Here is a 72,089-nt window from a genome sequence, read left to right on the forward strand (position 1 = left end):
GAAAAACAGATAGAAAGCAGAGAAATCATTGGCTACTGTATGAAGAAGATAGCTCAGAAGAGTGCAAATATGCTTTTTCTGTGTAGTGGTTATAGTGATTCATAATCATTTCCAATTATTTATTACTGAATAAATGACAGCTTTAAAAATACTATATTTGTTTGCTCCTAAAAAATACCTAAAAATACCTAAAAATATATGAGTTAGGCATGAAAAAGTTCCTTGCAAAAGAATTTCATGCAACTTATTCTTACTTTAGCTATCACCATGCCAAAGATTTTCAGTTTTCAAGACTTATTTAAAGTTCTGACACACTTATGTTATTCTATCAAAACACAAGAAAAAAGACAAACACTTTGGAGTTTGCCTGTATTACATTATTCTTTAATATAAGTGACATATAAGTTTTACAAATTAGAGAGATTGACTTTGGAGTATTAAGAGTCTGCAGAAGATTCTTTTCACGTGATGTTTTTATTGAGTATATGTTTAGCTTTGAAGATTGACAGTAGATATGTGCAGCCTACCTTTGATGAGCTTGCTACCCGCTGGTATGGGTTGAAGAATCCCAATTTACAGAGGGCTCCAAATCACTCTAAATAGATACATCTACAAATGATGTCCCAGCAATGTCCACAGTAGCAGTTATTTCACTTCATATATTTCTATACTTATAGTTTTGCTTCTAAATTCCACAAATTTGTCAGACAGAGGAACCTGCATATCTCTACTTCACAATTAATTCCTTTTTGTAAAAACCAAAACCCGTAAAGGATACTGACAAATGTACTGTGTAGAACAAGTGAAAAGTGAACTGCTATGGTCTTTTGTTTAGATAAATACATGGTTACTAAACCCATATACCATACTCTGCAAGGCAGTACAGTCACAAAAACTGCTCTTGTGACTAAGGTGAGAAGAATTTGCTCTAGAGAAATTTAGTCATCGAGCTCCAGATATAGGTTACAAGATTTTTACTGCAGACTACTCAATATTTTATTCGTTAGGATGACGTTAGGCTAATTCTGAATAGCATTGCTCTAGAAGAATGGCAAACTTTAAAGAACTATGTGTACAATACAAATTTATTTTATTTTTTTTCAAAAATAATGACATTAGCAACAGCTTTATTTGCCTCTGCTAAATAGATACATTCAGAATTATCTTATAGTGGATATTTTTAAACCTCCAGGGCTTGAAATAAATTTAAAGGAGGTAACTCTTACCTTCTCAAGTCTCAAGATGATTTGAGAGTCTTTTTCCCCTCTGCTATTTTTCTCTGTGTATGGCTATAAAAATAACCTCAATCACTGTCTTTTTTTTTTTAATAAATCATAACTTGACAAATATTTACTCCGAATTTCATATACAGTGGAATCTGGAAACCTGTAGCATTCATCAAACTGAAAAATGCCACAGAAAGCATGCTTGAAAAGAAGGCTGAAATAAGTCAGTTTAAAGCACAGTGGGCAATTCTTATTGATGGTATGCTCGCTCTTGTACATCTGTAATGTCTCATTTATTCTACCTCAATGGATCATCTCCACTTTAAAGTGAAGTTTCTGGCATTTGGCGTTAATCGTTAGCAACGGTTTTTTGAACAGGCCTATAAGGACAGATACTTTAGCTGGAACACAACCGAACCCCATCTTTAGACATCTATTTGTAATTTCCAATCTGTACTGCAGAGCGTTCGTGGATACACCGGAAAGCAGAGGGCTGGATTTCCCAGTACTGCACAGGGTTGCTGAAGAGGCTCACACCGGAATAGCTGGCCTTTTTGGTGTTGTAGCCAAGAGGGCAGAAGTCGTTGATACCAATGGAAGCAATTTTGTTGTTATGAAGATAGACCACCTGCAAAGCATGCAAGTACTGAAGTGAGAAATTGAGCTACCATGGCAAATAAGATACATTATTTCATATTAAATGTTTCATATATGTGTTTTGGCAACGTTACACAAATATGTCTTCTTTCCAAACAAATCCTGGACTCTGTTTACCTCTTGAAATATCTAGATACACCCAATTGACATAATTTCTACAGAAAGTGCTCTTCACATTACCTTGCCCAGAAAGTGCAAGGCTATCTAATAATGCTACTATCAGCTGATGGTAGTGTAGCCAAAAGAGGAGCTAAGGATGTGAAATTATGAATGCAGTACAGTGGCTCTGGAGCATGTGCTGTATACAGAGAATGTATTTGATGCTAATTGGTTTCTGTCCAGCTCTAATATTTTCATTCTCATGTGTGCAACTAGACAGGACTCAGAGCCAAAGTAACCACTAAAGACAATTTAAAGTAGCTGATGAATTTTATTTTGCTCCAGATTCACAACTTCTGGAGATTTTTTCCAAGCAACATGCAGGGGGTAATTTACATTTGGGAGTCTTCATTCTTTGGGAGCTTTCTTTCCTGTAAAATCTTAGTCTGGGTGAAGACAGATTTAAATTGCTCCCAAGAGGCAATATTTCTAGATATCTGTCCAAAAGGACCTCGAAAATACTGGTGATGTGAAATGCCTATTTTGTCTATTTACCTCCTGATGGCACTGTTTTGTGAGATAGCAAAGGAAAAGTTATTGGAAAAGGTTGCAAAACACCACTTAGTAGAAATGAAAAAAAAAATCCACAAAAGAAATTATCTTAAAATTATTTTTTTTAATAAAGAGGAAACCGAAGTACACAAATAATCCCGTAATTTTTATGGCTCTTCAGACATGCAGGGACAATAAATTTAGACCTCCAGATCTATACTCCTCCATAACCATTTCCACAAAAAATTCAGAATAGGAGTCTTCCTGTTGTATTCAACAATTCCTTGATAATTCAAGCATTTATGAAACTTGTATCAAGTTAAAAATAATGTGCACATTTCTGTTCAAGACTGAATAAACACACAAATATCAGTAGGAATCTTTCAACTATTGCTCTCTGAGACAGTATGATAAACCTTACCTGTATATATTTGTGATCGCCCAGTCCACTGGGTACTCTGACAAGTTCATTGTTGTTCAAGTGGAGCTCCCTCAGATGAGGTACATTGTTAAGAGAGCCATTCTCAACTGAAGAAATACTGTTGAAACTGAGACCTAGTCTGAAAAAGTTAAAAAAAAAAAAAAAAAAAAAAAGAGGAAACAGCAAAAAAAAAGTGTTAAACTTGCCCACAAAACTCTTTCTTGGGTTGATTGCTTCTCTACACTGCTGTTGCAGAACAGAACCTAGCTGATTTTCAGAATTACATGTAAGCTAGGTAGAGCTAGGTTAAATAAAAAAAATTAAATACGTTTGACATGTGATGTGAACAATCACAAATATCATTCAATTTGTGCTTACGATGCTGCACCCTTTGCTGAGCTATATGACTCATCCTGGTGTAGATACCTACTGAGCACCTCCATAGGCACTGTTTTTATTTTAGATGCTGAAACACTGAATAAGTTATACTTGTAACTTAAGGACCATTGCCTGAAATTTTTTTGTCAAACTATATAACCCATGTTCCCAGAACAGTTAACCTTAAAACTCCACCACATCTTTCTATGAATTTGTTAACAGTTAAGTAGTTAGAGCCATGTTGCATGCTGGAAACAGGAGCTCTGTCATACCTCATGATCCCTTTAGTAGGACACAGAAGTGCTTACAGATTTCTCCTAAGTTCCAATTTAGAGTTTCCATCACAAAATCATCCTTTCTGCTTTATACTAGATTTGTAGCACAATTTAAGTTCAATTTGGACAATCTGTTTCTATCTGTGTATTTCTGTGTTGATAGTATTTTGCAATCACTAAACTACAGAAATCTTTCCCCATAATTTACAGTAGTATGTCTTGCAGTAGAGAAACCAGTGACAATACTTCAGAAGTCATCAACATCAGGAATATTGACATTTTAGAAAATTATTTCTATTAAATAGAAAATTCATAAAAAATTATTTCTATGAAGGCTAAACTTAGCTCATGTATTTTGCTCTGCTTTTCTTTAAGCATTTTTTTAATATTGAGGGGGAAAATGCTCTGAGATTTCTTAATAGCCTAATTGATAAGAGACTTTAATACAAGTAATAAGAAACCTATGTTAAAATAATTTGCTAAGGAGTACTTTTAAAGAAAGCCTTCTCATGGCTATCTAATAACCTGTAATTCTTCATGGCTTGTAGCAGTTCCAGAAGTCAGGGCCTGAAACTAGAACAAAATCACAGGATGGAAATTTCTTGCTTGATCTTTATAGCTGAGAGGTTTCCTAGTATTAATTAGTATTACATATAATGCAAATAGTCTAATCAGACTAATTTAAATATGGCAATGCTTTCAAACTATTAAATGACAAAGGAGAGTTTAATGAGAGCTCCCACTTACATCAACATAAATTTACTTCACTCAGAAATCAATTCACAGTATCCCATCTCCTAGATAGAATTTGATAATGAAGAATTTTCATTCAAAGCTATTAGGATGAACTTTCTTTTGAATAGGGTATACCAAAATTTAGGTAAACTTGGGGAATTGGACCCTACAGAGCAATTCAGTCTGAAGTTCTACAGAATGTTTATGATGGACTTCAGTGATGGGTACTCATAGTGAATGTCTTTGAAAAGATAGGAAAAAGAACCCTCCACATTTTGTTTATATGTGGGCTATAAATTCCTGTTTGACACATATCTAAATACGTGCTCTCTACATATACAGGTCTACAAGCAGATGTGTCAAACCTGGGAGACCAGTACCAAAAAAAAGCAGTTCTGACTCATATTAGTCTATTGAAGAAAAATAGTTCCTTTGCACTATCTTTTAAGGAAAGAATAAATTATAAAAGTCTGTAGTGAAGTGGACCTAGATCCCAGGAGTGAAATTATATGCAATTACATCTCCTCTAAATGTCTTACAAAAACTCTCAGTCACTTGGGGCTATGCTTATAGATGAAGTCAATATTATTGTGTAAAATAGAGGGTGATTTGGAAAGAATATGGTATTCATCACCCTTCCCATAGGAAAAAAAAGGAAGAACTTGAAAAATCATTCTTGCTTCATACATTGATATATTACTTCCTTTTTTATTAGTGAATAAGTAACATTTTCCCAGAATTTTAATAGACCTCGTCCAAGTATTCTAAATCATTGAAGAGCATAATCAAAAACATATCTGAAAATTGAAGAAATTCTCAAATACTTTTTCACCTTCTTTCTCCAACATCCCTGCTGAATCATTTCCACTATATTTTTGAAAGAAACTTCATGATGCTCATCACCATCATTATAATTTTGGGCTTAGAATCATAGAATCATTGAGGTTGGAAAAGTCCTCTAATAACATAAAGTCCAAACATTAATGTGGCCCCACCACGTTCACCCCTGAACCCACATGCCTTTTGAACACTTCCAGGGAGGGTGATTCCACCCTTCCCTGGGCAGCCTGTTGAAGTACCTGACTACCCTTTCAGTAAATAAATTTTTCCTAATATCTAATGTAAAAGTCCCTTTGGTTCAATTTTCACTGTATGAACTAGACCATTCCAATAAGTTTTATTAGAATATAGACATTAGTAATATCAGATGTGTAATGTGAATGTCCTCTTAGAGCTCATTCTTGCATGCAATCAGCAAAGTCTTTGTTGCGCTTACTTTCAGAAGATTATTGGTTTTTCACTGAATCACTCAATGAAGGCTTTTGAAAGACTTAGGAGTAATTTTACAAGGAAAACAAACAAACAAAATGGACAAATACTGCACATATACTAGAATGCAAGAAAACTCAAAAGAGAATGAACAATAGACCTACACCAAGCTCTTGCATGAAATATTTTACAGTTTAAAATTCCTTAACACAGCCAGAAAAATTACCTGCTTCTCAGAAAGGCAAGTCTGTGCTTTAGGGCAGCTATTAGACTGTCAAGCTTGAGTAGGCAGGAACAAGGTTGTCTGACCTTGTCCTAATATCTCTGAGAACTTAGACATATAAAAAAAAAGCTGGGGTTCTTTATGGTAGGCTAGAGCTCTTCCATAGCTCCCTCCTTTCCTCATGTGTTTTGTTTTGTGCAATGTGCTCCTTGTTCAGCAATCTGTGCTCTTCCTTACCTGCCACCTTTGCAAAAGAGCATCACTGACTATGCTTAGGTTACCCACTTAAGCACAGGGCAGAGAGTGCTTGAAAACTCGGAGCCTGCTCTGAGCAGCTCCACATTTCCACATCATGGTCAACAGAATATCTTGTTCCATACAGTACAGCCACAATAGAAGCAGCCCAAGTTTAGATATTTTTAGGACTCCATTGGTACTTGCTGTTTAAAACTTCATGTCTTCAGGCAGACTTCCAACAGTGTTGTCCATGTGATGCTGCCTGTGGTGTTTTCCAAGTGTGAATGAGAAAACCAGAAAAACTGTATCATCTGCAGGACAGCTCACAAGCCCTACAACCTGCACCTCCAGTAATATAAATTACTCTCTACCTGAGTAGTTATCATCCTGTTTTGGTTTTGGAAGTTTTCTTCGTAATTTCTCCAAAGAATGTTATAATCTATTCTAAGCCTCTGTAACAAACAATAGCTGCTTCACAGTCCTCTAATCCATATTTATAATATTTTTATTTTTTCATTAAAATCTAGAGCAGATTTTTTTTTGAGTCTGTGATAAATTATTGACATAAAACATAAGATGAAAGGTCTTAATTTATAAGATCTGGAAAGCTGTTCTAAGTTTTATATCTTGGAATTTTCAGATTCAAAATAAGTATTAGGTTAGTATATATTTCATTGCATTGAACTGCTGTCTAAGCAACTATAAATATTGTAAACTTAACTCCTGTTACTCAGTAATCTTTCTCTGATTTCTGTTTTCTACCCTCGTTATGACAAGCAGAATGATGAAGATGAAAATCCATTAATCCAGTAATCTGGTTAAAATTCTGATTATCAGTCTTTTTAAAAACCATTTTCATAGTAATTTTTTGAATATTAAATTCTAAAAATTACTTGTAAAGGACCATTTTTCTCTGTTACATTTTTTGATGTGAAGGAATTCACATCAAATCATTCTGTATAAGGGCTTTTTGGGAATTGTCCTTTTTATTTTCTTACACTTAGTGAAACTTTTTCAACAACATAGAGATTAGCAGAGTAAAGTCAGTCTGACAGTAACAATTTTTCAATTAAATTTTATGATTCTTTTTTCTTAATAATGTTCCTGGACTCATTGCAGGCTTGCTTTTTTTGAGAAACAAAGGAACCACTGTTGAAAGTTCTGGTTCCCATGTACTTTTTTCCTCATTTTCCAGGCAAACTACATAAGCATTGCTGTGTTCCAAGAAAACTGCACAAACCAAAGATGGACATGAAATGAAAGAAACATTATACAATTTTAAAAGTCTAATTGTTCTTGTTTGTTTGTGGTTTTTGAGTTATTTTGTTTTGTTTTGTTCTGGGTTTTTGTTTGTTTAGGTTTTTCGTGTTTTGATTTTTTCTTTTTGTTTTTTTTTGTAAATGAAATAAACAGTTGTCCTGAGCATATAGCAATCATAATTGAAAACAGATGAAAAGTTTTGTCAGGAAAATAAAAGAAGTGCTTGTTTTCTTCAATCAGTACACAAATCCTTAGAAGCCTTTACTGCTAAATTATGATTATTTCAATTATTCTAATACTCATGAAGGCCAGACTTATGCTTTATAATTGTGTGTGTGGTGATTGCAATTTCAACTAATATTTTATATGAAAAGAAGAAATTAATTCTTACTTTGCCAAGTTGGTGAGTCCAGAGAGACTTTCAGCATCAATTTTGCTGATTTTGTTGCCATCAAGGTGAAGTTCAGTAAGGGATGGAGGAAGACCTGAAAGAGAGAACAACATGAAATTACCTTTGATTAAACTGGATTCTTATATTTAAAAAAATACTTGTACTATAATCAGGGTCTTTTACAGCTAACAAAATATGTTTTCTAAACATGCCCATGAACCATTCACTAAATTAAATAAAGGACTTTCACAATCAGGAAAATTGAAAACCAATACTAACCACTTATTTAGCATGAAATAAGATCAAGCTCCTAGAGTCAGTAGAAAACAGTTAATTATTGAAAAATACCTAAATTAAATTCTTCTCACTTATTAATTTGAGTCTTCATGATTATGTAAATGGGACATGGAAAGATCTCCCATTTTACTCAGACTATCCACATATATAAATATGCAAACATATGAAACCTAGATATTTAACAAGAAACAGCAGTAGAAAATGCAACTGTAAGAATGAGGTAAAATAATTTTAATGTTATTTTAGTTAGGATACATACTAGTTTACAAATTCTGTTTATCAGGAAAAAAAAAAAAAGAGGAAACACATTTTGCCTATCTGAGGTCCCTCAAAAGAACATCCAAAACAGAATATATGGGAGGAAAAAAAATCAGGATTATAATTCAAAAAGTTTTCAGCCATTTCAAAACAATCTGCTGGCTGAAGTATGAATAAACTGAATATAATTTCCTCTGTATTGGAGTCATTCTTGTTCATTTTATTTAAAAAAATTACAATTAAATTGTTCTTATTTTGTAGGAATTTGCAGTTAAGTACTTTGAAAAATAGCAAAAGTTTCTGTTTTGTTATAGGGACAATATCTTTGGTTTCAAACCCACTGGTTTCAAAATCAGTGGAGGGCTGTTTTTATGCTTGTACAACTTCAGTTAATTCTACATGAGTTTACAGTTGTGTAATGTTAATCAGGCTCAATACCCAGACTTGGAGGCTGAAAACATTCTTCCATTTTATATTTCAGCTATGAGACAAGAAAACCAAAATAACATAAAATGACATTGCACAGTGCACCTCTCATGGATCTTGTAACTGAAAGCCAAAATTTTCCAAACTAACAAAAGTCATCCGATTTAAAAACATACTTTAAGGACATACTCAAAAAGCTTCCATAATTTTTTTTACTTCTTCTCATTTAACTGAGTAGAAGTTACCACATTATACCTGCACAATTCTCTAAAATATTAATTGAATTTCTTACCCTTTGGGATGCTTGTGATGTTGGTGTCTGCGATACGGATGTAGGAGAGCCTCTTCATCCCCTGGAAAGCTCCGTTCTCAATGCCTGAACTCTTGATTGGATTGGTGCCTAGTTCTGCCAACAAAACATGGTTGTGAGCTGTGCTGCAGTGTAGGTACCCACATTCTTCAGGTCAAAGCTAATTTGGAGGTACAATTTATTGGGGCATTTGTTACCTTTCTACATATAATCACAGATCAAACTAAAAATAACATCTTGAAAAAACATTTTGTTATAATTCCTCATGCTCATACCTAAGACAATCACTTGATTCAGTCCATTAAAGACAGCTTTCCTCAACTTGGAGATCTCATTCTCATGAGCTCGTATCTCCTGGAGAGACTTTGGCATGTTTTCTGGGAGTTCCTTCAGGTTGTTCTTGGACAGGTAAAGTCTTTCCAGTTTCTTCAGAGGAGCAAAAGCTAATGGGCTTATTTTGCTGATTTTGTTGTTTACAAGGATCAATGCCTGTGGAGCAATAATCAAAGAGATCTCAGATGATCACAAAAGAAATTATTTTTGTGCTGAAACATTTTTAAATTATTATTATTATTATTATTATTATTGTTGTTGTTGTTGTTGTTGTTGTTATTCTCTAGTGCCTTTTGAGGTCTTCTAATGGCAAACTTGGTGAGCTGAAGAAGATGCAGTGCAGTACTAAAAAAAACTATTATAGACTTCTGAAACAGTGAAAGGTAATTCCTATAGAACAAATACAAGTATTATGTCATTGCTTAGACTTCAATGAAGCTTTTGTTAGCATCCATAATTTGTGTTCAAGTACACTCATGCCATTTGAAAGTTGTGAAGAACAAGACAGCCACAAAAAATTAATTTTTGTTTAGGTTTTTTTTTCCTGATTTTGTTTATCTTAAGGATACTGTTATACCTTACCCAACATCACATAGCCCTTCCAATCATTTTCTCCTGAACAGGAAATTCTATTACTCAATAGAATAAAGGCTCAGCCCAGCTTCATAAAAATATGTATCACTTCACCTCATTCCTCTTAATCTTATAAAACAGCACTTACTAGATTTCTGATGAATAACAACCTTTTTTTTTTTTTCTTTTGCAGAGATATAAACTATCTTTATGGTAAGCAAAACTTTGTATGGAAGGGGAACAATCTGAAGCATCATGATCCAAGTCCTGCCGTTGGGAATCATGGACCATACTTTACCTTCCCTGTCAGTGCCTAATCCAATTCTCATGACTGTGATATCTAGACTCAGCGTAGCTCTAATTATTTCCCTATGCAGCCAGAGGAGAAAGACCTCCATGAAAGCACTGTTATCTGTAACAGGTGTTATCTGCATGCCTCTGAAATTTTACATTAGTTCTAAATCTCAGAGATTAATTAACCATGACACAAAAAGGGAGAAGGCCTCATTATTGTCAGGACATAACACAGTAAGGGAGAGTATTTCAGATATAATGGATCTTGAATGCCACTTATCATTCTATCTGTTTGCTATCTACTTATCAGATTTAAAGTGCTACATATTTTTGCAGTGGATTATGTAGAATGGGCCATATAAATATTAATATAATATTGATTATTGATCTAATGTCCACCTATATTTATTAAGAAGGCATCTTTTTTCACCGCCTCCATTGTGCTAGTTTCAGAAACAGAAGACAAAAATTGTTGTAAATACTATAGTGAACATCAGAGCATTTTCATACACTTTGAATATTTTCAGAATTACACTTTATTCTGTTTCTTGGAGGAAAATGGAGTATCTGACTGATTCCATAATCAGTTAAGTATTAAAACAATGACAAGACTATCAATCTCTGTGACAGCACCTCTCCATCATGGAAACTGGAAAGAGGAGTAAGCAGATTAAAATGGTGATGTGTTTTTTTCCTGGTGGACTCCTCTTGCAGATCACCCTGAGCAAAGCCAGCAGTGTGTACTGGACATGGTTTCATTGGGTACACACAAAGATGAATATATCTGGTTTTAATCTTGTATGCTACCTAGAAATAACTCATATGCAAGAGGAGGTTGAAGAGGTCACCCACAGTTCAGCAGAGTATTTCCCTGACAATAAGCCCATCCCAAAATAAATAGGTTGGTCACTGGAGGCCCTGGCACCAAGTCTCTTTGATTTGGGGCTGTATGATAAAATCTGACATGAGAACACATGGATACACATTGGGAGTGGTTTTCTGATTCATGATTGCCAGAACTGTGATACAGATGTAGATTCTGCCCCTAGTGAAATTCAGCTACCTGTAGAGTATTAGGACATGGAAAACAATCCATTTATTTAAAAGTGGTACAGTTTGAATTATGCAAATTAATCTCTTACATTGTTTTAATTTCAATGTGCTACTGCTGATTACATTGTTCTTTATTTTTATTAATTTCACCATGCATTTTTTTCATAGATGTCTAAGTCAACACTCAATGAGTTTGGGCTCGTGTTATGAGTATTTGAACTTTTTATCCTCTATCTTTTTTTGTACTGATTAACCATTTGTTTCAGCTAAAAGTCTGCCTTTTTTTGATTTCTTTTAACTATGTTATCTTTTAAATTTAAAAAAAAATTGGGCAACAGTAATCACAGCTGGTGACTTGGTGTCAAATATTTCTTGATGGAAATAGGCAGGCATACATTCAGCTAGGCACTGTAAATATTATCTGAGTAGTTGATTGTTGCATCTCTTCAGAGTGGAACTGATACCCCTGACCAAACCCAGAATTGCCTAGGTACCTAGGATTAATCTGTTCTGCTTTTCCAATGCTTTCTCTTGAATATCTTAATGTTATCTTGGAGAAACACACAATTTTTTTTTTTTATTCAAACACTCAAGGACTCTCTCACTTAGAAATGATAGTATTTTATCAAAGGTATGCATAAAAACATTAATTTCACAGTGGGAAAGTGTGTTTGGTGGTATAAGGTGGGAAAGTACCACAAGTCAGAGTTTACAACTTTTTCTGTACCAGAATATTATTTCTCACTTGGACCCCTCTCTGCAAGTCCCTGCTCCCAGTATTTTAAACCTGCATTATTTTTCCATTGTTGTGCATCTGTAAAGAAGGAAAAATAAACCCACACACTACACACTACAGTTTGTAAGAGACATTTTACTATCTCCCAGAGCAACAACAGATGATGAGGATAACACACCAGTATAGCACCTGGCAAGCCATAGCCCTGGATTCCTTTCCCACTTCACAATGCCTCTATTATATCCCACACTTAAAGAACTAAGTTATTAGCCTTGCAGCAATGCTGTGTACTTTCCTCAGAATGTGTCCCGTATGGTTTGCATGTAACAAAAACTAAACCAAACCAAAATAAAATAAAATTAAAAACTCAGGGGATTTAGAGGTCAATGAAAACAGGAACTAGGGGACAAAAACCTAGGGAAAACATCTGCAGGCAGTGTTACAGAGGAATGGATCTTAGGCAAAAACAGGTCACATGGACCAGCTATTCGGAATAAAGCCCAGATGGCATGATGGGACATTACATACAGCGTGTTAAAAGACATGGAATTTTTGTACAGGGCAACAAGTACTTGGAGAGAAAAATAAGGGTTATCCTGAAAGTGCTCAAGAGTGCTGGAGCACTTGGTCACAGTTATCACTAGCAGTGCTGCTGGTATGAAGCAATTTGGCAGAAATGACAGCTTAGAACAAAAGTCACAGGAACTGATACCCTTATTAGATAATCTACCTTCTTCAACACTTTCACTTTTAATGGAGAAAAAAGAATATTTCATTTAGAATAAATACACTCCCTGAGCTCTAACTTCTTCCCCCCCAAAAAAATTGAAACGCATCACGAATTTACAATAAAGAAGACTGAGCATACAAATACACAGATTTAACATGACCTGATATGGGTGCAAAAATATATGGCCTTAAGTAAAAAAAGCAAGCAATAAAGAAGAAATAAAGAGGCAAAAATACATCAGTTTGTTAGGCTTAGACATTTCATAGTAATTTCCCACAGATAAAACTCAACTTCCATCCTCATTTTCCTGAGATAAAGCTTTTTACTTTGTTATAATATAGCATGTAAAATGCACAGTAAACATTGACTCAGTTATAATATTGCACCACCTTATCATGACCAGCAGTTTAAGTGGCATTCAGAAAGGAAATTAAAAAATTAAACTTTGCTCCAAAGATGACTTTATCTTTTAGTGGAACACCTCTGGTATTTCTGTAGTCAGGAGAAAAAATAAAAACCACTGTATGACTGGCTACCTTGAAGTCAGTGGGAGTCTGGCCACTTAGCTCCCTCTGACCTGTTTTCCACATCAAATATTTATTCCCAACACAAAAAGGAGGATTCACAATTCAGGAAAATTTTGGAACCCATGTTGGCAGACTTTTGTCAAAATACACCCAGACAAACTGCAGAGGCAGTGTGTGGCAGTCAGGTTGGAATTAGCACAGGGTTGTTGTTCTTGCAGTTACTGAAACTTCAAATTTTTGCTCTGTGTAGGGGTGGGGAGCAGGGAATTAAATTTTCTGGTGTAATTTCATTATATCAGCATCTCAGGAGACTGTTCTGAGGGGTTTCAATCCCCATTCATCTTAATTTAGTATAGTTTGAAACGAGAGCCTTGCCAAAACCAGAATTAAAATGGCAAATTACCAGCAAACTTTCATCAGCCATATTACATAGTGATACACCTGTTTTGCCAGCTGGGGATGGAGCTCTTATCTAACATCAATTCTTTACTGATGCATGCATCCTCCAGGGTCTAAAGTGAAAAGTCAATCCCTGACCCAATGGAATTTCTTTAATTTCCTGGGTTATATATTACATTATTACCTGTTTTTTATTACAATTCTGCTAGGAACAGTTATATCTTAAGAACTTTAACCTCAAGAGCCAGGCATCCCAATAAAAATAATAATAAAATTCATCCCTTTTGTTTACCTTACATTTCAGTTAAGTCATACTTATAACCTGAGCATAGAGTCAAGGTTTTCTTCCAAATTATTACAGATGTATGTGCATTTATGGAAAAACTGAAAAACCAAACAACCCAAGAACAAAACAAACCAACCAAACAAACAAAACTGGCCAAAGAACATACCTTGACATTCTTCTCTAATCATCCAAACCTAGGATCAAGAGGACATAGCTCAGAAAAGCAAGGAAGAAGGGATGACATGGAAGCAATAGGGATGAATGAATTGTGATGGAAGGAGATGTCAAGGCACTGAAGAAGCAGCCTGTCAGTACAAACAACAGAAGCCTGTGGAAAGCAGTTTGATCACATGCACAGAACTTTGTTGAATAATGCCACAAAGTGAAGGGGCCAGCTGCAGACCTAGTTTGCCTAGCCTTTGAGTTGTCACTGGTCCCTCTCAGGCAGCATAGCTTGCACAGATGAGGAGAAAACAGGTGGTTCTGCATTTTCCTTTTTCTTTCAACCCTGTCCTTGTCTACTATGGCAAGAAATTTTGATCATTAATTAGATTTATTACAATTGATCTGATTTTTTTATTGTTTTATTCTATAAAAATTTCTTTTTTTTTTTCATTATCCCAGTATGCTGACTCTCTCCAGAATTCTAAGGACCTCAAAATATTTTGTCCTTTTTTCTTCACATGAAAAAAATCCTTACCCATTGTACAAAAAAAATTAAAATGTTTTCTGTGCATGTGGTCTCTTTTATACTATTTTCTGTGGAAAACCTTATTGTTTCTTAAGCACAATGCAAAGGTGAGTATGAGGAAATGAACATTCTTCAAGGGAGTGCTGTATTTCAGAAAGATTAACCTTTTGTTCCCCCCCCCACCCCCCCCACCCCTTGAGTATTTGTTAGAAACCTAAAGCTGCACATGAGTCCTGCCACTGATGATACTGATGATACTAGGAACTGGGTTCAGAGGTAGAACCTGGCCAGGGATACCTGTCTGTGCTTTTGCACAGTATGATGGTAATTACTGATTCTTTTTTGTGTGATTTACAGAGACTAAGTGTTTACTTAACTTCTTTTTATGCCTGGGAAAAGGGAACTGAAGCTGTAATGAGTCATCAGAAGACTGGATTATTTAATTAAGATTTTTTGATGCCTCAGGGGGTTTTGTGTATCTCTGAAAGACCTTATACTTTTCTTCAGGTTTCTTTTGTTTTGTTTGGGTGTTTTTTGTTTTTTATTTTGTTTGTTTGTTTGTTTTTAAAAGATGGCATGAAATTTTCTATTGCCATACATTATTTTTCTACTTGCTGTTACTACAAAGAAAGTTTCAATATCTCTGCCTGCACATTTAGTGTTGATAATCCTCTAGTGTGGATATGGTCATAACTTTAAGTTCCAAGTTTAAGTCTTTTATCTCTTAGATCTTTTCCTTCAGTTTAAATAAAGTTTGGTTTAGCATTTTTGTATGTACAGCCATGGCTTTGAACAGTTCTGCTAGCTTCAATTAGGTAATGTTCCATTTGATTTCAGGCCAGTAGTGCACTCATCTTTTTTCACTGTACTAGCACTAAGCCAGTTGAAAAATTCTTGTTGGAGAAGCATTTAATCGCTATTCTGTTGTTTGTGCTGCTCTTACAAAGATCTAACACAAAGCAGTTTCTTTCACCTCTTTTTCCAGGTGCAGGCATTCTGGTTTGCTTTGGCTTTGCCACACAGCCTGCAACTCCATGTGCTGTTTGTGTAGACTCCCCCTTTACGCTGCATGAGCACTTGTAGTATTTTGGATTCTTTATTGTGTCCATGGGGTCAAAGTACTGAACTCCATCCAGAAATGTCAGTCTGCCTGGAAAATTCTGACTGTTTCATAGAAATAGAGACTTTTTTTCCTGGCTTTTCCAATAGCTTTCCTGTCTGACTTTTTTGCCACAGGTCTAAGTCATAAGCAAGTTTTTTACATAACATCAGACAGTTTTCTGAAAATGTGAAACTCTGTCCTCAGCCCATAAAAAAGGGTCTTCAATTTTTCCTCTATTCTCTCAAGTCCTGTGCTAAAAAAAAAAAAAACCAAAACCACACAAACAAACAAGCAATCTTTCATTTTCAAATAGAATGAAGTTTCACTGAGTTTTAACAGTACAACATTAATAGTTTAGCCACTTTTTCCTGGATAATTTAAAGCTATGAAAATATCAAGTGCACTATAACTGTTGACTCTGATGTTTCTTGGCAGAAATCTATTATTTGCATGTAAATATTCCTTTAGCTGTGTCCTCTTCTAATTGCTTGCCATATTTCCACATATTTGCACTTGGGAAATCTACTTAGGAAAATTTTCAATACTAAGAATATTTTGGTAGATTCTAATTTCTCTTTCATCTCCAGTGCTGTGTACTCCAGTGATGTGTAGTATAAGCAGTTACATTTGTAGTGAAAGAGAAGCCATGAACAAGTTATAGGTAAATCCTTTATTTTCTTGCTACATATTCTTGCACTTAGTACCAGTCGAACATTAGGTTCAACCCAACTTGTTCATGAAAATCACTTCTAAAATAATACACTTGAGGATGGTGACAGCTGTAAGTATCAGGAAGGTATTTGAATAGATTATTTAAAAGTAGAAAACTGTATAAGCTGTTTATTTTTTCAAGATCTATGAAAATTGGGGTTTAAGGAATTGTTCCCTTAAGTGATCATTCGAGCAAGAGGTTAACTCCGGTTCTCGATTTTAGATTTTGGACCAATATTACTGCTAATTTTTGTAAATCTTCTTGTTTTAGTAGAGTACAGGAAAGTTTACTAAAGTCTTAAGAAATTTTTGAACATCACACTGTCAAATGTGGCAATAACCCAAGCCATGTTTCTTTGGGAATGAAATTAAAAAGCACTTACATTTTATATATGAACCTCACACACTCATATATCTTTAAAATAAATGAGAAAATAGAGCTCTGTCAACAACAATGTTTTTGAGTTTTCCTTTCTAAAAACAATACTCCCACTGAAAAATATTTAATTGAAAGCTGGGGAATGGGAATTGTTCCCATTTATTACACGTGAATATTCCTGCTGAGAGCAAAGATGGTGTCTAGTTACATAAATATACTGCATGACTAAATTATATTTTGGGGGAGGAAATCATAGAATCATAGAATGGTTTGGGTTGGAAGGGGATCTTGAGAGAATCATTATTTGTTCTTGAGTAAATCCAGGAAAATTGCAGTATTGAAGGTTACCTGTTAAAATTTATGCTAATGTATGATTTCCAGTAGTCCCTAAGCATGTACTGGGTACTTTTGTGAGTAAGCCAAAAAAATAATTTCTTCCCTGAGGAGTTACTTATTTAATTCACTATTAAATTGTATCTGTTGGAAAAAAAAAAAAAGAAAAAGAAAGAAAACTCCTTAGAGTTAACTTCAATGAGATAAAATAAGTTTACAACAGTATAGCTCACAGCAGGATGTGTAATTGAGATCTGGACCAAGTGCCAAGTGGGTAGAAGTCACTGGGAACAGTGATTTTCATCTACAATACCATGTTCTGATTCATTTAATACAGTGTCATGAAGAAGGATTACCAAAAGATAATTTCACTGATAAGAATTTTGTCTCTTTTAGCACCTGATAGATAATCTTCACTGAAAACACAGGACTTCTTTCCAAGGTGGAAAAAACCAAAACAAATGGGCAGGAATTACAGTGTCAAATCTGTCCTGTAGCCAAAGAAGGAAATTGAAAAAAAAAATCTGGGGAACAAATTATCTCATTCTTAAACCTAGACTACTGAAATGCGATGTGGAAGAATGTGTTTTGTTGACTTTAGAGGTTATCTATGGAATTAGATCAACTATAGACACCTATGCTAAAATAGATTACATGAACCTCATCATAATTCACTTATGCAAATCCCTTCATTATGGACAGTCTGTCTGGCATTCAAATTTTTTTGTTTTTTAATTATCTTCTTGGTGTTGCATTTATACAAATATTTAAGAAGGACTTTGGAAGAAATTAAAAGAGGTAAAATTTTATAGGTTTTTTCCAAGTATGAGTGGTTGAATATAGATTCTTGTTTGAAACAGTGATTCTTTGGGTGATGATATTGGCACCAGTAATGAATGAACAGTAGGAGTTAACTTTTTCTTTGTGAAAGGAATAGAATAGAATAGAATAGAATAGAATAGAATAGAATAGAATAGAATAGAATAGAATAGAATAGAACAGAAATAGGCTGTAAAAATACAGGCAAGAAGAGACAAATAAGATATTCTTTATAATAATTAAGGATCAGATGGAGGCATACACAGAACAAAATAAGTTGTTGAAATGCTACAAAGTAATATTTTCAGGCACATGCCTGAATTGGGATATTACTTTCAAAGAGAGATAATAGCCTTTTTCTGCTCTGAAAAGAAAAATATTTCAACAAATTTAGGCAAAAGTATGAGGTATGTATTTTAAAATGTTGATAAAAACTACAGACAGGGAGGAGGACCTCAGAGCAAAAGAATTTAGAAACAGAGAGGAAGGTAGCTGTCTGATGGAAACTTGGAAAAGAAGAGGTGAACCAGAAAAAAATGTCAGAGAAACCAGGAAGGAAAGTTCTTCAGCAAAGAGGAAACCAGACATAAGTGTTATAAGAGACTGGCAGGTAAGGAAGGATGAGGATGAAGCTTTGCTTGGAGAAGGTTATTGCAAAAACACAATTTCATGGCAGGGCATGGGGCAGAAGAGTAATTTGGAAAGATTCTTGAGTTAAAATTAGTACAGAATGTCTGCTGACAAATGTGGCACGTACAAATCTCTGTGAGCCCAGAGGTAGGAGGGGAAAAAGTACAGTAAGAAGTGAGTGAGGTAGCAGGGCTGAGATGGAAATAACCAAGTATCTGTGCCAAAAAAGACTGAGAACATAAATAAATATGGGAGAGAAGCTATGGTGGAGATCAGGGGACTGATGGACAGGATACAGGTATGAATAGCTGAGAAGAGGTGAGAAACTTCTGTTTGAAAATAAATCTTTCAGGAGATAAATGGGGATAGAAATACATAGTCTGGGCTGGTGGAGGAAGATCACAAATTATTTAATCAGTTTTCCTTAAAAAATGCATTACCAGGCCAAAACCACATTTTCTCCCCATTTTTGTTGGTAAATACCAGTTCATTTCTACACTTACATGTAGATTCTTCAGGTTCTTGAAATCTCCTTCTTTAATTTCAGTGATTTTGTTGTTCTGTAAGTCCAACAGAGTTGTGTCTGGGGGAAGGTCTTTTGGCACCTTTTCCAGACCTAGTGACAGTGAAAAGCACAATTAATTTTGAAAGAAACTTTAAATAAGGGACAGTGCCTTTCTTAGTAGCATTTTTCTTTCAGTAAACACCATTTCTAGAACTAATTTCCTGAAGCAGCTTACAAAGACTTACTTGAAAGTGTTTCTGTCTCCAGCCAAAGAAAGTTTTATTTTGTTAAGTTGAACTAACATTTATTTATTCACTTTTCCATTATGCCTTTTCTGAGAAAATATCTGAGGTATAGCTTGAAGCAAAGGATTTAGTTTGAGAAAATAATTTCTAACATGTTTTATTCCACTGGATTGTGTGAATAGAAAATCCTTTTGGACAGAGATATAGTATTTATTATTTTCACTGGGTGTTAGCTTTTGTAGATGGAGAACTTTTCCTGCTTTTAAAAGGTACTAGGTTTTTTGAAGGAAGTACGATAGTTATAATAATTTCCAGAGAAAAATAGAGTTTATTTGACAGTAACTGAGTAAATGGCAGTAAAGTCCACCTTAAAAAAAAAAACCCAAACTACCAATCCACCTCCCCTTTTCTTTGAATTGAAACTATGTCCAAGTTTTCTGGAGAACAAATCTCTTGGTTTCACTACAACTGCCAAAAGAACATCAGACAGTTTAAATTAAAGACTCTCTTTGGGACTATTTTCTGAATAGCTGATATGTAAGTCTGATGAAGTCATGGAAATGAAATTATTTAGTGTTAAATAACACTTGTTTTACCCAGCTTTCCTTTCATACTGTGACTTGGAGTAAAAGAAATCTTTTACAGTCATTCTGATTTACCACAAAACTAAAATGTTCTTTCCTAACTAGCTTTTTTTTTTTTTTTTTTTAAGAATGTGAAATGTTAAATTAATAGTTGGTAGGAAAAAATTTCTATACGCTAATAAAGTCTCTATATGGGCAGGTATCAGGAGTGGACTTTTCTGGATAAAATTGTCTTTTTACCAGTAAAGGTTTTAACTAGTATTCCTGAAGCTATATTTGAACTCTTCTGGGAAAGATCTCTCTGCAAGTATTTCCAGTGTCTCCCCAGAATGATGGTGAACTGCACAATATTTTTCTCAAAGGAAAGAGATATATGTTATTTTTTTAAAACCTATATACTAATCCCAAGCATGGCATTGCAAATACAGTGGGATATGCTTCCCAGAGATAAGATGCTGTACCCACCATGGCTGTGGAGATTCCACACCTGGAGATACTCCAAGGTTGTCTGGATACAGCCCCCAAGCAACCAGCTGAGCAGGGGAGTGGCCTAGATGGTTGCAAGAGCTGATGTCCAAATTCAACAATTCTGTGATTCGGTGATACTTATTGTTCACCAAAAATGTGTTTTGTCACACAGAATGTAGGTTTCTCTGTCAAAATCCTATGTGCAGTAAAACTCCTTCTCTTTCAATCCTTTCCTAGAATGTATGTGTGTATATGTAAAGGAAAAAGTATGGTAAGATAATAAAATATTAAAATATTTGGATCAGATTTTTATTAAGATTGAGTGCAATAAAAATTTACCTGACTGAGTTTTAATTACACCAGAATTCAAAAGTTTTAAAAAGCAGAATCATGCAGCCTGGGATGAATTAGTAAAAACTTCATAAACTGACACCAGCCAAAACTCACATCTCATCCTCTTTACCTTACTGATGTTCAGTGCACAAATATTTGATACAGATTAAGATTGTTCATATTACTAAAATAACTTTTCCTCATTTAGGCATGGACTTTGTTCTTACTTCAACAGTTGCAAAACCCTCATTACTTCCAGAAGTGTAGTACTAGAATTCCAAATATATAAGAATATGATACTGTATAATTTGCATGTTGGTTGTCTTTGGACAGTTTCTGTCTTCAGTGAACAGAACTGATGTCAGCAACTAAAAAAATTCTTTCCCAAAAAACACTGCTTTTTCAAGACCATAATTTTGTTATAACTTCCTATCTCTTAACAACTTCTATAGCATTCTTCAAATATGGAAAAAAAAAAAAAAACCAAAAAAAACCTGAAGGGCTTAATTGCTTCTATTCAAAGCAGCATTAGTATGCTCTGGTTGTCAGCATGTTTATATTAGTAGGCTGGTACCTCTAATAAGTGTTATGGCAGACAATAGGGTGCAAGAGCTATGCAGCCATGCTTTACATGATGCCCTTGGAACGTACTTTGTAAGGGCACTTGGCTTGCCCCTGAAAGGATAATTTGCCAAAGACTAAACATCACACACAACTTCCAATGTAATTTCAGTTTCTAAAAGCTTAAGTGTTATTCATTAATATGGAAGAATTGATAATTTCTCAGAGCAATAATGTTAAACTTTCAATGCTTCATATTATACAGATAAGACAAATTTGATAATCAGAAATCCATTTCTGAAAATTATTTATAACATCATTTTCATGTCTTGTACTAAAAACTAGAAGGATATACAATACAATAATTATCTCTGCATGCAGAGTATAATTGTCATCACTTGAAGAGTTGAACTTTTTTTGTTACCTATTCCATGTATATTGCAATGCATTTCCTGAAGCCGTTTTTAACTTTTTTTTCAAAACAACCTATAGATATTGTATTTCTTTCTTTCTTTTTTTTTTTTTTTTTATTGATTTGTGTGGGTTTTGAAGAGCAAAGTGTAGATGAGTACAGGGTGCACACCATCTGCTGAGGAGACCTTGTATTATCAGTACAAGCAATTGAATACATCCTCCAGCTGAAAATTACATCATCTTAAGCTCTCCAGCAGAGGAAGAGTTTATAAATGGGTGAATCTGGACACTGACTTGCAAAATCAGCATTTAAATAATTCAGGACTAAACTGCATTTGAGGTGTAAACCAGATCCACATCTACTTTGGCTTGTGCTTCAGCCTGCAGTCCCAGGTCTCTGTATAAGTTGATGAACCTCCAGAGAGATAAATGTAGGAGGAGCATTGGTGTACTGCAAACTCCTCCCTGTGCTGCAGGCTCCCAGCCCAGGGAGCAAAGCTTCAAACCTTTCTGGTCAACAGCAGCCAGTGCACATGAATGGGGGAGCCTGAACTGACATGACAGAGCTTAAATCAAATGGAGAAAATTGTACTCCCACTGGAAGCTCAAATGGCTGCTGGGATTTCTTGTTCCAGAAAGATTTTTTTGGTTCTTCTGTCTGGGAGACAGAAGCTTAGAGGGGAATTGTGGGCTGTCCTTACTATTCATTTCTGAGAGACTTAGGAGATGTCCATGTACTTCTGGAGCCATGTTGCACAGTGTGATTACACATCCACCTACAACTGACTTCTGGTGAAATTTATGTAGTGCAAAGCAAAAGGAAAACTACTGTCAGAAAATATCAATTGAGTTTCCTCTAAATCATTTTAAGAACAGTATACACAGATACTCCAGCTCTTGGCTGTGATGTTTTTATACATTAAAACTTGCTTCTTCAAAAGCCATATGAAAATCTCTCATAGCAGTCTGAGTTTTTACATCAATAATCAGTGCCACACAGTTTGGTATTCAACTCCCTGGAAGTATTTCAGGCTTCTAGTTCCTAAGATTAACTTATAACTGATTAAAAATTTAGATTAATCTGTCTTTCCCAATGTTAAATTGAAAATACATATATACATAGATCTATTTATTTTATACATATTTTATATATATAAAATACATAGAACCTTTTTTGAATTTTGGTTGAATAAAACTAAGTCAGTTATTATTAAAGTTGGTAAATAAATTTTTTAAAAATCAATACATTCACAAATAAGAAGAAATTATATAGCTCCACCCTTCCAAAATTCTTGTTTACACCAAGATTAAGAGCTTAAAGATTCTGGAAATAAAAGAGATTTAATTAACCATTCATGTATTTAGTCAAAATGCCCTTTTGATTTGCACTAAAATATTTCTTTGGGAGAAATCATTACTTCCTTATAGGAGCTTAATAACCATCATTTCCTGTAGCCCAGCTCAGATCTCTAATACCCCTTATGAATTTTTATAAGCAGAAATGTTCCTATTTTCCTACATTACCAGCCTGGAGCAAACAATTATTCTTGCCAGTATACATTTCCATGTGTAAAAATGTATGCACATTAAAACACAGGAAGAACAGAATAAGCCACAGAACTACAAAATGACAGAAAAATTGTGTAAGGAAGTTTGAATTTTTCCTTTTCTTAGGATAATATTTTACTTTTCATGACAGAAATTTTCTTGACTTTTTTGTACACTTCCTTGCTACACAACAGATTTTTGAGATAAGATGCACCATCAAAATTTATTCAATAAAATCCATAATAATTGGATTGTTAGCCAGTTTCTCACACAAGAAAAGCTCATCCACAGTCACCTTTGGTGGGGAGATGTTACATGGACCAGGAATCCCTGCTTAGTGGGAGGTTGGAGAAGACCACTTTGCAGAAATCAACCTTTTCTCTGTGGGATCTCATCCTTGTAGCCTTTTGTCATCGTATCTTAAGCAAATGGCAGTGTCTGGCTGTTTAGCTGTGATTGCCTCACCTCCTGGAGAGGACAGCAGGCTGATGTGTCTGGAGATTTTATAAGATGGGAAATTAGGCAGAGAAGGCCTAAGACTAGTATAATTCACCCCTTATCTGCTCCCCAAGAGAGAATCAATCGTGGGTAGCCATCTCCTGTGTAGCACTGCACCAGCACAACTAGCACATGCTGCTCTTTAGCCAGCCAAACAGGTGTAGGAGACGTAGCAAGAATTTGGGAATAGTGTGAGGATGTTATGAGTTTTGATGTACACAGCAGGCTTTATTTCTGCAGCTGAAGGAATAACCTGCTCAGCTACAGGAGCTGAGATCAGGTGGCCATGGAATCTTTTAAACCACAAAGGAGAAGGCAGAATTTTGAACCCTCCTGGTTTTGCAGAGGTTTCAGTCTGCTGCTCCAGCTTCTCGGCAGTGAGAGCCACAAGTTAGTCTGCATCTTGGCATGGAGCCACATTTCTGCTGAAGCCATACGACTGTGCAAAAAAGGAATGCAAGATTTATGGGGCCAGCGAGGGAGACTAAGCAAGTAGAAGTCTGAGTCTGCAGCCCAGAGATGAGGGCGCTTCCCTGACAATTGCATCTTTCCCACATTGGGGCCACAAAGTCTAAATAACAAGTATATGAACAGTGACAGTGATAAACAATTTTTACAATTTTGTGGTTTGATTTTTTTGGTGTGTTTAGGGTATTTTGGGATATTTTCCCTCCACCTATCCAATTTACAAGCAGCAGGGATGGGGCTTATTCCTATGAATAAACCTTTGCTTTTCCAGCTGGAGTGCACGGGCCAAAAGGCAGAGAGACATCTGAACGCTGTAGCTCAGATACATGTGTTATTACATTGCAACACTTACGATTATTATCACAGGGGCCATAAAATGGGGCTCGTTTCAAGCTTCTCTCAGTTTCCGCAAACAGCTGCTGCCAGCTGAGGAATTTGGACTGAGCTCCGTGTAATTCCCAGCCGTGGTCATCAGTGGCTGCACTCCCAGTGGAGGCAGCCCCTCCAGCAGCTGCCTGGCTGTCTCTGCTCTCTGCTGTGTGCTCTCCTTGCTCCAAGCCAGCTCTGCTGCATCCCACTGACGGGCAGCAATGCTCCCAGGGTGAATGACCCTAGCCATGCCCTGCGTGGACTCCAGGGCAAACGAGGCTAAAGGCAAGTTTACAGGGTCAGGATACTTAGTCACGGAAAAATAACCGGATCCAAGGACTGCTTTCTGGAAGGATGGCAAGGAACTGCTTTGAATGCTTTGACTTAGAAAAGTTTACTGATAGTTTCCCAGGCTATGTTCTACATTATTTACTGGAAATTTGTTCTCTATTGTGTGGGATTTGCAAATATGAGTAATTTCATTATTTGCATCCATGAAATATGAAACAATTGTCTTTTTCTACAGACAAGTATCCATGGCCTCCTTCTCTCTCCCACTTTCAAACTAAAAGTTTCTTCTCTACTTTCTCCACTCTTGTTATTAAATCAGCAGTAATATTGTTTTTTCTAATAGATATAAAAAGCACAATGGAATGCATAATATTCTTAAAATATATATTCTTGAAGATGATTCACAACTGTTTTTTAGATATTTTTCCTGTTTGGTAGTCTGAAAGTCTCAAAAAATCCATTCTAGACTTATTTTTATCACAGATTATTGTTTTTGTATATGTCTGACCCTTCCCATAGGAAAGAACAAGCAAACAAACTCCATTCCCTGCTGAGATGGCCCCTCACAAGGGTAGATCTACTGACCTATTACTACACAGAGTACTTTTCCCCCTAAACATTTATAACGTTGCTTCCCAGAACAGAGTGAGAAACATAGGAAAATAAAAATGAATTCACACACACTGCAATCAAACGCATAGTTCTCCACCGTGATAATGCTAATAATTACGAAAGCCCTAGCAAAGGTATAAAAGTGAATCCATGACTTTATCTGCTCTTTTCCACCTCCACCCACTCTGAGTAGTGAATACATATTTCAAAACATAATGAATATTGAAAGCCACAGCTGTTATAAATTATTTTCCAGTGCTAGTCACATTTTTGGTACAGATAGAGTTATTCTCCTGGCTCCAGAAGTTAATACCTAAGAGTAATGATATATTTTTGAAGCTAAAATTCATGCAACTTTTACTTCTGACTTTTAGTTACAATAATCTCAAATGTATATCCCTTCTGATGAAAACTAGCATTTTAGATATACAGAAAAATATTCTGAAATAATCTTTAGACTTTAGGGACTAAGACATTAAATGAAATAAAAATTGAGTATTATGAGTTTTCTAGTTAACTCCTAGAATAATCAGCTTCACATTTCCCACTGCTGTGGTTGCAGACATAAAACATCCCATCAGAGAGCAGCAACTGACCCATGTGATTCATGCAATCTGCCAGCACCATGTGTATAATGGCTTTACTCAAAGTGGATGCAACACAGATGTGCTATCTATGAGTACTCATGCAGTAAGGTGAGACAGTTATTCCTTCAGTAGATATAAGAGAGCATTTCAGTGACTCAGAAAAGTGAGCATTCTGTAAAAAAATATGTTTTGAATGACTCTTTGGAGTAATGCAATTTGATGTTTACCTCTGCTGCAGCTTAAGTTAGCAACAGGCAACAGACAACAATTTGAGGATAGTTCCCTCAATTTTTACTTTGGGATTTACCAGAATTGGCTCTAACATAATGTCATAAAGAATCATCTGGGGGAGGTCTTCTCTGGTTTCAAGTAAACTTACCCCTTCCTGTTCTGACTATGTGGTCATTACACAGCCCTAGTTTATAACCTGAGGGCAGAGATATGTTCCTGGTTATTTCAGGTACTTCTAAACATAGCACAGCCATTTTTCATAAATGTTTTAGAATTGTTGTCAACCTACTCTCACGCAAACATAAAATGGAAGAAGCTGCTGTGGTCATGTCTGGACACAGTGAATAACAAACAAATTTTGGAAGAGAATTTCCAGACTGAACCAGGAAATCTACAGACCTGCTAGTTCATTCTTTCTACTAAAGGATGTTATATATACCCTTGCAACTCTTAGACATACTTTCTTTGTAACTTTTATTTTGTCAGACATTTAGTGATAGAGCTTCCCCAGGTCTTCTGTAACTCTAAGAGTCATCTCCAGCCCAGAAGATGTAAACTCTGTGCCACAGAGTAAAGAATAAAAAAGAGAAAGTAAATTTTATTCCCTATCTCTGAAAACATTAAGACTCTTAATATAATTCTTTGCCTTTGCTCCTATATCTCTTAGGTAGAGATACTCAGCAATGAGTTTGATTATTGCACCACTACAGACATTCTTGTTCCATGTCGCCCTAAAATGTGAATTCATTGAGAAAATCTTCAGTTTCTGAAGCCCACTCTGGAGCAATAGAAGGGAAAATATGTATTCTAGCATAGAAACAGAAATCATTCTAGGCTTTCACATTTCAGGTGGTAGAGGAGGTGCAAGCAGAAACTGTTTCTGGGATGCCTTATTGCACATTTCTGTTGTGTAATGTATTTCAGGATCCGAATGTAGCCCTTTTTACTCTTGTACATGTTTTAAAAGCTGTGACATTTCTATAAATAATTTGTCCATTTGGGTTTTTTTGCAATTATGTCTTTAAAGTTGCTATCAGGTGGGCAGAAGTGGTTTCTTGCTTTCACTACTATTTGTAAAATATTATGTTCCATTTCTTCTTAAAATTAAAACTGTAAGCATCCTCTCCTTAACAGATTTTTCTAGAAACTAAAAACACTCCAGGTAGGTCCCAGGTAACAAACAAAAGATGGTAGGGATGCTCTCCTGGATTCCTCCTCGTATGAGTATGCATGCAGAGAGTACACAAATTCTTTAATTTATGTATATAAATGATGTAAAATAATTTAATTTATGTATATAAATTTATGTACATACTTTAAATACTGCTTTTCTCCTTTTTCGATTCCTGTTGGCTGCATACAAGGTTTGCAGTAGAGTTGCCTATATAGCAAATGCAACCTTACTAAAATCAGGGTCATTTGTAGAGAGCTGTTTGAATTTTGTTATTGGCTCCGTAAGTTGCAAATTGCAACACAAATCCCATCTATTTTTTTTTCTCCAAAAAAACCCAGGCAGGCATGGTTCTTGGTCTTGAGGTCCCTGTGTGTTGGTGTTTATTTTCTCCACCTCTGTCTTTGCAGAGAAGCACAGTAACAAGCATTAGTCTTTTGTTCAGCCTGGAGAAAAGGAGACTGAAGGGAAACCTCATTGCAATTTACAACTTCCTCGTGATGAGAAGAGGAGGGGCATCTCTTTTCTGTGGTGATCAGTCACAGGACTTGAGGGAATGGCCTGAAGTTGTGTTAGGGGAAGTTTAGACTGGATATTACAAAAAGGTTCCTCACACAGAAGGTGTTTGGGCACTAGCACAGGCTCCACAGGGAAGGGGTCACAGCACCAAGACTGACAGAGCTCAGGATTAACTTGGCAACACTGTCAGGAACATGGTCCTGTTCTTGGGGCTGTTCTGTGTAGAGCCAGGAGCTGGACTTTGATGATCCTGATAAGTCCCTTCTAACTCAGAATATTCTGTGATTCTGTGATTATCTATCTACTTTACTTTCATAGTGTAAAGGAGAACAGTGTTCTGTGTGAGCATATTAAATGCAATACAAAGAAACATATAATTCCAGCATTTGTCAATTTCTTTTTTTTTTTTTTTTTGGTCAGGGCAGACATGGAAAACAGGATAAATCAATTTTTTTAAATGGCAATATATTTTGAAGAATAAAGTTTTTGTTTGAACTTTAAGAAAAGACTAAAATATATGCAGAAAAATACTTAATTTTTCTGTAACCTGATTATCTTCTTTTGGACCACTTCCTTTTAATCAAAGATTCAGGGCATGTGTAAAGCAAAATATAGACCACTGAGTCAAAATTTGTTAAGGCTGGGACACTCCAATCTGGGTTTGAAACTGGTGTTTTGAAAATCTGCTTAAAACTAGATTTACAAAATACCATGGTAACTGTGTGAACAGGGTTTTTCTGGAGAGCTGTGTGCTAATACCAGAAGTTTCTTGCTGCTATAATTGGTGACTTCGCACACGACCTGATTTCCTAGATCTCCTCCCTGTTGCTATGGGTTCTCAGTGAACACTGGGAAGGAGCTTTTGGACTCTTTATCTCTTTCTTGGCTGGGAACCCTCCACAATTAAATACCAGAGGCTTTTTGTTGTGAAAACACATGTATTTTTAAAATAGCTATATCTCTTACCAAGTAATAGTCCCTTCAAAGGTGTTAAAAACAACACACATACCAGTCACACCTATTAACCCATAACACTAGGTCATGTAAGGAATGATTATTTAGCATGTTTTAAAGATTGTAATCACCTATAAACACAATTTACTCACATTTTACTAGCTATCCAATAGCTATTTATTAGTACATTGGGAGATTTTAGAAATAAACAATTGTGACAAAGTCAGAAAATAGTCAATTCTTGTACAACTTAGACTTGGCAGTCTGCATTTCCATTCCTGCCACTAGGCTTTCATAAATGACATTTGCAAGTCCAAAGCAAGCAAACAAATCTAAAAAATTAAGACAAAAAAAGAAAACATACAAAGCTTGTCGCTGTTACCTTGGAGTAAGCAGCGATAAGGAAGGGATGTACTTAGAGTGGATTAATTTTCATTTAGGATCAGCTTTCATTTATTATCAGCTAAAACTAGAACATCAGTAATTCAGGTGCTGATGCAAGAAGGCCTGTATTTCACTGCCACACTGGCAAAAGATAACGGCTTTTTGTTAACATAAAGTAGTCTACATCCAAGCCAATATTTTTTCTTGACAATTTTCCAAGTCTTTTCTTATTATTGGGTTCTTCATTTAATAATTTTTCAGAATTTACTAAGCACATGGCTTTAATTCATGTTTTTTTAACTTCCAGGTCATCCCCAAAATTGTATCAAAGCAGAATACATACAAAAATTTAATAATGCACACCAAATTGATCACAAAACAAAATAGTAAAAGGGGTATATTTTTCCTTGCCTTAATTTTAACACACATAACCTCATTAATCTGAAAGTAAGTTTCATAACCTCTAGTGGTCATTGCCCTGTCTTGGCAGTTTGGTTCTCCAAGAGGTATGTATCCTTTCCATCAGTGACATCCACCTTAGACAGGATGAACCCTTGCATGGGCAGCATAACTCACCCCATATCTATGAAAGGAAAGAAGACCTGTCTTAGGTTCTTAATATCCTGTGATAATTCCTATAGATCCTCCAGTCTGACCTCCAACACACTGAGGGTATTCCAATTCACGCAGTCAGCATGTGGAATGCCCAATGGCTTGTGTTTGCTGACAGCCCAAGTTATGTTGGGCTAAAGAATGTCAGTTTTAAGGCCAGGGTCTTGTGATGCAGATGCTATTCTCAGTACAAGTTAGAGAATACTTCCCCAGATTTCATTGGCTCCATTTTAATGATAATAATTTTGTAAATGATCCATTCTATGAAGCCAAGGGCTTTCATGAGAGTATTAGATTCTATTAAACATAAAAGGAGTAAGACTTTAAATTTCATTGTAAGAAGAAAAAAAAAAAACACATAAAAAATGAAATAACTTGTCCTAAAGGCCCATCAGTGACAATGTAAATTAACAAAAACTTTTATATAAAAATTGTGTTTGTTAATACCTGGCCACTAAAGGATACATGCTTCCTTTTATTGAGTGTTTAGTAACCTATAGGATTAGGTAAGATTATTGTTGAACATTTAGTTTTAAAGATTATGTTTAAAAACAAGGTATATTGCAAAGGAGATAACTTCCTTTATAGTGAAAAATTAGGTTCTCACATGGAGTCAAACTCAGAAAAATGGGTGTTCAGATATTTCTGGAAGATTTTATACAGTGAGAAAAATTATCTTTTCCCAACAAATAAATTGCCACATCATGATGGTTCAATTGTTGGAGAGCCATCAGTTGATATGTTGAGACACTTTATTTGTTCAGATAAACTGTCTCATGTTACCAGATAATAATTACTGGTAATACTTTACATATATGTGAACCTTTCATCTTCTGATCTCAAAATGCTTTTCAAACACACCCTCCAGCATCCAGGCTGAGCTCTAATGTATTCTACTTTATATAAACTGGGAAAACCCTGCATATCTGAGCTGTGGGCAAGATTTGAATTTTAGCTGTAATGCCGCTTGAACTTTGCTGTCATGTCTCTCGCACACCTTTAGGAAACCACAAAGCCTCCATGGATACTCTCAGTGACACAGATGGAGAGACCCCCACTATGTCCTGTAACTCTCCAAGGAGAGCAAGCTCATTGCATTCTGTATAGAGACACTGCTCATTTAGAAGGGGCTGCCAGACTTATCTGAAAGTGAAAGAAAGCTCTGCCCACTACCTCTGAGTGTGCTTGTGAAGCATTCTGCATCTACTGCAGGGATGAGTAATCACACATGCATCCTCCTGCCTACCGGGTGCTCTGGGGTGAACTTTACTTGAGACTCCCTTTGGGAGGATGAGACTTTAAATGGAACTATTAATCCTTGCTAGGGTTTCTGAGAGGCGTTTTCCTGCCCAGCTGACTGTACATCTTCTCTGTACATATTACTTTAGAACAGGAAAAGTGGCCTCTGAGCAGCTACATCAGTTACTCCCCACTTGTACTGTGCTCTAACAAAGATGTCTGTGATTCCTATGGAAAGCCTGGATATAGGATTGAGCCTATACTTGATAAGATACTTGAGCTGTTGGCAAAGGTAATACTTCTCATGAAATGTAGGCACATGGAGTTCTGCTTTTGATCCACCAGTAACCAAAATTAGAATTATTTTTCAGGATGTGAGAAGGCAGCATTATCCTTCTTGTCAACTCAGCTCTTGGCTGGGAGGCAAAATAAATTAATTTGTAGGTGTGTGTTTAGGAAGATGTGACTGAAGTTCAAGACTATAGGAATGCAAAAATTCAGCTGACATGAGTGTAATTGGACCACTGGGCATTTTTTTCACTGTTTTTTTGGAACTTGGATTTTATTTTTTTATCATTCCCATCCAGTGCTCATGAGAAAAGGGGCAAATCTGATCTCTGGACTCTGGATTCAATAGTTCTCCTGTGGTTTATTCACATAACCCTCTGTCAGATGGTGGTTTTTTCCTTATGAAGTAAGAATCTACAAATACCAAATGCCCATTTAGGCACAAAAGAAACAGGCTGAGGAAGAGGAGACGTCTCCATATGTTGCCTGTGTTAGGGTTCTCCAGCTACAGCTCTGGCATGACCCCTGCATCCATGGGCTCATGGCTGTAAACATTCCTTCCATGCAAGAGAGTGAGGAGGGAAAAGGATCCTGATTCAAGTTTCAACTTTCCTTTGTGAGAATTTATTTAGGAAGGTCTTAATATGCCCTTTGAGGAACATTGTTATTGCCTGAAATTTTTCATCAACTAGTACCCATGGGACTAGATGACAAAATTTGATAATTTTGGAGGACGGATGTAGCTAATTTGGTTGGGTTGGAAAAGCACAGAGCTGAAGGGAGAGAGAGGCCAGGAGCACAGGTTAATAGGGAGGTAGAACTTTGCTAGTTTCAAGCCTTCCATGTGCAAATTGAGCTCCTGATCCCTGAAACACACCACAGTTCGCAGCAAAAGGCTAGCAACTGTCTTTTCTCAAGTCAGCAGGTAAATTTGATTTTGCCTGGGTCTGTCATACAGAAGTGAATTCAGAAGAGTAAAGGTCAGGTTTACCTGTGAGCAGGTGACACAGAGCTCTCCTGTCCCTGCTTGCAGGGCAGTCAGCAGACTCGTGTCTTCATGAGCCACCCAGCTGGGCTGTGTCCCACCAGGGGCTGTCACATGTGACAAAGATGGGTGAAACTCAATGCCAAGGCTGGCACTGCTTGATAAATACTTCCTTGAGTTCTACCAGGGAAGTATTGTTTATTTATTTTTCAGGGCTATATATTTTGAGCTGGCTTGGATGCTATCAGCCCAGTGGATCCAAAAGTACAATCTTTTCATTGTATGATATGCAGCATGTGGGTTTAAAGAAAGCTCAAAATAGATCTCTTTCTTTTCACCCCATGTGAAATTATTTGGGAAACACTGACCTGGGGACTTAATTGCTGTATATCTGAGTCTCTTTGTCAGTATGGGAGTATCTATGCAATGGACTGTAAACAATGTGTCTGTGAAGAAGTGCATGACCAGAGGAGCAAGTACAGGAGCAAAGGGTCCCTGTGTGAATGTCTCTACTTTTTCACCAAGTGAAAACTCATTACATTCTGCAGAATTGAAGCAGACTGAGAACAAGATCTCTAAATAACTTAAATTCCATCAGCATTACTAAGTGTAACAATAATAAAACCTAAGACTTTCATGGCATGTGGGGCAATCTCCTCCCCACTCCCCATTCCATGTTTGCTCTCTCTGGCACCTATATGGTAAAAAACCCCCATCTTTCAGGAGGTTTAGTACTGTGGAAGCTTTCTGAAAGTATAGCTAGGTTAGCCCACTCTGTTTTGTGCAGCATTGTTTACTGAGTCTTTGCCAAACATATCTGTTGCATAATTACATGGCTCACTTTAATAAATTCACAGAAATTTCTAGGAGTATAGCTAAAGTTTTTCCTCCTTTCTGTAATTATACAACCCCTAAAACAATGAGAAACAGGTCCTAATTGGTGGATTTGTGCCATGATTTATAGTGACTATCAAAGCCAATGTTATAACAGGAAAATAGAAATACCTAGTTATACATTTAAAGAGCTAGGAGGACTAAAAGAAAAAAGAAGCCCTATAAGATCATGAGCAGTTATTTGTCTGTTTTCTTGTGAGCAAAACCAACTCTAATTGATTTTCTGCACTATATACTAAATAAATGTACACTGAATTATACTGGTTTAAACTAAGAGCAGTCTCACAGAAGTGATCTTCATTACTTGAGATTTCTGCATTGAGAAGTCAAATATAGTGATGGCAGACATGGCTTCATATCCTGCTACTCTGTGCACACAAGCCCTTCCCTTACATAAGGGAGTAAGGAAAGTTTGTGAGGAATGTTCTCATGGTTTCAGCTTATATAGTGTCTTAGAAAGATATTTAATAAGGAATTCCATGCTGTGTTCATTATTTTGGTGTGTTTCCAAGCCCTTTACTCCTAAGAGCTGGTTCCAATATATATGATTCAGTTGGTGATTTCATGCTCATGCATTCCTATGAAAATGAGATGACATCTATGTTGAGGCACTAGACAGTATGATTAAAGGTGTTGGACCTTGGACCACACAATTTAGAACATTTCAAAATATTTACACATCCACATCTAACTTTACTGCATTTATTTATATTAATCTGAAGGAATACTTTGAAAAGTTATTTTCTCTGCAGGAGAAATCCATGGCTTTTCAAAGAACAAGTGAAATGTTAAATGTTAAAAAAATCAACCCTTCTTCATGGTCACAACAATGCCCATCTTGCCCAGGCTTTATGGCCTACTTTGTATAGTAAATTCTGGTTAACTGCAGCAGTAGCGTATTTATTTGAAACAAGGCAGTGAGGGAGTGACAGTCCATGGCAGCCTATCCGTCCCAGCTGCTAGCCTGTGACTAGAAGGCGACTACAGAGCCTCTGGAGAAGCTCTTGGCTTACCTAGGTCAGAGCACTGCACCACACGGAGATGGCACTGGCAGCGGAAGGGGCACACGGGTCCAAAGCCGGAGATGACGGGATCATCCGTCGGAGCCATGTCAGCTGAGCCCTCATCCTCCAGCATAAAGTCAAAGAGGCCCTGCTGGTGGAAGGGCTTGGCCAAGCATGCTGGCAGCAGGAGCACAAAGAGTAGAGCCAGCCTCTTCATGGCTTAGTTCATTGACTCCCAGTAGAACCTAGGATTCAAAGCAGTGGATTAATAACAAAAGTAGCAGTTTCCCATAGTAGCACAGTTCCTCCTGAAGGAGGTCCAGCACATCCACCAATTGCATAACTGTTCCTTTCAATAAAAGAAAACTGAATTGTAAAAATAGGACAGTTATGTGATAGGAGTCTGGTAGTAACTCCTTGTCAATAGGCCTTTTTTTTTTTTTGCAGAGCAGTTTAAAGGCAACAGTAAACACATCTGTTTGCATATTTAGAGTAATATTTTTTAGAAACAGGCAGCGCTGTCAACTTTGTTATGCAAAAGAGTCAAAGCAATAAGCCACATTTTCCATGTGCCTATTTTCTGCCAACATAACAGTCTATTTGATTTCATTAGCATTTATTTCATAGCAATGGGTTTGACTCTGGGGACAAACCTGAGGTTCCCAAACTCACTGTAATTCAGTATTTCGTGTCTTGAGAAATATTTTTTAAGTATCGGCTTGCTGTGTGTTTTAAATTATAACCTAGTAAAACTGACTCAGAAAGAGTAGGATTTAGTGACAGGGTGGAAAGTGAGGGGAAGATCTTTAGTTGTTTAAATGCACTATACTTCTTTCCAGTTCAGACAACACAATAAAATGGAATACAGTGTTGTGATATATTGAATAGTCTTGGCTTTCTTTCTAAATTTTGACATCCACCCTAAGAATCTTGCTTTGCACTGCATAAGCATTTGAAGTGATGCTTGCAATGTTGTGTGCACACTTTCTAATAGGACTTCAGGGCTTCATTCTGCAGACTTTCATGGTCAGGAGCAACTTTATACAAGTAAGTGTTGCCATAGATATTAACAAGAAAAGCTGCTTAAATACATGTTCTCAGGACTTTGGCTTAGATGCATTTCAACACACTCTAGGTTGTCCTACCTGTCTTGTTGTGCATTAAGGAGAAATTGCACAACTGTTTGCAGGTTTTGTATCAAGGCTATAAAGACCAGATAATTTTCTGAATATTATTTTCCTTTACTCTGTATTTTATATAATGAAGTCCATACTTTACTAACTTTAATTTATTTTTAAAAACCCACCAAAACCAACAAAAAAAAGAAAAACAAAAACAAAATAAACAAAAAAGCAACAAAAAAAACCCCAAAAATCCAAAAAACAAAACAAAAAAAATCCCCCCATAAAATAAACAAAACAATAAACCACCCAAAACCACCAAAATTAAATCTGCCTTCAAATTGGCAAGAGACACAAAGGCAAACTTGTCATTTATATAGAAGCTTTTTCTTAAAATGGATGGCATAATCCTAAATACAGATGCTGCTCTTTGTAATGAAAGCAAAAGTGTCCACTTGCTTCTTCAGGACGATATCTTAGCAACACCTTGCCTGGGTGCTAGCTGGGATTATTTCATTTTCTAGAAGTTATCAAACAGCTAGGGGTGTGGTAGAGCATTTTTCAGCTCCATATTCACTATTGGATAAAAAAACTGGGAGAGGCAGAAGTGGAGGACTGCCTCCCTGTCTACTTTGACATATGGAACCTACCAGGTAGATGACAAGAATGAACAGATGATATTAGGTGCAAATAGTTTACTGAAGCCTGCCTTTCTAATATACTACAACCAGGTATTCTAAAAGGAATAGTTAGTGCTAAGAAAAAAACTAAATATATATAAAAAAACATGAGATTGGATTTAGATACAATTTACATGGTGCCTAGGTTCATTTTCCTTTATGAATTCCTACCTACAGGAGCCAATAATACAGTTCTCCAGAAACCTTTAGGTCTTGTTTCTTGTGAAGATGATTAGGTTGCCTAATAAAATATGCTGGTGTCTTTAAATCACAGTCTATGTTCCTGTGATCTACCTGTCAGGAAGACATGTAGCTAACATCTTCAGACATCCCAAAGACTTCAAAGTGAAACCACATGGAGTAAAACACTGTTTATGTTGTCTCTTTCAGGGACATATTTGTTTTCTTGGACATGAAAGCACTTCTGTTCCTGGAACAGACACCTTACTTACTGCATGTACTGAGGAGGGTCACAGACCCCAACATCAGCTAGAGAGTTTGTAGGATGTTCTGTCAGCCAGTGTTGTGTAAACTCATGACATGTAGCAGGGACAGACTGTGTTCCCATGTGGATCATCCTCCTGCCCTGGCTACCCGCTTACACTGGGGCTGTGTCCCTTTCCCTCCAACACCCCTGCCAGTGCAGGCACAGTGCACAGGGACATGTCAGAATGTCACAGCAAAGTGCTGTTAGTGCATGGCAGTGAGCTGTTAACAGGGTTTCATCTAAAACATGATTTTTGAAAGAGTAATCATCATGTGCAAGTTACTGTAAAATAACAATGCAATTTATTAATAATCTCAGATGAGAAGAAAAATTTGCTAAACCATCACCATTCATCACAATATGCTGCCTTGTGAAAGTGACCAATAAACATTACCCCAGTACAAATTAATTTTCAGAATATATATTAACAACAATAAACATTGGGAATGCTGCACACAAATTCTTGAATGGCAGTGGCAGTCAGGACCTTTAAAGACCTTCCTGTCTTTTTTTTATGTATTAATACTTTTTTAAAACATTTTAAAATACTTAAAACTTATTCAATCCCTTTCAGGGTCACTGCTGAAGTACCACCCATCCCAAGAATGCACAATCAGGATCTTATCCTGGAGTTTAATTATTACCATTCAGAAAAGTCAAAAAAGAAAAAAAAAAAATGTAAAGGCACTTTGCTTTTTATTCACATTAATATTGATGACTTCATTTATCTCAGTTAAACCCTGTAGCAGGCCTTTCTATTTGTCCCTGTTTTGTAAAAACTTTAATGAAATCAGAAAGAGCTGTCTATAAAGGAAAACTGTAGGACAACAAAGGATATCAAGTATATAATCTGAGGATACAGCAGAGAAAACAGGAGACCCTACATATTAATCACAACATAGGAATGGATATCTTCAGTCACATATGCATTCATACTGCACACACATATATCTGTTCCTATTGCTTGCATGTGTAATTGAACATAAACAAAAAAAAAAAGATATACACAAAACTGTACTACCAAGAAATGTTTACACTTCACTTACCAAAAAAAAGTAGAGAGGACAAAAAAATCTGAATTCTGTGAAACAATATTTATGTCTGCAGGACATAACTGTTTAAAATTCCTTTAATTATGTGTTTACAATGAAGAAGAGTTTTCCACAAGCAGAGGAAACTATACCATAAGCTTGGCCACATTTCGTTTTAAAATACCGCTGAAAATATGCTTCATCAGTTCACGTCACCACTGTATTGGTGGTCTTCTTGTCAGTTTACCTTAATATTAAGGTTAAATTATTAGTTCACCTACTGTCAGAAATCTCTCAAAATTCCACAATGCCAAGCTAAACAATATTTTCCAGTTTCAAAAAATTCCCCTCCATTTTATGTTTTGCCCATTTTGTGCAATAAAGTCCATATATGCAAACACAGGAGTTGGACGTTTTAGAGAATAAAACTTTGTTAACAGGAGTTTCAACTGCATGAATTTTCTTTTCTACTATTTCATTCATAAGAGCCTTCTTTAATCATGATTCCAGCCTCTAACATAGCACTTTCTAACATTACAAAGGCATGCACAGAGCCCGTTTAACTCACTACTACACTTTTTTCCTCTGAAATTGAAATTATATTCATCACTGTCTGAAATATATATGAAGAAACACATGAGAAAGAAATCACAGAGTGCAGTTTAAAGCAGAAATGTAAGCATACACGCATTTTTTACTCTCTGTATCACCAATTCTAAACACCGGATTGCAGAGAATATACTGCTGTAAAAGTTTACAGCAAAGAAAAAGAAAGGACTATAGTAGTGCTTATACAAATCAAAACAAGAGACAGAATAGTCAAATAAACAGCAGGAAATTTGCACAGTCTGAGAATGTATTCTCATGTTTCCAAGAAACAAAAGTGCTGCATAGAAAACTTAACATTACTAAACATTTAGAAGGATTTTTGACTTGCTTCTCTTAAAATTCAAATAGTTCTTGCCATAGACTTGCCCGAAGTTTTATTAGCACAGCATAGTTCAGAAGAATTACTAAAAACCGTACCTTTTAATCCAGGGATTTGCAACAGGAGCTCTCAAAGCAGAGATGTAATTAAACTAAGTATTCAACCCAGGCAGAAGGCTTTGCAGGTGTGGAAAGGAGGAGGGGGTAAATTCAGCTCAGTGACTGTCACTTGGTGGAAAACCCTCCTGCTTCTATTCCATAGCACAGTTAAAAAATGTTTCTCTCAATGAACACAATCCAGGCTGACACCCACATTAGATCATATGGTAATGATATGTCTCCTGTATTGCAGCCAGAAACTTTATCAGCTCTTTTGCTTTCTTTTCCTCCTTTTCCCTTTTCATTTTCTTTATTTCTCTTTCATCTGTTTACAATCCCAAACTACTTGTACATTATAAGACAAATTCTTAGCTGTAATTCATCCTACTTACTTTATTTATGTTCCTACAACATATATTTAGGAAAGTTTTCTTGGTTTTAGCTATGGGGGGGTTTACGACTCATTAATGAAAAAAATGTTTAGCTCTCCCTCTTGTTTATATTATTTGGAAATCAACAAAATTATATAAAATTAATCTTTGAGTTAGGCAAACTAGAGATTAATATCAGGAGAAAAGTGTTAGCTTTTAATAAAACTATTTAAACAGATATCAACCTGCTTTTACTTATGCTATAATCTCTGTCAAACTAAGTAGTATATAGTTTAATATATTATTATCTGGTCTAATAATAAAGTTTGTATGTATTTTTTCAAATGACAGCATGGTTTTGATATATACGAAAATCATGTTTTCATTAGTAAAATGATTCTAACATTTGTGGTTAGAGCTGCTTTATATAAACTTTGCTTTTTTTTTTTTTTTTTTTTTTTTTTCCTTCACTGCCTTCTCACCAGGACAGCAAAACAGAGGGAAAATTAGCTTTAACTGTTTGGGTTTTGTGATGGTGTTTTTTTGTGTGTTTTAATTTTTTTAGTGGGTGGTTTTTTTTTTTTTTTGGCTAGTTAGGGGTTTTTTTTATGAGACAGAAAAGATTTTTTTAAAACATGGGAAGGAAAATTCATCTGACTTATTATTTAGATTTATGTTTTATTTTAGCAATTTCTGGTTTTATGCAACTGATACTGGAAGCCAAAATGCAATTTCTTTATTCCTACATAATTTTAAAAGTAAAGTGATCTGAAATGAGAGAAAATACAATAATTGCTATTTATTTACTAATCCAAACACATTGTTGTTAGCTGTCCTATCTAAATACTGAAGGCTTGTGTTTCTGTGTTTTGACTTGCATCCTTTTTATTTCTGCCCCAAGGCAAAGACCAGGTGCAAATCTGAAATTAAAGCCTGTAAAATGATGCTTAAAAGAAGTCAGAATTTTTTAGAAACATAATAGACTCTTGAAATTTTAGCTGTCCTCCTCATTTAAATTCAAGAAGAGCCCTTATGATAGATCTTAAAATTGTTCTCCTTTGGTGGAAGAAAGCATGGTAGAATAATTGTCTGTTAGTTTTGGTCTCTGTAGAACAAAGGTGTAATCAGACATCTTACAGATTCCTTATATAGCTCACTCTAAAAGTTAAGGATCAATTATTCACCCCTAGTCCTTAAGCTAACTTCTTTTCCCTGCATCTCTACTGGATTCAATGGTTTTTGTTATGACATTTTCCTATATATGATTAGTGGTGTTCCAAGCTTTCATGGTTACAACAAAGCCTTATCTTTGTTCATAAGTGTCGCCATGAGGCTTGCTGAAATCTTGGTGCATCTTAGTAATGTCAGTTATTTGAACCTTGGTCACCAGCTGCATCTGGTGTTTAAAAACATTTCAAAGCAAGATTTTGATGAGGAACAGGTCAGGGTAAACTTGTTGTCAGTTTGCTTCACAAAACCCATTCATATGCTTTTGCAGCACAGCCTTAATACATTTGTTCTGATATCTGTCATGGGGTTGAAAGGCGTTGTAATTTAATGCCTCAGTAATTTCTTTGGAGGCAGAGGGGGGATGAGCAGCCATCTCTCCTTCTCCTTGTCATAGACGTTAGGGAGGTTCAAAAATGAAGATATTGATGGGAACAGGTGGAGCACAGGGTGTCTGCTGGGGGTTCTGTTTTCTTGCATGAAATCCATTCCAAGAAGCTCAGAGGGGAAAAGATTTTACGAGCTTTAGGAATGATGAAAACATTTCTGTTACCTGTTAATACCCAGAAGTAGAAGAGCTGTGTGTTATGTGTACAGCCCTTCCTGAAATAGAAAGTGGAGTTAGGTGGAACAGAGCAACTGAATGGGAGAGGACTTACGACATTGAATATTGATGTAATACCTTATTAATAATATTAGTTGTTTTGAATCGAGGAATTACAGAATCATTTAAATTGGAGAAGACCTCCAAGGTCTTTGAGACTAAACTTTGACTGATCACCACCTTGCCAATTAGACCATGGCCCTAAGTGACAAATCCAGTGTTTTCTTGAACACTTCAGGGATAGTGACTCCATCACCTTGCTGGGCAGCCCATTCCCATGCTTAACCACCCTTTCCATGAATAAATTCTTCCTGATGTCCAATCTAAACATCCTCTGATGCAGCTTGATGTTGTTTCCTCTTATCCCATTGCAGGTTGCCTGTGAGAAGAGACCAGCCCCCACCTGGCTGGATTCTCCCATCAGGCTGTTGCAGAGAGTGATAAGGTCAACCCTGAGCCTCCTTTTCTCCAGGTTAAGAAATCCCAGCTCCCTCAGCTGCTCCTCTTAGGATTTACTCTCTAGAACCCTCACCAGCTTCATTGCCCTTCTCTGAACACACAATATTTTCATGTTTTCATGGGAATGCTTTCTGGTGCAAGTATTCCTTTAATCTCACTCTTTGCCCCCTGCTGTGTCACTCAGAAGATAAACAACCATAAAAAAAAAAGGCAAAAAAAACCCTAAGGAACAATATTAAGTGATTATATAACTTTATGTCCCTTGTGACACTACACAGGGCCTAGCGTCAATCAGCTATCCTTCCCAGTCTGACCTACTTTGACTACGGCTTAGTCAATATAAAAAATAATCATTAGAACAGTCTTGGTTTCTTTGTGATTTTATTACTCCAGTTTAAGAAACTTTTAGGACTACATGCTGCTCCAAATGCTGATTCCCAGAAAGATACAGGCAACTGCATGTTAATGTTATTTATATAACAATATTTTTATTAAATTTTGATAGATAGCATCTGCTTCATTTGCTCTTGGTGTATTTTGTGGACCTTCCAAAGGGCAGTGGTGGGAAAGAAGGCAGGAAGCCCACTTGCTGGTGAGTGCTTTACCTGAGACCAGTGGAAGTCTCTGCAGGAAAGATATGAACACTGCCCTGTATGGAGAAAGCATTTCCTGGGGAAATTGCTCCTGGAGCACGGGGTTGAGCTGGAGGAGAGGCATGTCCAGCGGGCACCCAGTGCTTCCAGAACAGATTGAAAACTCCTCAGAGGAACTGAGATAATTTGTCCCTGGGTGTGGAAAGAAAGGCTTATTTGAGGGAGTCTGGGAAAAAATGGGTAACATTTATTGCAATCCAGAAGCTCCTGGAATGAAACGAAAGCAGGGCAAGATCTGTTCTGCAGGAACATGGCGTCCCATGTCCCAGAGATACTAATTCCAAGTTTTCATCGGAGAAGAAGGCATTTTCTTGGACTGTCATCTAATAAATCCCAGCTTTGATGATCAAAGACTGGTTAGCATTGTTGTGGTTGTTGTGGTAAAGAGGCAAGTCTGCCTCAAAGTCCTCAATAAAACAGAGTTAAGTGCCAGTCTCCATCAGGTAAGTGCTGATCCCCATCAGGAATGGAAAAAACAAATCTCTCACTTGGCTGCCTCATGGAAACCCTCTCCACCTCCTTGGTATCTCACACTTGGACTTTTATGCACAGCTTCCTAGCATTTCATCTTCCACATGATGGTGCTACTACAGACTGTCTCTTCTTTCTGCACTAGGCATAATAATGTCTTCCAAATAAGTGTAGAAAACTGTTCTTCACAGTTAGCAGTGAAGTTCCTTTACTAAGAATGTGAGTAAATATGCACCCCAGCTTAGTAAACATTGATCCAGGTAAATATTGACCTAGGCACAGCCTAACAAGGTAGTTAAAGAGAAGAAATGTAATTTCTGGATATTCTGAGTATGAAAGTTTCCTTCAGCACTCTGTGACCTCAGAAATTATCAGCCTGAACTCTTTCACATTTCTACAGATCAAAAGGGCTAATGTATCTGACTTTGGATGTGTGCTACCAGTAACATATTATTTATGCTTCTGTGAAAAGCAATACTTGTACAACTGTTTGAACAAAATGCAGTCAAACTTCGAAAGACAAAGCTCTCTTTTTGGAGGACTAGGTCTCTTCTGTCACTGTCTATCATCCCATCTCTCCCTTTCCCACTCTGCAAGAGCATGTACTGTTACCTCTCATGGTCATCTTTCCTGTCTTCTGAAGGAAGTCTCTGGGATCTGTAGGTCACTCTAGGAAACTAATTCAAATTTTCCTCAGCTGAAGGATCTGACATGTGATCATATCCTTCACTTTGGTCTCTTTTCTTTGGAAAGGCCTATCTGTTCCTAAACTTGACTGGCTTTCATTTCCACTGGCTTTTCTATTCTCTCCTGAATAAAATAATGTTGTCCAGGTCTTTCTAGCAGCTGTCAAAGTTAACCACATATTGATATAGCCTTACTGCTCACTATGATTTCAAACACTCTGAACTTAACTTCTGCCCTTGAGGAGGAAACATTTCCTGCCTAATCCTCATGTTTTTGTAGTGTAGATGTACATTTTCAGATTGATCTTACCTCTCTCCCTCAAAAATGCAGGAAATAGGTAAAATTAGACTTTGTCTGAGTCCTACCAACTCCTAGCCATGCTACAAGCAAAGAATGAGGGATAAGTAAGTGATTGTGGACCAAAGATCCCAGAACTTCACTTTGACTTTACTTCTTCACCTTTAATTAAAGAAATTGAAAATGCAGGCAAAAAAGTCTGCTCTCACACACCTTGATAGACAGAATATCAGTACTCAGGTGCTCCATTTGCTGTGCTTCAGCTACAGCATTTAATTTTGTTCCTGCATCAGCAGCCTTCTGTCCTCCAGAAAATTTCTTAGATGAAAGAAAGAGTGTGCTAACATCAGCAAAGGTTCCAGGAATCTACAAGTCCCTGAGAAAGACACTTTCCCAGAAAAAGAGTATAATTTTGGGAGTGTGGGCTGTGAAAGAAGAAGTGATGACTGAAGAGGAGAGGATTAGTTTAGGTAAAACGAGATTAATTTTTTTTTTCCAGTGAGAACTCTTTCATCAGATTTTGGCATTTTGTATTTTTTGCAGTATCTTGAGTTGCAGTCCAACTGTTTCCAAGGTTCAGATGAAAAATCCAGACCTTAATTCTCATTTTGACAGCCCTTAGATCATGCTCTGGATAAGCTTCGTCATCCCAGCTGAATTACACAATGCCCTAGAAAAGGATGACAGTAATTCATGCAAATGTTGTAACTGTATTCCTTGCATGTACCCTTTTAGTCATGGGTTATGAACCAGCATTTGAAATGAGGCACATCCTGTGCAGCTCTGAACAGCCTATTCCCAGATTATGAAAAACATGTGAATACAAGGGTCAGCCTGGATTTCCAATGTAGTCATCACAGCAAGTAAACTTGTTCAGGGAGAGCTAGTGACTGTTTTACTGAGGAAAGTCCATAAAAAGGAACAGAATAGAAAAAAACCCAGCATTTATATAAGCCTTTGTGTCTTTTTCTCTGTATTAAAATGTTCATTTTTGGCAATCTGGTGAGGAAAAAATTCTAACTTCAGCTAAACATACAAAATTGTGACTTTGAAAATATAAGCAATGTCATCACAAAACTTACCAGTTTTGTATGGACTGTGTTTTCAAAGAAGGGTGAAATGGAAGTTTACAAAAGAATGCAGTAGTTTACAATTTGATTTTCAAAATATAAATACTTAAAAATAAAAGTCTTGGGTATTTTGGGAAGAGTCTTTAAAATACCCATTGTATTACCTTAAGCAATTGAAGAGTCTTGCCTTAAGCACATATGAGCTTTTATTTGACTACTAAAAATATATATTTTTTTTTCCCTTTTATTCTTGTAAATAAGCTCTTCAAAGGATTGTGCTGACTAAGAAATTGCGCTGATGTTCCTCAACAGAAATTTTCCATAGCCAACCTGGATAAAACATAGTGAGGTTTACTAAATGAAACAGAGTTTAATTCTATATGGAGAAACTTTAAATATGATGACAATTTTTTCAGTTATTGAATTACAGAAGAATGTTAACTGGCAATCAGAAAAAAAAAATTAAGGCTATAATTTTTCTAGACCTTTTTCTACATTACTCATTGTTTTATTTCCTTCTTTACCATTTGTTTCTAAGTTATCTTCAGGAATATTGTGTTCCATAAAGACTGGCTACATTTTAATTTAGAGGATAGCACACATCTGTTGTGTTCCAGCTGAATAAAAGTTAAACTACTCTTATGAATATTGCTTTGCATTTATGTCTCTCTTTTGGCTTTTTGATTGGTTTGTTGTTAGATCTGCATATGTAATAGATGAATTTATGAGCATGCTGGGACAAAGCTCCAGAAAACACAAATCATATCATCTTACTGAAATTGCAACGTCTATTTCTTGACTTATCTTCATCTATCAAAATGTATAAACCCTTAGGGGTCTAAATAAAGATTTGTAAAAGTGGCTAACAGTTTTTTAAAATACGCCTGATAGATTATGATTTTCAAAGAGACTTTCAAAGTGCAGTTTCTGAAAATCAGGTATTGCATAATGCACTGGAGGATGGGCACAGAAAAGAGCTAGACATCCACTCTATCTAACAGCTTTTGAAAAGATCAGTGTATTGTACCAGTTAGAAACTATATACTAAATTTAAGGATCAATATAGTGTGCTTTAATTGTAAAAAATAAATAGGATGTTTCAAAATGAATGTGTCAGTTTTTTATTGCAAGATAGCATGCTTGCCTCTGAAGAAGCCACGTGTATGCAAAGAAAAGTCTATTCAGAGACAGTTCTCTGCTTATAAAACAAAACCCACTCCAAACTGGATCTTGAGACTTGGATGGTTAGAACAGTTATTTCTCAAATGTTGTTCACTGTGCTCCTGTACACTGTATCTCCTTCAAAAATTTTGAAAACAGTCTCACAAGAGGAATAGCCTGTCTTTCAGTCACAATTAGAAATTTCATCTCTCTGAGGAGTTCAGGCTGTATCTGACCCTCTTTCAGCCTGCAATACCATTCATTCTGGTGTCAATTTAAAATGAGACAGAGTTGACAAAAGAAACAATGGAATTAAGTCTGAGAAAATAAACAATTATACAAATTATTGGAAGTGAGAAAAGCAGCTGTTAAAAATACATCCAGGAAAATGCTAGTAACTTGTAAACTCCATAGAACCTTTTAGGCCTTACAAAATCCTTATTTTTGTGTCTTTGTTTTGTTTGGTTGGCTTTTTTTCCCCACAAGTCCCACTATACTATGTCTATAGGTTAGGTCATATTTTAGGCCTGAAGGATACCTGATATTTAGTTTGAAATGCCTAACTAATAATCACCATCTATTTGTCAAGGGCATATGCAGGATGTAACCATATATAGTTTAGAACAAGTCAATTTGCAATCCTCTTCCTTCCTATGTCCCCAAGACATTGCCTTCCCCCATTTTCAACAGAATAAACGTGTATTCTGGACAGCAGTAGGCTGGCAGGGACAAGCTAGCGTTACTTAGGTTTAGGATTACTTTCATACATCTTAATTTTTTTGTGGCTTTGAAGGGCTGAACCTGAAGCGACTGGGATCTCTTCTCCACTTGGTTGTAACTGTTCCCAGGAAACACAGGAGACAGCATTGCCAGCCTGAGAGGCTCAAAGACTGATTTGTGTGCTGAGCCCAGGTATCCACCTACAATGACAACAAAACATTGCTCCATGTGTAGATCTCAGTTTCACCCCTTGTTTCTGAATATATTCTGACTCCCATCCACAAATGCTGCTGGTCAGCCATTGTATATCAATTTAGTACAGAGTTATGGAGCTGGCACCATCTACTGAAATTCTCCCTTTTTTCCTGCAAGTCTCCCCACGGCCTCTCCATTTTTGTGTTTGTAGAAACAATTTGGTGCTATTTTCCAAATCAAGCAGTGTCTTTGTATGGTTTCTTTTGCAAATAGTGAACTCGTAATTTATTACAGCATGTTTCAGATTAAAGGAGAACAATATTAGTGATGCCAAAAAAGTATGAAATGTAATTGTCAAATACACTGGAGACAGCAAAATGGGGTTTTTTTAGTTCTTAAAAGTATTTGAATCCTGAAAGAAGGTCCGACCTGTTTTAGATGACAATTTTTTATGGCTTTTCTTAAAAGGTATATTTCAGTATATTTTATTTCTAAAAACCAAAGCCATAATATGACCTTCTCTTTGTAGTAAAACATCACTGGCTGTAGATTATGAAAATTCACATTGTTGTATTTCAGGTCAGAACCTTTTCAAAATAACACTAGATATCTTTCATCAATGAAAAAGAGAGTCAAATTATAGATTTATGATGAAAGTTTGTACAATATTTACCAGTCTGAGAATTCCTGGGCCTATTCCGAAAAATGTGAATTTTACCTTTCACATAATCTAGTTTTTCATCAAGACATAAGGGTATATTTTCATCTTGTCTGGTTAAGATGTGATGTGCATTTAGGGATCTGCCGGTTTGTAGACTAAATGAGAATGAATTGTGTTTTGGTGGTGATGATAGACAAGCCTTGTGTTGGTGCTAAGTGGGACGATAAAAAATATTGTGCTGATCCTATGATTCCTATAACTATGAACTCTTGACTTAGGGCACCCGGCAATTTTATAGTCAATTACTACAGAATGTGACTTAATTAAATATGGCATTTCTAGACATTCAGAGTAGTTTACCCTCTTTTTTTCCCTAGTTTCATTTTGTTTGTATAAAGCTGATGAACGGAAGTGACTGATGTGACATGTGCAACAGCTTTGCCAATCTCTGACCTACAGTGTGCCCTTTTCCCAGACTTTCCAGGCTTATTGTAAGTGTAAAAGATTGATTTTGGTTTTGATCTACTGCTTACTGAATTTTGGACTTTTGTTTTAGCTTTTCAGAATTTCAAAACTCATAAACACTTGATTACATAAGATATAGAATTCTGTGCATCTGTTTCTTCTTTCCATCTCTTTTCCCTTGAAGAACAACATACTCTATATAGGCAGTAACTGGACAAAAGGATATTTTCTATCACCGTGAAAAAAAGTTTTACATCAACATGTATTTTGCTTTAGAAACTGTAGCATTAAACTATTTTATCTGAATATCATTTTGTTTGTCTTTGTAATAATCCATCTCTTTGAAGGCAAAAAGGCACAAAATCATCAGAGAGGAAATCTGATTTTCCAAATTGTGTGTTGAAAAGGTAAAATAATATTTAAAATAATCAAAATTGATGTATAGTATTTTAAAACAATCAACACAATCAAATGGAAAATCAATGAAAAATTCTGTTCTTACTACAAACCACTTTTCTACATTCTGTTTCATGCAAAAATTCTGTGGAAGCGATTTCATCCAATAGCTGGTTCTCATGAATTCTAACTCCTGTACTCCTGTTTCATTAAGTTACTCAGCTCTACTGATGGCTAGCAAAGTTTTCCCAATATCTCCCAAACATCAGTGTTGCAAATTAAACCAATTACACTTCGTTCTACTTTCTGTGACATGTCATGGCAATTTTCTTCATAGCAACATATTGTGTACTTGAAGTGTCATCACTTCCTTCTTGTTCTCCAAACTGTTAATTCTCTATTTTGCTTGCTACACTTTTCATCCAAATCTTCTGATTTTTCATTTATTCTCTTATATATGATTTTTAAAGTCTCTTCCAATCCATTTATGATTCTCCCACAGATAAAACGGGGTACTGGAAGACTGCTCCAAAGTCTCCATAGACTCTTCTCTTCAATAAAGCAGAATCCAGCAAATCAGTTCTGATCGGATTTGAGCCAAGCTCTATTGTGTGTGTCTTGGAGGCAGAGGAAGTGCTCAGCAGCAAAAATATAGATATGGTGCGGAGGTTATTTCTGAACACTTCTGCATTTAACAGCAAATGAATGACATTGGACATCCACTTCAAATGTCTGGAGTAAGACACTTTTGTGAGACTTCACAACAAATAAGTCATGCAAAAAGATTGGTGCCTCCTTGAGGGATTGCAGGCTTAGATTTCTTCAGTTTGTCTGGTGTAAATATTGCAGAATAATATTTAATATAAGGCTTTGTCCAGCCAATTAAAACTGGGTTTACAATAGCAATTTAAATTGAATTGATTCCGTTCTTTTTAGCATTGCAGAGATTATTTGAAAATGTTTCATGGGAAGCACATTTTATTTCAGAGAAAACTTGTGGTTTGTTTAATGTGGTCAAAAAAGATATTCCTATCTCTTAATATGTCTGAAGTTAGAAATTGCGAAGTAAATTTGCAATGCCAATGAGGCTGGGTTTTCCTTTTCATTGGTACAATGAAAACGTGGATGCAGATATAGCAATCAATTTCACATGAACCATTTACTGAGGGAACATATTAATGCTGAGACACACATTTGTATGATTTGTAGGCATGAAAGGATAGCCAGGATATGTTAAAATTTAAACTCAACAGGACTGTAGAATCATATAAAGACAGCACAGCTGTCTTTTTCTGGCATTGAAGAGCCTGTTTGCCATCCAGATATTTACCTGTGAAAGCCCTTCTTGGAGGGTGGATATGGAAAAGGCAAAGTAGCTATGTTCATTATATTTTGTAGTAAATATCACTAAGTGAAAGGCAGCCCAGTAAGCAAAATATGTATGCCTTGAGAAGTTTATGCTTTAGCACATAGTGCGATAAATAATAGTGGTACCTAGAAATAAGTATCTCTTTTGAAAAAAATGCATCAGGCAGATAATTGAATGGGAATAAACTAAAATACTAAATAAATTAAAGGAGAAAATCAGAAGATAAGACAGAAAAGAGGGAAAGAGAGCACTATATGGAGAAAGATTAAAATCCTAGCTACAACTATTGCTCACCAGACTGAATCACTTAAAATTCTCCTCCCCTGAAACATATATTTTTCTGATATCCTCACCAATTTTTCACCAATGAGACTTTAATAATATGTACACTTGAACATTCCCAGGGTAATACTTCTTTCTACTTTCTCTCACACTGACAAATTTCCCTGGTCACTCCTAGAAAAATAACTCATATTGTTGCAAGGCAAATTCTATGTTCCAAGTGTCTTAATTAAAAAGAGGACTTCCTAAAAATCTCTAAATGACAGGTAACTGACAGAGTGAAATGAACACTGGAATAGTATCATTAAGTGCTAGACTTCTTTCAAGCCTGCATGTGGTACAGAAGCCACTGAAAGCAGCCTGTCTTCTTGTAGCTTGTGTAGGATAGGCCCCAAGGGAAGCAGAAATCTCACAGACACTCATAAATTAGCAAGCAAATCTGTTTACTAGATAAGCATTGCATATTTTGTTTTGTTTTGGTTTTTTTTTAAGTAAGGCTTTTCCCTCAAATATTTATTTCCCATATTTAACAACTTTTATTTGGTTTATTTAACAAATAATCCTACTCTTTTGAGTAAGTTATTCACTAAGTGAATGTTTTTTTCCTCCAAACTCATCCAGTTTTGCACATAATTTAAAAGAAAACTTTTTTTTACACAAGCCACAAGAAGTTTAAAATGCTTATTTAAAAGAGGGCAAGGAACACTTCCCAGTATGATGTAAAAGTAAAATAAATACCATTCTTAGTCACTGTTCAGACAGATACAAAACTGATTATATGAGAGGCCAGGAGAAAACTCTCTGCATTAATAGGCTGAGAAATTAAAATAGTTTGAATAGTATTATTATAGTGCATTTGCTCATATTATCATAGTGCATTTGCTCAAGGCTATTGTAATTATTCTTCAGATACACATCTTTTGCCCTGTGGCAGAACACTGAAACACTTTTATTCTCACAAAAAGTTTGGAAAGAAATTTTTGTGTGAGTGTGATATTCTGAGTAAGAAATATAGTAATATAGAGGTTTTTTTGCAACTGATTTTTATTAACAATAAATTACAGTAGGACAGACTTAGAAACACATTTCCCAAAATAAGTGTCAATGATCAGAAATAGTAATTTTCCTCTGAACCTAAATTCCTTAACCACATACTTGCATTTTAAAGATTCTTTTCACAAACTTTTTTGTGAGTGAGTGTTTAAATTTAAAGGACGTAGCAAACTTCTTTATCTTATTGCACACAAGAGCTTTTCTTTCTTTATTTCAGTTGATGTTGGATAGGATCACAAATAAATAGGTCAATTTTGTACATCAGCTCAGTTGTGATTGTTCAGTGGGACAGGTGGGAAAACTCAGTCCTTCTAAAATGAGACCACAGATCTGGATATAAACATATATTTTGAGAATTATATTAGAAAATTTAAGCTACTATGAAATCAGGTATGAATAAAACATTACATGAAGAGTGAGCAGGTATTTCAGGTACTGAAAAAGTGTTGGGTTGCATACACTCTATTAAAGATTTGTATTTTTATTTCTGCAGAACATGTTTAGAAGGGCCATTAATTTCACTAATTTGGATTTAGCCTAGATTGCATTTTTCTCCACTAATAATTAAGGCACCATTTCACATCTCTCAGCTCTAATATCTAACACATTATACTTCCTTAGTCCAACATCCTTCGTGTAGGGAGTTTCTTTGAAATAGTGTGTAATAGGCTGCTGTGTGTTCATGATGGTGAGTTTTATGTTATTACCATGGGCAGAGTACCAGGCACTTATGGGTAAAACACATTTACTAAATTATCCAGACAGAATGCACAGACTTCTTGGCAGCATTAATCTCTTGCTTATTGCTTTTCAGTGTACTAGGAGTACTTCTAAATACCAAGTCGGAAAAATTTTTATGCCAGAAAACTTATTTCTGCCACCTTAAAATTGAAACAATAGCAAATTTAAGGCTGTACACTTTGTTGTGTTTTTACTAGAAGTGTTTCTTTTCAGATATCTAGCTGCATGAAAACAAATCTTATTTGCCATTTCAGTTCTCTAGGAGCTATAGTACAAATCTTAATATTAAAATTATATATCTTTAAGTTTGAAAGGCTGATTTTTATGTTCCATCCTTGCGACCTTTTAGAAAATGTACTTTGCATTTTGCAGCACTCATGGAAATACAGGGATACTGAAAAAGGCAGAAACTAGAAAACAGCAAAAATCACTAAACTTCAGTAACATTCTTGGCATATGACTTGTCTTTCAAAGACGGGTAATTTCTGCCTTTGAATTGTTTGTTCTCAGTGATTTAAAAATATATTAACAGTTGTTGTAATTTCCACAGGAGGTAGCACTCAGATATTGATTTGAACCAACTTCTTTTTGTATATAAGTTCAGGAAAAACAAATACAATAAAAAAATTAATTTACAACATGTTTGAATATTTTAAAATATTTTACCCTTATATACACCTAAATGTAGTGCTAACTCAGAACTCAGTCTTGCTGAAATACATTTAATTCCCATAAGTGTGTGCAATTTCCAGCTCATGTTTTTTCATACAGAGATTTCTATAGACAGGTGCTGAATCCTAGGAACAGCTTCACATTTTCTAAATACACTTACAGCTGTTTGAGATTTTGGACATGATTCATGGAGACAGGCAACCCCTAGGATCCCACAAACAAATTATTGCTTTCATTAGACTGAGTTAAAATTATACCTTATAAGATGGTCATAAATATTAGTCAATCCACTCACTGTAAATATTAGGTAACATACTGGTTTTGACATGCACATTCATATTTCTTGATCCACTTTGTAGATATAACCAAGTGTGGACACAAAATGAAATTGAAATTATTAGCACGGAATAATTTTCTTTCTTTAAATGTTAAAACATAACCCACATATTTTTAGATATATTGTCTAAAATCTTAGCTCAGTACTGGTTTGCTCATTATTGAACAAACCTGCTGAACCATATCTGTTCATATCTGAAAAATTAGGGCATTTTTCTGGGGCTTGCTGATGATTTCCCAGCAGCTGAGCACACAATTGAATGGACGATTTCTCTTTATTTTACTTAAAAGCCATTGAATCATTCTTCAGATTGCTGTGACTACATCAGTGAAGGCTTAAAAAACTAGAAGGCTGCAAACTGTTATTGATTTCAGTAAATATATGGTATGCCTGCTGATAAATGTTAGAGATGGTAAGATGCCTGTTTTAACATCTTTAGCATGGCAAATATGCTACCTTTATAAACATCCTCTGGAAGTGCTTTGCTGCTAATTCTAGTGGACCTTCATGAACATCATTTGTAAACAAACAGAAAAGGAAAGTGTCTGAGTTACTAAAAAGTGTTAGGGCTTGCTAACTAAAATCCTGTTAGCATTCTATATGCTTCCTTAAAATTAATTAAAGAACAGACAGCTGACAAGCTAAGCAAAGATAAAAATTTGGGACTGATTAACAGAAAGCAAGGGAAATGCAGTTTTATGCATCTCAGCTACAGAGAGTCATAAAATACTACTTGTGCTATGACAGTTGCTTAAATATTTAGTAGAATAAACCAATTTATGCATAAGAGAATATGAATACAAGTACAACTGCAGTCAGAAAACTGTATAATAAGAAAAAATTAATTTAAATTGAAGTCAGAAGCACTAAGATGTTCTATTGTCCTTTTTTCCAGTGGGAGACTAGTTTCCATATGTGCATTTCAGCAGGGAACCTTGGCCTCTCCATGGGTGTAGGATTCTGACCCATCTTGTCATTTTTAGGCCAGATGCCAAAGAAAGTGGGCTTCTCATCATTAATGACAAACACTTTTGCTACTGATTAGTGATTTGGAACTCTGTCACTAATTGCAAAATTTTCTGATTCTGCCTTTTCCAATGTGTACACAGACAGCTTTCCATTGTTTTGTGCTGCTATGGGAAATGAGACAACTTAAATTGTTGACTACAATTGACAAAAGGAAAAGATAAATTAGACATGGAAAAATTCAAATCAAAATAGGAAGAGGATTGAAGGTTATTTAAATTTCATATAATCACCGTGGTTTGTGTTGGAAGAGACCTTTAACAGGATCTCATTTTCCTGCCATGAGCCTGGACACCTTCCACTAGACTGGGTTGCTCAACATCCTATCTAACCTGGCCCTGAAGACTTCCAGGAATGGGGCAGCCCCAGCTCCCCTGGTTAACCTGTTCCATTGTCTCATCACCCTCGCAGCAAACAATTCCTTCCTAAAGCTAGTCTCTTTCTTCCTAAAGCTAATATCTAATTTAAAGCTAGTCTTTTTCAGTTTTAAGTCATTTCCCCTTGTCCTGTCACTACATGCTCTTGTAAATAGTCCCTCCCCACCTTTCTTGTAGGCTACCTTCAAGTACTGGGAGGCCACAATTAGGTCACCCTAAGCCTTCTCTTCTCCAGACTGAAAAATCACAATTTTCTCAACTTCTCCTCATAGGAGAGGTGCTCCATCTCTCTCATCATCTTGGTGGCCTCCTCTGGACTTGCTTCTACAGGTCCATGTCCCTGTGCTGGGACCCCAGCGCTGGATGCAGCACTGCAGGTGGGGTCTCACAGGAGCAGAGCAGAGGGGCAGAATCCCCTCTCTCCTCTGCTGGCCACGCTGCTTTGGATGACGTTTGGCTTTCTGGGCTGTGAGTGCCATGGCTGGGTCAGGTCCAGCTTCTCATCCACCTGCAGCCCCAAGTCCTCAGCAGGGCTGCTCTCCATCTGCTCATTCCCCAGCTGGGATTGATACCAGAGTCTACCCCAGGTGCAGCACCTTGCACTTAGTCTTATTAAACCTCATGATATTTCATGGACCCATTTCTCGAGCTTGTCCAGGTCCCTCTGGATGTCATCCCATTCTTCAGGTGTGTCAAAGGCACCACTCAGCTTGGTGTCATCAGCAAATCTGTGAGGGTGTGCTTGACCTCTTCATCTCTGTCTTAATGAAGATAATAAGATAATTCTATCTTAATGAAGCTAATAAATAACACCAGTCCCAGTACAGAACCCTGAAGGACACCACATGTCACTGATGTCCATCTCTCTGAGCTACTGATCCCTACCCTCTGGATGCAACCATTCATCTGCCTTCTTATCCATCTAAGAGGCCACTCATAAAATCCATTGCTATCCAATTTAGAAGGAGGGATGCTGGGGGGGATGATGTCAAAGTCTTTACAGAAATCCAGATAAATGACATCCTCTCATTTGTCCACTAATGGAGTCACTCAATCACAGAATATCACTGGGTTGGTCAGACAGGACTTATCTTTGGTGAAGCTGTGCTGCCTGTCTTGAATCACTTTCTGGAATTTGAGAAGACTACAGATGAATATTGCCTCTTTAAGACCAATATTTTCCTTATTTAAGGTAAGGTGAAGCATTTATAGTAGTTAATGTAGTGAAACAGTTCTTGATGTTGTTCTGAGTTCTAAATGAGTATAGTGATTAGAGGTTCAAATTCTTCCCTATCCAGCAAGGATGGATAATGCTACTATCCAAACACAAGAGGCTAAGTTTGGGTCTCAAAAGGAAACTGAAGCTGCATTCCTGTAGGAAAAACCAACCAAACAAGCAAACTTATTAAAAATACTTCTGTCAAAGCAAAAGTGCTTCTTTTGGAGTAAGGCCAAGGGCATTTTTGAGTCTATAGGAGGAAGGGAATGCCATCAACAGTGAGAACCACTCTACGAAACCCCCAGTGCATCATTTTGAAGAGCCAGCTTTGGTTTCCTTCCCTAATATTTCAGATTTCACATCTAATTTCACACCTCCTTTTTTCTTTTCAGAAAAATCAAAGTATTTTGTTTAAAAACTATCTGAACTGAGGACAAAATGGCAGCTTTAATTATGAATGTTCTGCTTGTTTTTTGGTTTGAAATACTTCCTGATGAAATATAAAGACATTTTGTACCTTAATAACATAAGTAATATATACACTGTTTTGAGTGACTTAGATATCAGAGGATTGTCTGAGCATCTTTAATTTGAAGAGCATACGTGAAAACATTCTCTAAGGAATAATATCATATCTTTAGGCAAAAAGGTCACCCAAAATGAAATTTTAAGCTAATTCCTGCATATTAGTAGTAGTCAAATCTCAAGAGAGTCAGTAGATATGAAGGCAAAAAGTCCAATATAAACAGCAGAATAGGCTCAAGTCCTTTGTAAACCCAGTATTATCCAAAGCCAAAGGAAAAGTATACTGCCCTCACTACTTATGCAGCATTTCAACTCTTAGAAAAGCAAAATAGTGCTGTGGTTTAGATGCCACACTATCATCAAACAGCTGGGTTTGGAGGGTTTTTTATACTGGAGACAAAGAGGGAAGTATGTGTTACTATTTTTAGGAACTCTCCCTTTTCTGCTATTTGCCTATGTACAGTTGCTAAACTGCAAGTTCTCCAAAGGAATGAGGTTTTTGATAGAAAACCATTGTAAAATAAAATCATGGTTATATATCAAGTGATAAAAAAAACCAGAAAAACCAAGAAAAACAAAAAAAACCCACCAAAAACAAAACCCCAAATTTGGTACAAAGGCAAAAAAAGATAAATTAAGAATTTCTATTCAACTGATCTCAAACTAGCAAAATTTATTCTTCTCAAGCCTGAATTTGAACTCACTGTATTTTATCTGTTCTAAGAAGGGACAGTTGTAGTAGAAGGCTTCAAATCACTGACAGAAACAGATTGCTGACCCTCCAACCAATCCAGGACCTGTTACTGTGACATGAAGAGGAGCAGGAAGAACAGTATAAGGGGTAAGATAAAGCAGCTGCCGTGTGGCAGTGTTACCCTCCAGGAGCATGAAGAAATTATGAGAGGTGTTAGTGGAGAAGTGGTCCTTTAAAGGCATGAGAAGCTTTCTGCTGTATTATGCTAAGCCTCACAGACCCATACTCAAAAATTGTATTAAATGTTGTTGATAGTTGTTAGATGGAAACAGACAAGAATTTCCAAGGTGCTAAGCTCTTATTGCTACCAGTTAAATTCACAAGGCTTTTGGATGGTACAAAATTCCCTCTAAAAATGCTGTCTACTTTCATACATACCAGTATGGAAATGGTTACAAGAGGTGTGCTTGAAGAACATTTACCACAAAAAAAATGTTGCATTTCAGTGCCAGAGATCTTTACTCTGTTTTTAAAATCCCATGAAAACACTTTCAAACAATTGTGCAGAAGGAGTGTGCAGGAACTAGGAAGAACAGAGGAGATAAAATGAGAAAAATAGTCCTAAACACAGACACAAGCACACATTATTTTGCTTCTTGAACTTTTAATAAATCAAAACCTTTTATTCTACCAAATACCATTTTCCTGTCCTGTCAGCTAGAAGTGCCATTCTTGATAAGTGGATTGTAGGAGTTGGGTATTAGCTTGCTCTGCAGTATTCAGTCTTCTTGCATTTACCAACCTGTTTGATTACTTTCTTAACATGTTCTACCAAAACCAATTCTCTAAAATCACCAGTTTTAGCTTCAAATATTACTTTAAAATGCAACTGTTTGAAAAAGTTCCCTGTCTACTTGTACTACCTTTCAATCAGAAGGGAAAATTTGAAATATAATTCCAAGTATCCAAAAATAAACTTTTATATAAGAATTAAGTAAAGAAATTATGAGGACACACATTTTTGCTGTGACTAATAAAATACCAGAATTACTCTCTCTCTCTTTTTTCTTTTTTATTTTTTTTTTGTCAAATCATTTTGCCACTCATGAGAATAAGTAGCCACACTTTTCCACTTGTGTGTAGCTGTGTAACTACAGAGACACAAGTAACAGGCACACTGCTTACACTGTTGAATCACATTTAAATGATCATGTTTTAAAATGTACTGTGAATTATCTTTGCAAGCAGTACAGTAGAGGAAAAAATGTAATTTCAATTCCTACTTCTAATCTCAATACTAATGTATTAAATTAATGTGATAGTACCACTGGTTCTTGGAGTGTTCCTGTACAGGGCCAGGAGTTGGAAGACCCTGACAGGTCCCAGCTCAGATATTGTATGACTACATGACTCTCTCAAATATACCAGGCACCCCAAGTGTCTGCTATTGCAGCAGTGGAGCACTGTACTGCTTTTCTATGCAACTTGGCAACGGAGGCACTGTGTGACAGATGTGCCAGCCAATGAGCCCTAGAAATCCCAAGAGCATTTCCTGGATCTTTTGGTGAATATAACCTTCCCTTGAAAATGGAGAAGATCACTAGAATGTTCTGGAGGAGTGAAGTAATCACCTAACCCAGGTTTCCATGGTTAAAAAATATTTACAGTTCATTTGCCTATATTCAAACATATATATAAACTTCTTCCCAACCAGTAAGAGATCCTGAAGTAATTTATAACTTTTTGTACTAACTCTCAGAAATTGTAAAAACACATCTATTAAGAGAAGGGAAATGGTGGAAAGTGAACTTCCACATTAAGAAATATACTTGGAAAATAGATTTTTCTATTATTTCATCACATCTAACTGCACTAGCCATCAAATAAGACATTCAAGGTGATTCTGGAACTGAAATAAATAAAAAGGATTGATTTCTTGTTTATTGATTCCTATGTGTTAACAATGAAAAACTACACATTAACACCAACCTAGGAGGCAGCTCTGGAAGAACAACAGCTGTAGCTTGCTGCTAAAAGCATCTACTCTAAACAGACAAGATAGACTCCTGAATGTTTGAAAACACAAACGTTACCCCTGGAGTGGCAGCAGATCTCAGACTAGTGATAGTGTCAGAGAGTGTGGCCATACTTGGGAGGAAAACACTAAGTAAAAGCAAAGATAAGAAGAGAGGGGAGATTGAAAGGAACAGGGGATAATGAAAGAGTGTCAGAGGAGAGGCAGCTGTGGCTCAGATGGAAGTGAGTTAATGGTAGTTACAGGACTAAATATCCCCTAGGTAGGAATGTACCCAATCCTCACAGGACCCTCCTTGGGCTACATCTGGAGCTGCCCTTGTAGCTGAAGTCTCTGGCTAGATCTTGTCTCTGAATTTCACCCTGGAGGATGGATATGAAAGGAAGAAGATGACCTGAATTTTAGGTTTCCCAAAATTCTTTTCTGCATGGTTCCAGGGTCAGAATGATACTTGGGAGTTCAAGAGTTAACAGCTGGGCCCTGTCATATCCCTTCTCCTCCAGGACAGCTGCCCATGCCATCTGGGAGAAATGTGGTTTATACCTCACACAACGTCTCTCTCTCACCACACAGTTACTACAAGGCCTGTTTATTCCACTGTTGTAGCATATTCCCTCCTTTGCCCTTTTCTGTTCCCAGCCATTTATTCATAACAGATGACATTGTTGCTGGATAAATGTATGGTGAAGGTGTTTTCAGCCTTTGTAAAAGCTCTAAAACATGTGCAGAAAGTCCATTATTGGCCTAGGTTTGTAAAAAGCCCTCCCTCCCTCTTTTATTGTTTCCTTTTGGTATCCTTCCATACAGCAAAATCTACATACACATAACCCAAATATTTAGAACCCCAAGCTCTCAAATGGAATCCATGCCTGCTCATTTTCCTTACAGAGAGTAAGGCTGTGATTAGACATGAAATAACTGTAGATAATAAATCTGGTCCCAAGGACTGAGTAATCTTATTAAAAGTGGGAAATGATGGTTTACTCATCAACATGTGGAGTGCCTTAAAAGTGCTGTAATAGCCAAACTAATGTAGAGAGGCAGGGAAAGTCTGCTTGTAGAAAAAAGGAACCTCTGGTGATGTTTTACATGTGTAGAGACTTAATGTTGGAAAGAAGAATAATGTATCTTATGCTTACCCTCAAAAACAGGCTAACTATAAAAATATTTGGGATGTGAATCTTGCATAAGAGCTTCCCATTAATATAGCAGGCTTGTTTGATGTTCTTAATAGAGGCAAGAACATATGTTGTACGTTACGGAATGGAGATATAAATTCACTTGGAAGTGCATCCTCTTTATGCTTGGAAAACCTCATAGTGAGGTGTCTGTCTGGTGTTACATGAAATGCAAAATTTGCTTTCAAAAGGGTGTTCTTTTGAGCTAGTTATGGGTGTGCTAGTGTAATTCCTTGGGACAAAAAGCAATGTATGGAATTTTTCAGAGAGAGAATATAATTTTGTCCCCTGAGCTCTTTTCTTCTTTGCATGATTCAATACAATGCCTATAATGAGAGTTGTTTCCACTGGGATGGAGGTTATAGTATCAGTTGAACAGAACTTGTAATTGTTGACACTCAGCATGGTTTTAAGAACCTTGATTTCCAAACTAGAATGCTTGTCACATTTTTTCTATTTTCATCTGTGAAATGTGTGTGCAATTTTTTAATTCATACAATGAAATCTGAACAAAAATCTAAGGCCCTAAGCAGCCTTTTGTGCTTTTTTGCTGGTTTGTTTTTTTTTAAACAACTGGCTGTGGAGGAGTGTTTGCTTTCAGGGGTCAGAGGTGGTAGTCATTCATCAACAGTTCAGGAACTGAAATGAAGTTTTTTTAATTGGAAAATAAAACACCATGAACATTTCTCTCAGAGCTAAATTAAATGTTGGCTTTATACCTATCAGTCTATGTCTTTCATTCAGTAATCACAAAGATGTTCTGAGAGCTGCTAGTATTTGAGCTAGTTTACCAGCCTTGAATACTTGAATTGTTCTTCATTCTGGCCAAATGGAAGAAACCCTTGAGATACTTCCCAGAAAAAGATGACTGGCATCCTTAAAGCCAGAGCTCCAGATGTGTGTAGAGGTTGAGTAACATTGGGGAAATTGTCTCCACAAACTAAGGAAAGTACAGAACTGGGTGTTTTTTTGGGTTGAAGCTGGCTACTTTGTCAGAATGAGAAAGAAATTCAAACTACAGGCTCTAGCACGTGCAAAAATCAGGCTAATTTCATGAACTTTCAAGGTAAATATGAAACTTTGTTTTTCTGTATCAAAGAGCCACATTCTGAATTGCTTTTAGTATCAGAAAGATATCACCCTCATGTTTAATACGAATACATTTTAAAAGATAAAAATAGTGTAGCAGTGGTAAGACAAGTACCAAAGAAAAATAATTACCAGAAAAATGAGTTAATGGTTTCAGCAAACTGAGATCAAATTAAGAATTGACCAAGGCAGTATTTTAGTAGCTTTTAATAGCAAATAGCTTTCAATAGCTTTAATAAGCAAAGACACTTAAAACCAGGGAAGTAGACAAGACAATGTCACCACTGTGACAGTTCTGGAGCTTGTCAATAGGTTCCAGAGGAAGCAGAATAAAACAACTTGAGGGATAGAAGGTAAACTTCAAAGTTTCATCTCATAATGTAGACTAGCTGGTTGAGCTAATACTGTCCTGAGGCTGCTTACAGCACCATGATGAATGCAAAAATAGTTCAGAAATTTGGAAGGTGTTTTATTTAGTGGTTTTTAAAAGCATGCTGAACCAGTACAAAGTACAGAAGGATATGCTGGCAATCACAAGTATGAACTCTCTTGTTTATGAAATAGAAAAATAGGCTATAAATAAATGTCTGAGAAGCCCTGGTGCTTACTGCTTAAATGCTTGAACTGGTCTAGGCAGTAAATAAATAAATATTGCTACTCTTTTCCAAGCTGGTGGGTAGAATGCTCTCACAATGTTTCCAGTACTTTATGCCTATGTCTTGGTCATAGACCACAAGTAAAACTTTTCCATGAGCATTTTGGAATTTCCACTTCTGCACAAAAATTGGGAAATGCAGTCACCATTAGGACAGGAGTTTCAAGAAACTGCTATCAATCTCCTGCACCACAAAATTGTTTGAGACTTTGTTTTCACACAGTGTGTGCCCCCTTGGCAATCCTTAACTCGTTATTGCACCTACGAGAGCACAGCACTGTCCATAATGGGACAAACCTGAGGACTTCTATCCAGATAGAATCTAGAGCATTCATGAAAATAAAGTGTCTGGGACTGTTCCACAGAGGTCCCACAGGACCTCAGAAAGGGAAGTAATGGTGGAATGATCAAAGTGGAGTTAGTGTGGGGAGTGGAGGACAGCATGTGAGAAAGATGGGACAGCTACAGTGATGGAGCAGGCACAGGGGAGGTCTTTGATTTGTCTGGCATCAAAGCTACTGTTGGGAGCTTTGGTCAGATTTCTCATACAGCCAGGGGAAAGAGAAAGAGATCATTCTGCTCCTGCTTGCTCCTCCCCATTTGGTTGGCTACACTCAGCTCCCATGGTGCATGGACAGTCCAGAGGAAGCAATAGCCTGTTTGAGCACTACAGGACTGCGAGGCAGCTGCTTCCTGCCTTGGCACACCTACAGCAAGCTTCACCCACACCATGTACCATGGGCAGCTGAGCTACTGAGTGCTGCTGGTGCTCCCTCTGATGACCATCCTGGCTGCTCTGAGTATCGTGGCCTCCATGACTTCCTCCCTTTCTTTTCTCAGTGTCAGGTAGTATGACATCTCCCAGCACTGGCAGGTTTCAGGGGCAGATTTTCAGTTCATCCTTGTGTTTGGGGGCAGCTTCAAGCATACCTATACTGTGAGATATCTGTGTATTTGAATGAACATCTTAGCTGTTTAAAGGAATTCTGGAATTTCTCTAAGTAACCATACACATTCTCAATTAACGACTGATCTAAATCTGTCTTGATGCAAAATAAGCCAGTTTCTGCACATCCTATTCTCTGTGATCCAGGAACACAATCAGTCACTGTTTTCCATGTAGCTGTCTTGGCATACCTGTTATCATTTGCTTTTTCAACTTTTTATTGCCAGACTAAACAAACCAAGTTCTCTCAGCTTTTCCACATAAGTCTTATTTTCTGACTGTCTGTTTAATAGAAGATCACAGACCAGCTTAGAGGCTTAACTTTGAAATCCAGGACTAAGCTTCTATTATCTGCATACTAGAAATAACAAGGTGATATAAACTATTGCTGGACAGGTGACAGAAATTTCAGAAGGGAATTTCATATCTCGACAGAATCTAAAAAGCTATGTGCAAAGGGATTTAGTGCTCTGAATGGTTTCGAACGGGTAAGTGGTGAAGATACCAGGGAACTTTGGAACCACCATATTTACAATTGTGAAAAATAACCTCTCCTCCCAGATTCCTTTCTCTCTCTAGAGCTCTCCAGACAATTTCAACTGCATGAAGTAAGGGAAACTTATGTCTGAAAGCTGAAAAGATGAGTGATCTCATAGGTTCCTACTGAATCTGTCCCAATGTTTCACATATTACAGCAAGTCTCTTGTTTGGCATTTACAATAGATACTTCACACTTTGTGGCACAATTGCACTTGTGCTTCACCAAGGGAGGTGTTTGTCATTGATTCTGCAACTACTGTCAGCAGTTGTACTGGCATTGTAAGCATTTACTGTTTAAAAGTTCCAATCAATCAGGATGTGTAATTTTACCCATTTGAGATCACCTTTCACCCATTTTTTTTATCTTGATCTTGCCTAGAAACCATGAGCAGCAAATAGCAAGTGTGCCCATTTTGGCAAGAGTATTTCTCACAGGTTGTAAGCACCTTTCACCCCCGTTAATTCTGTGTTTCTTTAGGAATCTGCATGCTAATCTAAAATTCTCTTTCCAAGGCAACATGGTTGCTATTGGGAGACCTAATTACTTCTACTCCTTCCAGATACCTTTTCCTGTACAAGGGGTTAAGGTAATAGGGAAATGCCTACATTTTTAAATTTCTAACAAGGTTTTTCAGATAAATCACAAATATATAGATAGTATTATAGTATAGAATAAATAGCAGCTATAGCAAATTAAAAAGCTCAGAGGAGAAGAGTAATTTGGGGATGCTACATTTCTCTTCAGTCCTGATATACAGGTGTCTGTGCTAAATGATGTAGTCAATATGTGCTGGATCCACTTACTGTGCACATTTTACAATGTTAGTTTTTCAGAGTAAATCAGATTATTTCAGTACAGTAATAATGAGCACAGTTGCTCACCTAGGAAGCAGATACAAAGAGGGTCCAGAGCTTTTCATATCCATGTATGTGTATTTCATAGTTGCTTAGAAACATACCCGAGATATTTGGATGTATGGCAGCTTAGATGGAGTTTCTGATTGAAAGTAACCACATCTCATCTGCTAGCACTATCAAACAGCTGTTTACTTGATAGAAAATCTGTACATCCCATACAAACACTTCCAGAAAAATTTCATTTTTAAAATATTGATATTGTAGGAAAAGTACAAATATATGTTCTCTCTCCTTTTTCATCTTTCCTTCCCTCCCAACAAATTACCTGCAATTTGTCTATTTTTTTTAATTTGTTTCCTCCATCTCCCTCTCCTCTTCCTTTGCTCTATCTCTCCTTGAACAATTTACTCTGCCAAAGTCAGTTAGTACATGACAGGAGATTGTTCTTTTCAGCATCCTCTGTTGCAGAAGATGCTAGAAATAGCACGTTTTGAAGTTTTCCTGGATTGTGGAGCTGTCATTCAAGCAGGTCATGTCTAGGACATCACTGCAGCTTTTTCAGTCAGTTTTCTTCTTTGCTTGCTTTATCTGATCCATGCACCTCTGCTCGCAGTACATCATCTAAGCCACCAGCATTCTTCCAGTTGTCCATGCCTTGCCTTTAAATTATCTCCTTTTCTAATGATTAAATCCATATGATCTTTCTCTCTTTGTTTCTTACCTAGCCCAATTTCTGTCAAAACTGGAGAGAGAAGGAGGGCACTGTTGACCCTTGACCAGTTTCTGTAACCCAGAACACATCTGGGAAGGAAGAGCAGAGTGATCTCTGATCCCAGCCACATATGACATTCCCCTACCTCCCTGACTTGCTTCCTTTCTCCTTCTGCTGCCCTGAATTTCCAGGCCCCTCCTTTACCGTTTAGCTACTCCCTGACTTTTAATTCTTTTTATTATTCTGTCTCAATGCAGTTCCTCCATCTTTTCCCAAAGTTGCTGCTGGATATTCATCCAATACTTCCCATCCAGCACACACATCTTGCTCTTTCTTTTTACAATCAGCTTCTAGTTAGCTGGAAGACTCTGATTACATTTCTTCCATGCACATATACCCCCCCTTCAGCAGAGCTGCATTTAAGTGAAACGCCTGCAGAGGTTTCTCAAATTTCAGTCAAGAGCAAGGTTCAGATTTACATTGCTTGGGTGTGACATGGAATCAGCAACCAAAGTATGTTCCCTTGAGCAATTAAGTTCATATAACCCCTGCCTCGTGGGCAGATACTTGCTGGGATATTCTGCCTGCCAGTGCTCGCTTTGATTCATCTGGTGCCTTACAGCTAAGCATAACTCTCTGCAAAACTAATCTCTTTCTCTTTTTTCTTTTTTTCCTTGACTTTTTTTTCTTTTCTTTTTCAAATTAAAAAAAAAAAAAAAAAGGCTTTCCTGGTCCTGTTTTTCATGAAAGCAGCAGCTTTGCAATGAGCATATTGGAGATCCTGGGATAGGAGCTAGGCTTTCCTCCATGGGCAGTTGCATGGAGATTCATTCACATGAAGACACAGTAACAGGTTTCATTTAATGGTGTTTTATTCAGAAAGTTATATCTTAAGAAACTTTTGCTGATTGAACCAGGTCCGGACCACAAAACCAATCTTGCATAATGAGAAATTCTAGACAATACCAGAAAGAGTTTATGGTTTCACACTAAAAAAAAAAAAAAAACAACAACCCAACTTGCAGACGTAAGGAGTTCTCCACCTTAGTTACAACAAAACTGGCAATGTACTATAATAACGCACTTGAGGGCTCTGGCAGTCACAAAGCAGAAACATAAATGCAGTCCTACTCTTCTAACATAAGCACTATAAAAACAGTTCTACTGCAATGGGTAAAAGAGCTGTTAGATGAGAGCATCTTTGATTAAGAAGTCTTAGACCACATCAGACTACCCCACTGGCTCATAACAACTACTTTCAGAAAACTCACAACATGGACTGGTTATGCCAAGTAGGACACTTTAGGAAGATCTGCCACTATCACTGCCTTCCCTTTGTGATCTGGGACTGGGAAGAATGGCTTCAAGAGAGTCCTCTCCTTCTTAATGACTCACAGATGACTTTGCTGGCATTTCCTGCAGTTCCTCCCAGAAGAAGTTTACAAAGTGTTTAGGGTTCAATTATTGCTGAATCAGTGCATCTTCATTCAACAGGAAAAGAGAAATGTACTTCCATTATTATCTTGCACTGAAGTTAATGAAAAACAGCTTTTCAGCTCATTGCAGCCTGTTTGCCAGTTGCATTTTGTCATGTTTTGCAGTGATATCTGAAAGCAGGGATTCTGCTTGTGTGTTTGCACATATATATGAATTCTGAGACCTCATTCCCTTATGCCCTATGATTGACCTGGCCATTCATGTCAAGGACAACATATCCAGCCATCTTTGCACAGCAGATGTGATCCCATTTCTAAAAGAGCCAGGAAAACCTTGCTTCAAAAGAGCAGGTCCTGAAATTCTTATTTCACAGTTGTGGCACCTCAACTACTTTCAGAAAGCTACCTTCAGTATTATATAGAGTATTCTTGAATACTTGCTGTTAAATGGCAATCCAAAAATAAAATCAAAAAACCAACATTTTTCACCACATATCTTTTTCAGGGCTATTCTCTGAGACTTTTTTCAGAAATACCAAGTTTGCACAGTGCTGTGGTAGCTTTTTTCAGATGTTCTGTATAAGAATCAAAACCGTTGCTTGTACAGTTCCTCCACTGCCTTTTATGTGTTTTCCTCCATTGTTTTTGGATATTTGAAAATGTCTGCTGAAACACTAATTCCTACTGCAGTAAACATTAAAGACTTCTGCAGTTAAATTGCTCACATAGCACTGATTTTGGTTTGATTTTGTTTTTAGTATGAAAACAACAAACATTTCACAGCCAATTATACATACCTTAAATATAGTTCAAAGCAGAAAAAGGCTCTGATCACTGATGCTATTTGACTCCCTTTAAGGAGCCAAATCACAGAACTACAGATGCAGATAAAGAAAGGCTACCAGTAACCCACAAAAATGTTGAAAACAAATGCTTGGTCAGACCGTCTGTCTAGTATCCGTCTATAGTTCATGTCAAAAAGGCTGCTGCTTGTTTCTCCAGAGTGCTGGTTTTACACAGGGGGCAGTGGTGAAGGTTACTTAAAATGCAATCCCTCCCTTCAAAGATAATCCCACTGATTCTTGTCCTGAGAGGTGTTGATTAGACCCTGTTTGACAGTGGGGAAAATCTTCTACCATCCAAGCTCATATGATGAAAGGTATGAAGAGCATTAAGGGAGTGGTTTCAAGAATGAAACTGCAAAAGATCAAAAAGACACCATTTGGATTTGTCTTTAGTTGGGGCTTGACTTGGATTCTGCTAACAAAGAACATCTTTGATCTAGAATCTTTTATACCTGCAGAGAATAAATGCAAGGAAGAAAATATTAATTTTAATTATTTTTCTCTGTTCCTCTCCCCTGCCCCAATCCAGATTGTGATGTAGTTCTGGAAGTGAAGATGTGTACTACATGTCCAAGTTCCTTTTTTAACCTATATTTCTAGCAACCAGCCACAAAAGTTATAAAAAGTTAAAAAAAACCCTGGGTTTGGGCTCATGCTTAAATGAAAGACTGATTCGCTAGAAATCCCTGAGGCATAGCAAACTGTGCCAAGTGTAATTTTGCATCCTTGCTGATTGTCCTCTTTCTCCAGTGCAGTCATTCATTTGCTTTATCACATGTTCCAAATTGTAAGAACAGTATAATTTATCACCATTTATCAGAATGCTCCTGGTCTGTGACTGTCAATGACTATTTGGGCTTCTCTGGAAGTTTCCATAATTTTTTCTTCTGTGTTCCAAAAGATATTGCCTATTTCTGTTTTCAAAAAGGAACTGAACTGTTATACCTCTAATTGCAGAGATTATTACTATGCCATTCATACTTCATTTTTCTGCTTATGCAGAACTACCTGGAATGTTTGGGGTTTTTTTGTTTATTTTTTTTTTTTGTCAGGCTTTAACTGGCCAGTAAATCTAAATAGGAACCACCTGATTTTCCAGGGATTTGAGCAACACAAACTTGTATTTGAGGCTTTGAATGGGATAGGACTGAGGCAGTTCCTCTACTCCACCCACCTTATAAATATGATTTTTTAGTAATTTCTTTTTCCAGTAAATCTTCCACTACAGATCAGAAGGTATCCTGTTTTAGTTTCAGAAGTTCCAAGAAATTTAATCCATATCCTTTAGTCTAGGTGAGACAGAAGTCAGTTTGCTCTAAAAACAGAGTAACAGATGCATGATGCTTCCACCAGAGGCTCAAAGTCATTATATCTTAAATTACAAAAAGAGAAAAAACCCCTAGCTTTTAAAACAAAGTCATACAGCTTTCTTATCATACTAGGGATGAGCTGGATAAAAATCCAGAGAGGAACTTGACTTTTTTACATTTGGAAGCCCCAGTTGTTCTACTAAACCTCTTACAATCTTCTGTCCAAATTTTACTTCTTATCTACTCCTCTGCTGTAATTTCCATCATAGCTGTCACCCTTCAATGAAGTGTGATCTTTTCAGGATTAAAACTATTGGTCTGAAGACTCTCATGAAGTGGGTCTTTTGACTGAAGATCCTTGGCATCATGTAATCTCATATTCAGATACAAAGTAGCAAATAAGCAAAGGAAGAAGGAAATTTTATGGCTTTTATGTGCAATGGGAATAAATAATATGTAGTTTCACTATGTTTACCTGAGTGTTTGGATCAGCTGCTCCCACATTAGGAGCACAATATTCAGGGCAGCTCTGTCCCAGAGCAGGTAACAAGATGAAAGGGCACATGGGAGAGCAAACATACAGGAACCTCCATTTTTAAAACCATGACTGGGAGGCAGGAGTCTTGAAAAATACTTGGTTCTAATTCACTCCATTTTTGTTCAGACACTGGCCAGTTGTAGTACTCAATTTTCTTCTTATTGTGGTTCTGACAGCCACAGACTCCCTCTGTAAATGCCAAACAGGAACTGTGATGTAACTAATAAAGTCTGCGTTTTCATTTTTTCCATGCTGTTTATATAGTGGACTTTTGAATAAATTCAATTTAAAATAAAGCTCCATGGATTGATCTTGGCAGTTAATCACAGGATGTGAGCAAGAAGAAAGCCTCTGCTTCGTATTTCTTTAGTTGCTGACTCCTATTTCCTAAAAATTGTTCATCTACTGCTGCCAGTGTTATGAAGGAGATCTCTCTGAAAAAATGTCTCCGTGGAAATTTGGGGGAAATGGGCTTCTTTTCCTCACCATGCTATTGAGAGACTCACTGTACATAAGAGAAAAGCTGAAGTCTCTCCAAAGTTATAAGGAACTCTGCAAAACTATTTACAATTATATTAACCCATGTAATTCTTTCTGGCAGCAATTTCTATGAAGGAGTCTGAACAAAGATAAAGGAAACATAAAGAATTTGGGGCAAGTTTTATTCAGTCATATTTGAGTTTAGACTTGCAGATTTTTGTGCTTTTCCAAATAGAGTTTGATGGCATCACTAATGTGTAGCATAACAGGAGACAGAGACCAGCTGTGCTTGGAGAGTTAATCTCATAAACTGCTTCCAGAGAAGGTCACACTCAGAACCCTGAGGGCTTCCAATCTGTTCAGACTTGAAAGGTATGTCAAGGAGGAATTGACTTTAAACCATCCAATTTTAGCATGCAATTGGGCCCCAGCACTGTGAATCACCCAAGCACATAGCAAAACACCAGAGGTCTTGAATTTCCCCTCTCCGGGAGGATATATGTAATAACCAGAGATACACAACACTTGGTGATTTATTTGACACAGTACCTCCTATGACCTTTAAGATAAAAAGGTGCATTTCCTCTCACAGCAGTTCTATTGCTTGCACTGCAACACTGAGTACAGCATGTAGGGCTCAGATTTGTTAACTCCCATGCTCTGGGAGTGTTTTAAGGCAGAATGTCCCTAAAACTGCTGGACAAAAGTTCACATAGCTTCCACATGCTTATGGGAAGGGAAGGGAAGGGAAGGGAAGGGAAGGGAAGGGAAGGGAAGGGAAGGGAAGGGAAGGGAAGGGAAGGGAAGGGAAGGGAAGGGAAGGGAAGGGAAGGGAAGGGAAGGGAAGGGAAGGGAAGGGAAGGGAAGGGAAGGGAAGGGAAGGGAAGGGAAGGGAAATTGAAAGTTCATTCAATAATATAACTGTATTGTAAAAGACCAGCTGTAAATCTGAGATCTAGGATCATTTTACTCAATAAAGAAATATGTAGAATTCATGGAGGTTTCATCCAGTCCCTTTTTTTACTTGCTTTTAAATTGCTTAGAATTTTAGTAATGGTCGCTTAGTAACCAAGGTGAAATATCCAGAAATTTCAGTAAAAATCATTCTAAGATTGTGATGTGCTGTTTATTTACAGCCAATCAATCTCATTTAAAGCAGAGGTAAAGTATTAGTAAAAAGATACTTTTCTGTGAATCAAAATGAGAAACCATTTTACTAGGACTGAGAAAAATTTGACTTCCATCACAGAGTGTGGAATATGATTGGGCAACTCTTTCAGCAAAACCCTCTGTTCTGAATGAGATTTCATTCATCAGAGTTGCCTCAAAACAGAACAAGAAACTTCATGTGGGGAGTTTGAAAAATTTGTTATATGTATCATTGCTTTTCATAAAGACCAAGAGACCCTGTTCACAAGTTGCACAGTTAAAAGTTACAGTGCTAAGGGGAAAAGACTTTCATTTCATCTAACTTCCTTTATCTATAAGTGAAGCAGCCAAAGTAATCAGATATGTGTGCAAGCTTTTTAGTGCATTAAGAAGGCTAGGCTGTTATAGGAAGTGATTTACCCTACACCAGCAACAGACCTATATTAAGATGATTCAATGACCATGTTGCTGTGCAATTTCTTTCCACAAGCCACAGAAGAAGCCTAGAGGGGTAGCTGAGGTTGGATATCTAAGATCCATAAGCCACATCCCTAAAGTACTGGAAACACTTTAAAATCTGTTCTTTCCACCATCTTGGCATCCCATCCATCATGGCAGTTTTAAGCTATGAGGATTAGTCACTATTTTAACATCAATACCTTGCATCCAGGTCCCCCTCCCATTCACATGCTGTTTTTTCCACATGCTGTACCCATTCAGTGACAAGAACCAGGCCTTCCTTATAAAAGGAATGTAGGAATTATACCACTCACCTGTCCAGGATTCCCATCCTTTACTTATATAGCTAGGGTATAGAGTATAGCAAGGGTAATACTGAATCAGTATTTTTACTTAGGGGACAGTATGAGGCTGTTGCTTCAGAAACATTTTTCTGTGAAGTTAATTTATGCTTGTCTATCTACAGAAAGTGAAACTCCATGGCATGTTTCTTCTCACAACTTTCCAGAATATAAGAACACAGTATTTAAGTCCTATTTCAAGGATATGCTTTATGGTACTTACTGTAATGAAGATATATTCACCTGTCAAATACTCTTCCAGAATCCTGAAGCCTGTTTTGGTATCGGTCTTTGCTTTATCTTAAAGCATTTAAACAATGTCTTAAACCATCCTAAACTTTATAGATATTGCAGCCTTTGATTGTTGTCATTAACAGCAACACACTGGGATTTTGACTTTTCCTCTGTTTCTATAAAAATAATATGCACAAAATGTTACCCCTTGAGTTGGTCAACTTATTTTCTGTATTTCAAAATTTGCAAGCTCAGAAATACAACTGAGTGGAACTGCATTTCTTGAGGTTTTAAAATAGCCCTAAGACTTCATATATTTTCTCCTTATGCTAAAGAGCAATAGGGGAAATCATTATACCCCAAAATAGTCACATTCTGTAGACCTGAAACTATCACCTATAATTTGACAAATACAAGTTCAAAGATTACTTGGGACCAGCCCAGGGACAGCAAAAAGCTCTTGCAGTGCATTGTGTGCTCTAACCACCAGGCAACTGGGTGTGCATGGGAGATCTCTCTGCTTTTCTCTTTCACACATAATTAGAAATTCTATCCTGAACATAAAAAGGCTTTCTTACATTCTGTTTAAACAGTACATACCTATGGAGAGACTCAGTAACAGCAAACAGATATTTTCTGATGAGAAAAATACCTTGTTTATCAAAGAGGTGGCCTGACAACTATATTAGGGCAAGGAAAATTAATGCCACTTTTCATATTAGCTGGGTATGCTATTAGGATTAAGCATTTGATACATCAGCTCACACTCTAACGGGTCCTCTCATGTTCTTCTGGCAAAATTCCATTTGGGATCCCTAAAACTAGAATTTGAA

At 36.6% G+C, this 72,089-nt stretch overlaps 1 protein-coding gene across 1 annotated transcript; it reads right to left on the reverse strand.

Annotated features, from left to right (window-relative positions):
• Window positions 1-362: 362 nt before the first annotated feature.
• DCN (decorin) lies at window positions 363-38,908 on the reverse strand. Its single transcript, XM_021528001.3, has 8 exons — window positions 38,720-38,908; window positions 34,384-34,619; window positions 19,114-19,226; window positions 9,290-9,503; window positions 8,997-9,110; window positions 7,724-7,817; window positions 2,956-3,094; window positions 363-1,854 (listed from the first exon to the last, which is right to left on the reverse strand). Exons 2-8 carry the CDS (start codon window positions 34,589-34,591, stop codon window positions 1,660-1,662), a joined length of 1,077 nt encoding a protein of 358 aa, XP_021383676.1. The 5' UTR covers window positions 34,592-34,619; window positions 38,720-38,908; the 3' UTR covers window positions 363-1,659.
• Between the last annotated feature and the right edge of the window lie 33,181 nt (window positions 38,909-72,089).

This window comes from Lonchura striata, chromosome 1A (assembly GCF_050655825.1).
Source record: "Lonchura striata isolate lonStrDom1 chromosome 1A, ASM5065582v1, whole genome shotgun sequence".
In the NCBI taxonomy this organism is placed as follows: domain Eukaryota; kingdom Metazoa; phylum Chordata; class Aves; order Passeriformes; family Estrildidae; genus Lonchura; species Lonchura striata.

What these genes read in the sequence shown, in the direction of transcription:
- DCN (XM_021528001.3), bottom strand. Translation starts at nt 34,591, where the DNA reads ATGAAGAGGCTGGCTCTACTCTTTGTGCTCCTGCTGCCAGCATGCTTG. An exon ending in AGAACCTGAAGAATCTACAT is followed by an intron (nt 9,504 to 19,113) that starts GTAAGTGTAGAA and finishes ATTGCTCCACAG; the next exon opens with GCATTGATCCTTGTAAACAA. An exon ending in CATCACAAGCATCCCAAAGG is followed by an intron (nt 7,818 to 8,996) that starts GTAAGAAATTCA and finishes TCTCTCTTTCAG; the next exon opens with GTCTTCCTCCATCCCTTACT.